Source organism: Patella vulgata, chromosome 4 (genome assembly GCF_932274485.2).
Source record: "Patella vulgata chromosome 4, xgPatVulg1.2, whole genome shotgun sequence".
Lineage (NCBI taxonomy): Eukaryota > Metazoa > Mollusca > Gastropoda > Patellidae > Patella > Patella vulgata.
In genome coordinates this window covers 77,904,833-77,965,780 of record NC_065882.2, presented here as the reverse complement: position 1 = coordinate 77,965,780, position 60,948 = coordinate 77,904,833, and the positions used below count along the sequence as shown (strand labels likewise).

Genomic DNA, 60,948 nt, shown 5'->3' with positions numbered 1-60,948 from the left:
TGCGATCGGCAATTTAAGCCCAAATCCATCCTACAATTATAGCCGATTTCAACTTTATATTTTGAATCGAAACATTTGATGGTTTAGTGTTTGCTTGCCCAAATCACTTATGACATAACAAACTAGTACAACAAAATCCAACATTTGGCTCAATTCCGAGAACTCTGACTTCTTAAATATACATTATGCAAGAGCTAAATCTGCCAATTGCAGGTTTTTCTTTAGGCCTAAAATGTTATCTAAATTATTAATTAGACTTGTCCAGACCATAATCAACTCTCGGTGTCATCGCTAGCCTATGATATTTACTGGATTAGAACCCGATCTGCTGCACAACGCTCATTGATGATTAAACCCAAAAATGGATAATCGAAACAATGTTTTTTTTTTTTATCTTACTGACTTTAGTAATGATGATCGAAGCTATGCCTAAAATTCAATCACTAATATTTCGGTTCAGAGTGGAGCAATTTGACTGAAATTTTAAGCATATTCCCTTTACATCATCTCATTATTAACAATTATAGTGAGAACTACCAGCTCTTTAACTTATCTCCCATAATGTATCTTTAATAATTGTATTTATATTATTAGTATAAACACTATTTACATAACACATAATATAATGTAGATGTATTTATATTACAAACCACAGTACAAAGAATACACATAGTTAAAATATGTACATTACTTTAATTGAATGGTTATGAGTAAGGTGAGAGGTGATTCAATCATATTCGATTGTCACCCTTCAGTTCCGTACTATTAATGTATAGGCCATCTCCTATTAATGTATAGGCCATCTCCTATTAATGTATAGACCATGTTCCATTAATGTATAGACCATGTCCTATTAATGTATAGACCATCTATTAATGTATAGACCATCTATTAATGTATAGACCATATCCTATTAATGTACTGTATAGACCATGTCCTATTAATGTATAGACCATGTCCTATTAATGTATAGACCATCTACTATTAATGTATAGACCATCTCCTATTGTATAGACCATGTCCTATTAATTTATAGAACATGTCCTATTAATGTATAGGTCATGTCCTATTAATGTATAGACCATCTTCTATTCAGACAAGAACATCACAGTAAATACATAATGGACATAAATTCACACATGATCGTTTTCCCGGAATTGTTTTATAGTCGTGTTCAATGTCTACATTAAAACACAGGACTTTCTGTCCAGCTTTTTTCGAAAGGATTGTCGAATCTTCTTTGTTCGGGGAATGGTACGTGTGGAACGTTGGCTGGACCAAACGTCAGTCTGTTCATTATAAAGGTATTGAAGATTTTCTGTGGCGGTACCATTGTTCCACCAAGAGTATCTGATATCTCGTCGTTCTGGCTTCTTTTCTTTGTCTTTATCTTCTTTGGATGTCTCCTCCAACCGTTTGAACATTTCCTTTTTAGCCTCCGTCATTTCGCCAGCGTCTTCAATTTCTTGAACGAATTCTCCAAGCTGATCATCGCTTGCTTCTCGGTAACAGACGGCTAAAAACATGTCGGTTATGGCGTCAAAATGTTGAAGGGGAATATAGCAACCTCCAGAACGATCTGCCAATTCCTCATAAAATGGGCGACTTACAGTTGACCCACCAGCGTGAACTCCGTAAACTTTGACCCCCATACCAGTAAGAAGTTCTAATTCCTGGTGCCAGTTAATTTGCTGGTCTGTATATCCAACTCCATGTGGTGGGCTGTCCCCAATAACAACTAGAGCTTTAGCGGAGTCTTCAGCCCAGTCAAGTGTTTGGGCTTTCCGTAAGACCCATTCGTAGCATTCGGGTGTATCACCACCACCAGAACCAGGAACATCTTTTGCAAATTTCATCAGCCTGTTAACATCTGACGTAAAATCTACCATCTTGATGACGTATGAGCTATCCTGGTCGCAGTAATCGCCATGGGCTATCAAACTAATTCGTATGTTTGGTATGTCTTTCAATAGACGTTCACACGTGGCTTTAAGTTTTGTTCGGACTGTATTTAAATATGAATACATGCTTCCCGTAGTATCGAAAGAAAACGCAACCTCGACATTGCGACCTTGAGCATCAAAACTGGACTTGATGTCCATCAGCTGGAAGTTGTCTGCTGAAGATTGTGGTGCATCCGATAATGTAGGTGTGGGTGAAGCTAACTCTTTAACTATTAATACATCTCCGTCTGAGAGTCCGACCTCCTTTAATTTCTTCCCTGAATTTAGTACATTCACTCCACCTCTCTGAAATGTTGAAAAGAGCGTTTAGATTCAAAGCAGAAGATGAAGTTTAGAGAGTGTTCAGCAAGAACCGCGCCGATCAATTAACTTTGCCGCGTTTAGGTATTAAAAATCCAGCACAATCGATTCTTTCTAATCAGAAGTCAAAATGCAGTGAACGATTTCGGCATTTGAAAATAGATTCTCTTGCTATTCTGACTGTTAGACTATGTCCTGTATTTGTACATTTTCCCTGTCGCATGATAACGATCACTGGTAGGTACGTGCAGTTTTGCGTGCACTGTCAACGGTTATATGAGCAATTAAACGTCCTACCTTTCTGCGCCGACTGGGCTAATGAAGTCGCCATGCAGTATGCTATGAGGGAAATTTTGCCCGGACAGCGGTGCTACGGGTTACTTTCATATCGAATTCCAACTCCCAAGGGATCTTTTACGTGATCGTCAATGTGTAAAAGGGACCTTGGTTTTTCGTCCCTTGTGAGGCCCCCGGTTGTACGTGACAAGGAGTAGGGTCGCCTGTCCAACCTCGTCGGTTTTCTCCGGGTCTTCCGGTTTCCTCCCACTGCTAAAGACCCCTACGCGCAAGTGAATTATTGAAATAAAATTAAACCATATGTTAGTCCGTCCCGAAATGGCCTAGTTTTGTGTCGAGTGGACGTTAAACCTCATTTCTCTCTCTCTCTCCCCCATCTGAGGCCCTCTGTTCTGCACCACTGACAAGATGAAACTTTTTCGACCAACGCAGGGGTCGAAGAAGGGACCTCCGGGTGGCGAGCCAACGTCTTACTCACTGAGCCACGGTGACTTCCTCAACGGTCGTGACAATGTGAAGGTTACCGAGGCTGTTCACACTGATTCCAATCAAATTAACACCGCCATGCAGTGTGCTATGAGGAACATTTTGCCCGGGCAGCGGCACTATGGCTTACTCTTATATCGAATTCTAGCTGCCAATGGAATTTTACGTGCATACCAATGTATACACGGAACCTCGGGTTTTCGTTCCATACGAACGACTAGACAGCTGTCCTTGTCAGGCCCTCCGTCCTGCACGACTGACAGGGGAAACCACGTAGGAAATGCCTGGAATAGAGTTGTGTTTTTTTTAACTCAAATTAGCAAAAATCACCTACCGTTTGAATGGTTTTGTTGACAAAGGTTGTTATATTTTGAATCCTGCGAAATAAATCTGTGGTCGTGTCCAGCGTATCAATGTGTATATCTTCTGTCTCGTCTTCATTCAATTTACACCGCAGGGTGATCTTTCGTGATTCCAGGATCTCCGCTTTAAGGATAGTCTCCGGTCGCACTCCTAGATAATTTAATGTTGATGAAGGATTTAAAATTTTCCCTTGGTATTTCAGTTGAATCTGTTTGGGGTTGACATCTTCCTTCAATGCTACCAAATTACTGAGCGCTTCTATAGTCTGGCAGTACTCCATGTCAAACTGTACGTTCTTGCCTGAAGGCATTTTTACATACACGTCCAGTATATTTTTCGCCATTTTTCTGTAATACTCTTAAAAGACCAATATTTTACTTTGCTACTTTTGCTTTATATAGACCAGTAAACGAACCTTCACAACGTGGCATGATGGCCATTCCACAAAGCGTTGAATATAAATAGGTTTTCAACCAATCTAAATGTGGTTATCTATTAATAGCAGCCAATGAAATTCAAGTTTAAATATAGCCAGCTAGACTGTTACTAAAAATAATTAATTTTCTCTACTCCAGCAAATCAATATGATTAAATAGGTGTAATATTTACGTGTAACAGTGGTATAATTTTATAGGGGGTTAATTTGATATACATTGGTCTGGAAAGCTAATTACATAATGTCGCAATATCCTATCTTCGTCACTATAAAGAAATTTATGAATCTAAGAACATAAAATGTGTAGAGCTACTTGTAGCCTATCTCTCACCTCTTTTAATTTCGTATCCAAATTATTCTCTAGATTTTTATGAATTAATATATTTCATTCCATGTTCTATTACTTGATTCATATTATTATTATAGCATCCCTATATCATATTTCCATGTAAATACCTATACTAAGTCTTCTCGTTATTTATGTATTTTTAATACAAATACTTAGTTTAAACAATATTTTATTCAATAAACTGAACTGGATTGAACAACAGGCAAACTAGGCCTATATAAGTTCTCTCCAAACATATAAAACAGTTATATCTTATTTTTACAATAGACAATGGTGGACATATGTATAGACAGTGAGTTACAAACATATATACATTTCTTGGAGTCTAATCGTAAGGGTATTACATTTTCATTTTAGATCATGAAATTTATATAAGATAAAAGGTATTGTATGCATATTGTAATAAAATATCAAATGTTAAAGTGTTAAAATCTCTTGCTATCTTTAATGTATTTTGCACTATGTTAAATATGTTAAAATTGGTATCATCTGAAAGGTAATACTTATACACATGCATCATAATTTAATTGTATTGAATGCTGTGCCATTATCAAACCCGTTTGAGGTAAATGTGTACATTACATACTGTTAATAATTCTATATTATAAGCTAGATTAAAATTATCGCTGTCTTATTTGTAAATATTATTTGTCATATTGTTATAAATATGTACATGTTTATATTGGATGCTGTCCTAAATGGATGTTTCGATACAATAAAATCTTATCTTGTCCTATTTTATCTTATACACTCTCCGCAAGAAAGAGTGGTGGCTATATATATGCAATTTGTTTTAATCCCCCCCCCCCCAAAAAAAAAAAATAAAAAAATAAATAAATAACCAATAATACGCCATATTACCTATAAACACGAGCACTTGGATTCAGGGCTGTATTTAGCGGGGGTGCAGGGGTTAGCAAATGAAATGAAATTGGGTTTAACGCACGTCTGCTCCTAAACTCGGCTATATCGAATCCCAATTGCCAAGGGATCTTTTACGTGCACGCCAATGTTTACACGGGGCCTAGGTTTTTTTGTCCCATCCGAACGACCAGGCTGCTGTCCTTGTCAAGCCCTACGTCCTGCACCACTGACAAGGGGAAAATCCTGATGAACTTTCTCGGACAATGCAGGGATATCGAGGGGCTGGCACAATGTCTAGTCGTTCAGATGGGACAAAAAATGATTTACATGTATGGTCAACTGCTTCGATGGAGTAGGATGGACGACCTAGCAAAGAAAAGTGTCCAGTCGTTCGGATTGGACGAAAAGTCGGGGTATAATCGTGTATTCGTTGGCATGCAAGTAAAATAATCCTTATTGACAGTATTGGAATTCGAAAATGAGTGGGCGGAAACGCTGCTATCTGAGCAAAATTTCCCTCTTACATGTATGGAGTAAGTCCGTTATCTTTATAGGCTATCTCAGAAAAGTAGGACGTTAAACCCTGTCTCATTTCATTTAGTACCGGTATTCTATATTGCATCCTTTGTATTTCCAGTTCAATTACGAAATGACAGATCAATTAACTTTGATTAATATCCTATTCAAAATAACTTTAGGCTACTGGGGCGGATCCAGAAAGTTTTGCAGGAGTGGGTTTGTCAAATTACTGAGACAATGACAATGTATCTTTTGATGGGGGCGGGACGGGGTGGGTGAGTTCATAATCTTTTTTTTTTTTTGGGGGGGGGGGTAGGCTAACCTGGGGGTATGCTTAATTGAAACACAAATATGAGGTCATTGGGGATTGAGTACGGTACGGTATATCTTTATTTCGAAATCACGACAATTAACTTACTTAATGACAAACCCAGTGTTCTAAAGCACGCCCGTAAATACTATCTATATGGGCAAACTCAAGCAACTATCGTAAAAAAAGACAAATTCTTGCTGCGTCCTGAAGCAAGAAAGAAATTAGCAGCACAAGGGAGACAAATCCATTTTAAAACAGAGGTCTTGATTTTCCAGACATTTGGATATTATAAATGTACAATCTTCATTATTGCAATAGAGATACATTTAGAATCATTCAATTCTATCTTGTATTTAGTCGTCATATGGACAATACTTGACGAATAGATTATTTAGACCAAATAATAGATCTCAATAATACGATGGAATTATACCCATTGCATCTATATTAATTAAGTGTCTAGTCGATCGAAGCTACAGAATTTCATCCAATAAAATTCCTATATTGACAATTGTGCGGACTATCGTATGTACAATACTTGTTTCCTGTTTGGACAAGGCAAGAAAAAAAAAAGTCTGTTGGAATTTCGATCCAGACCTTATATTTATGGGGTTCTGAAAAATTATTAGCTCATAAAAATGGCGTCTGGAGTTGACAAACGAACGGAAGAAAACACAGTCGAGGTGTGTAGTAAATTTTCGTGATAATATTCTGATTAAAAATAAAGGATAAAGTTCTCTCACTTGTTGATTGGGTAGTGACACTCTTATAATTAGGTAGTCGAAGACTACAGCTCCACTGACTAGGCCTAGTGACCATCTACGAGAACATCTGTCTCTGATGTGTTTTTGTTTCTAGCTACGATTTGATCTTATTATTTTTACCTTGAAGCTCATTTTTTTTTTATTACGGCCTGTAACATCTTTAAAATAAAATAATACATGTACTTATGACTAATTAACATACGGTACCCAGCTGGCCAGCAGTGTAGCGCATAACATTAACAGAAATAATCGGTCAACTTATTCAAAGATCATGCAGTGTTATTTGCTAGATAAAACTATAAAATACATGTACCCTCCTGGAGACATGGAGGGTTGAGAGTTAATGCCTAGAGGTACTGACAGATTGATCAGATGTAAATTATTCTCTTGGAAGCATCATTCACTGGTGACTTCACACCATCTTTCAGTATTCAAAAATTTGGTGTAGCAGTCAAATTTCATGGTCAGATCGCTAGATATCAGAATATACCTTTTACACGTAATGTAAAAAATCAAAAAAGTTATGAGGACGAAAGCGAGTTTTTAAAAAAAAAAAAAAAAAATGAGTATTACTATTATAAATTGTAGCAACCAACAGTATAACACTAACAATGATTTTCTATTTTTAGAGTCTGGCTGAAGTTTTCCGATGTTTTATTTGCATGGAAAAACTGAGAGATGCTCGTCTGTGTCCTCATTGTTCAAAACTCTGCTGTTTCACCTGCATCATGGTGAGTATATTCAAATTACCATAAGGAAACTCTGAATGGCTATTATATAACCATTTTAGTGTCAAATATTATACATACATATACCTGTTATTTCTCTGTTTTTAAGAAATAAAAGGTCACCAGATTTAGATTAAAAGATTTTTAAAATACAGACTTCTGTTATATATAGAACTTATATACCAAGTATGATTAAATACAGTTGAATTCTTTTACTTTATCATAAGGCACCTGTTATCAGGCAACATATACGTATTACATAGTCTGTGACTGGTGCCTTGTCCAGGCTAGTGTAGTACGTTGTGTGATAATTTGTACTGGATTAAGCCTGACAGATCCCTTATGTCAAGGCTGGTGTAGTACATTGTGTGATGATTTGTACTTGATAAAGTCTGTGACAAGTGCTTTATATCCAGGCTTGACTTTATGTATTTGATGTAATATAATCTTGTATATCACACACCCACAAATATTTTTATTATACTGAATCAGTAAAAAATTTTACTTTATCATTTTTATTATTATTATTTCAGAGATGGTTAACAGAGGAAAGATCTCAATGCCCTCATTGCAGGTACATTTAACAATACAATTTTTGGGCGTTAAGATGATTTTTTGAACAAAAATGCTATTTTAAAGATATAATTATAGTCCTATTATTATGCTGTTTTATATCAGAATATTTTATTTTCCTTTATGGTGAAAGGTGACAAGAAATGACAGCTTTTCTGCAAGATTTTTATTCCATAAATAAAAAAAATCCATTTTAGTGACCTGCTTCATCCCCTTACTTTTGTTTAACTGTCATGGTCACAGTAGTAAGGCGCTAGTTTGGTTTGCTAATCAGGAGGTCATGAGTTCAATACCAGTGTAGGATGAGAAAGTTCTTCTGGATTTTCCAGCCGGGTTTCCTCATGTCAGTGGTGCGGGGCTGGATGGCCGAATGGTAATCGTGTGCACGTTGTATCATAAGGTCTGTCATTCAGTCAACTGGCGTGGTTTTCGATTCCCCAGTTGTACGTGACAGGGAGTAGGGTCGCCTGTCCAACCTTGTGGGTTTTCACTTGGTCCTCTGGTTTCCTCCCACTGATAAATGTTCCCTACGTGTCAAGTGGACATTAATCCCATCTCTCTCCATGTCGGGGGGTTGGATGGCCGAATGGTTAGCACGCGCACGCTGTATCATACGGTCTGTCATTGAGTCAACTGACGGGGTTTCGATTCCCCGGATGTACGTGACAAGGAGTAGGGTCGCCTGTCCAACCTCGTGGGTTTTCTCCGGATCCTCCGGTTTCCTCCCACTGCTAAAGACCCCTACGTGCAGGCGAATGATTGAAATAAAATTGAACCATGTGTTAGTCCCGAAATGACCTAGTTTGTGTCGAGTGGACGTTAAACCCCATTTCTCTCCCTCTCTCCATGTCAGTGGTGCAGTATGGATGGTCTGGTAAGGAAAAGTATCTAGTCAATTGGATGGGACCAAAAACCAAATTCTCATGTAAACCATTAGCAAAACATTCAATCTGATTAAAATATAGATCTATATTTCGTTTCGTTTTTATTATACTTTCGATGGCCTCTACTACATGAATTATCTGACAAGTTATAGCGATAGGTCACGTCAGGGGTCAAAAGACCGACTTATGACCCTATGACGTCAGACATTTGATTAACCAATCAGCATTGATGTTACTAGAGGAATACCCACAGTTCTGTGAAAAACACGCCTAAAGCTCGCCGTAACAGACCGTTTCATTGGCTTATCCCAGACACCATTCAGAACACGAGTTAAATAACAAGTCTTCCAGATCCAAGTGTAGTAAAGACAAGTAAAACGAAATTTTGAACTATAAAAACAAAACAAAAAAGGATCTGTGTTGTAACCAGATTGCAAAACATTAAAGATCCCATGACAATGTGAAATCAAAATAATTGTAGGCCATAGACTAGCACGACTGTTCAGACATTGTCTTTGACTGTTGCCTTATTTCCATGCTAGCCAAGTATTTGGAACCGTTTGTTCGTTCCTCGAGTTTTAGGTCCACTTCCACCAAGGGTGATATCGTAAACAAGAACCAAGTTGGATTGTAATTTGACCGATGTTGTTAATCTATTTCATTTGTTATTTATAATCTGTTTCATTTGTTATTTATAATCTATTTTATTTGTTATTTCTAATCTATTTCATTGTTATTTATAATCTGTTTAAATTATAGGGCTTCCTTACATCTTCATGAATTAGTAAACTGTCGATGGGCTGAAGAAGTGACACAACAACTTGATACGTTACAGCAGTTTGCTCCTGCTCCTCCAGTTGATGTTACCAATGATAGTAATCAGTAAGTCTACATTCAATCTCTGTCTAATATATGGAACCAGTCTCAGCATGTGTTTAATTCCGAGGATTTTGCATGGAACCAAAGGGACTTGGTGAGTAAGGCACTGGCTAACCACAGAGGAAGTTCCAGGATTGATCAGAAAGTTCCAGTTGATTATCAAAGGGTCGGGGCCAGTGTACACATTGGCATACACTTGAAAGAACCGTTGACAGATGGAATTTGAAGAAGAATAGGTTGAGAAGCCACTGTCATGGCAAAATTTCTCTCATAGCATATTGCATTTGTCCCTCTTCATTGGCCTAGTTGGTGCAGAAAACTAGGACGTGAAACCCTGTTTCATTTCTTTTTCAAGTGTTCTAACTTGTAGGTTAATGCTGAAGTGGCTGCTAAGAAATGGCTAATCCTGCTTGTATAAATAAAATAAAACCAAGTATGAACAATCCAAACCATAAGACAGAATTTGAAGTCCTAAAAAACGTTATAGGCAAAATAGTGTATTCAAGCAAAATAGTGTAATCAGCAAATGGACTGCTCCTGGTGTACAAAATACACGACAAACAGTGGTAACAGGTGTCCGGAAGAGTAAGCTTACCCTACCTGGCGCCACACCCGCCATAGCTGCATCCAAACTATTAGGCGAAATGTCGGTAAAATAGCGAGATTGGCCAATGAACTATCGGTATGCTAAATGCACGTGATGAACTGTGTAATCGATGTTGTAGACATTATCAGGGAGATAGTAATAGTATACTTGTCAATTAAATATATCTAGAATAATAGCCGAGAGAGACACGTTATATTTACCAATCAAATCAATATGACGGCCATAAAACTTTTTAAAGGTTTTAATAAGTTTAGTGCGCAAGTATAGAGTGTGGGGTTGGATGTCCGAATGGTTAGCATGTGCACGTTGTATCATAAGGCCTGTCATTGAGTAAACTGGTGTGATTTCGATTCCCTGGTTGTACATGACATGGAGCAGGGTCGCCTGTCCAACCCCGTGGGTTTTCTCCGGGTCTTCCGGTTTCCTCCCACTGCTAAAGTCCCCTACGCGCAAGCAAATTATTGAAATAAAATTGAACCATATGTTAGTCCTGAAATGACCTAGTTTGGTCTAGTATTTTATTATGGATGTATATTTGTGAAATAATTTTTTTTTTTGTTTTATTATTTTATTTCTATTTTTAGTTGTGAAGAACATCGAGAGAAATTAAGTGTTTATTGTTTAACGTGTAAAGAATGTATCTGTCATCAATGTGCCTTGTGGGGAGGAACGGTAGGATAATATAACACTCACAAAATAGCTGAACCTTTATCTGGTCTACGTAATTTTGACGTCATGAAGTCAAGTGGTCGGACTAAATAAAGGCTAATTTGAAATATTTTGTATGCCTATTTCAAAAGACTACTGCCGGTTAATTATAAGTGATAGATCCTTGACACCAATTAAAAAGTTGAAGGGGATAAGTTGATCTATAATTTGCATGTTGTATCTCGTTTTCTAAATCATTTTCATCAGAAATATTGTCTTCAGAATCGGTTTCATCGATATAATCCGAGTCGGAATCATTCATTAGCATTTCAACCACTTTGCCAGTCTTTAATCTTCTCGGCATTATTAAAAAATTACGTTTTTTGTCAAAAAATGTTGAACAAAGACATGTTTTTCTTAATGCCCATGACAAGACAAGTAACCTTCTGACACGCATGCATGGCCATATCAATTAAATACGAAACTAAATACTCAAATGTGACTTATAAAAAAAGGTTCTCACTGGGTCGACATCGACCATGAACACTTAGCTGTATCACGTTATAGTAACTATAGTCAACAAAGATCGGTTAAGGGTTAAAGATACATTATGCAAGAGCTAAATCTGCCTATTGCAGGTCTTTCTATAGGCCTAAAATGTTATATAAACTATTAAAGATACATTATGGGAGATTAGATAACGAGTTGGCAGTTCTCACTATAATAGTAAAAAACTAAATAATGTAAAGGCAACTTGCTGAAAATTTCAGTCAAATTGATCCACTATGAACCGAGAACTAAGCGGATGAAAGTTCCACTAAGCCTCGATCATCATTACTGAAGTCGATAAGACAAAACTAATAGTCTTGATTATCCATTTAATTGTTAATCACGAAGGAAAGTTTTGCAGCAAATCGGACTGTAATCCAACAAATATCGCAGGCAAGCCTTGACATCGAGAGCTGATTATGGTCTGGATAAGTTAATTAATGTCTAATTAGTAGTTTTTATACGGCCACAATGAAATGTGTTCGTATATTGTCGTCGCCCCCGTCCGGCCGGCCGGCCGGCGTCCACAATTGCTTGTGGACGCTCCAGGGCTTGCCACGAGCAAATTGGAGGCGAGTAGATGACTACTCACGCAAATATAGACTTGCGCGAGTGAGGCGAGTACATGTATTTACTCACGCAGAATGATGTGCGTGAGTAGCCATTTACATTTCATGTGCCTAATGGCAATGCTCTTGTCACTTCGGTGGAAGCGGACGTTGAATAAAGCTATTTCACACACAATGACAATGCATACTCTTTTATTTCCTTGGCAGTAATATTATCTGTAAATCGTCTTCCCATGACAATAACGTTGCAAGGGAAACTGGGTTTCCCTTTGCCATCGTTGGCGTGCTGAGGGGATTCGGGTAAAGCTTAGAAAGGAAAAAGAACAGGCAAAACAATTTCAATCCCATCAATTTGCAGAAAAGATGCGGGATCGAAAGAATTGCTATTAATAGAAACGACAACATCCGCTCAATGTTTGATTATCCAGACACGGCAAAGGACATCCGCTTAAAAACCGCCTGGCAGTACGCGTCTCAAAGTATTTTTAGTAACAACAGTTGGCACTGGAAAGACACGCCGCGTGCGCAATAGTGCATCGATATGAAGGCATACAAATTGTTTACGGCTTTTTATATTACGATATTCAATTATTTCTGATTAAATTATTTTCTATATTTGCGCGAGTACTTAATCACTCACGTAAATTTGGTTTTACGCGAGCGTAGCGTGCGCGCGAGTAATTACTTGCGTCTTGTGGCAAGCCCTGACGCTCTAGAGGCTAAAGTTAATATCCGATTGACTTTAAATTTACATACAGTGTTTAAGGCCATGAGACGAAGAAGCCTATTGATTTTCAGCGATTTTCGATAATTACTGCCAGAGTTATGGCCCTTGATCACTTCAAAAGATTTTGTGGACGCTCTAGAGGCCAAAGTTAATATCCGATTTTGACTTTAAATTTATACACAGTGTTGAAGGTCATGAGACGAAGAAGCCTATTGATTTTCAGCGATTTCCGATAATTACTGCCAGAGTTATGGCCCTTGATCACTTCAAAAAATCTTGTGGACGCTCTAGAGGCCAAAGTTAATATCCGATTTACTTTAAATTTATACACAGTATTTAAGGTCATGAGACGAAGAAGCCTATTGATTTTCAGAGATTTCCGATAATTACTGCCAGAGTTATGGCCCTTGATCACTTCAAAAAATCTTTTGCACGCTCTAGAGGCCAAAGTTAATATCCGATTGACTTTAAATTTATACACAGTGTTTAAGGACATGAGACGAAGAAGCCTATTGATTTTCAGCGATTTCCGATAATTACGGCCAGAGTTATGGCCCTTGATCACTTCAAAAAATCTTGTGGACGCTCTAGAGGCCAAAGTTAATATCCGATTGACTTTAGATTTATACACAGTGATTAAGGTCATGAGACGAAGAAGCCTATTGATTTTCAGCGATTTCCGATAATTACTGCCAGAGTTATGGCCCTTGATCACTTCAAAAAATCTTTTGCACGCTCTAGAGGCCAAAGTTAATATCCGATTGACTTTAAATTGATACACAGTGTTTAAGGACATGAGACGAAGAAGCCTATTGATTTTCAGCGATTTCCAATAATTACTGCCAGAGTTATGCCCTTGATCACTTCAAAAAATCTTGTGGACGCTCTAGAGGCCAAAGTTAATATCCGATTGACTTTAAATTGATACACAGAGTTTATGATCTTGAGACGAACAAGTATATTGATTTTCAATGAATTTTTATGACTTGGAACAGCTAAATTCATGATACAGTATTAAAAGTTTTGTATACAAAACGTTAGCATGGGGCAGAACTTTATAAAAACCAAACAAATTCTAATGGTTTTCTGAGTTGTTGCTCTTAATCAGATTTTAGTGTATTATAAATGTTTCATTACCGAAAAAAGTAAAAATATGCGACAACTCTTGTTGACTGCCCGGACGATTTAGCTGCTGTGGGCGTATGTTTCGTTGCCTGGGAACCCTATCTTTATAACATTTCAGGCCTAAAGAAAGGCCTACAATAGGCCGATTTTGCTCTTGCATAATGGATGTTTAATTAGACATTAATTAACTTATCCAGACCATAATCCACTCTCAATGTCATCGCTAGACTGCGATATTTACTGGATTAGGATTCCGATCTGTCATTCAGCGCTCATCGAAAAATGGATAATCTAGACTTATGTTTTTTTATCGTACCGACTTTAGTAAAGATGATCCAAGCTAAGACCAAAATTCAATCGCTGAATTCTCGGTTCAAAGTGGATCAATTTGACTAAAATTTTCAGCAAATTCCCTTTACTTAATCTAGTTTTTAACTATTATAGTAAGAACTGCCAGCTCTTTATCTAATCTCCCATAATGTATGTTTAAACGGAAGTGTGCTTGTTTAATTAACTTTCCAGCAGACCTGGAAATAATGGTTTTAGATGTACCTGACAAATTGTCAGGCACTAATGACATAGTACCTGACATTGCCAGACATGTATTAATAATATCAATAAAAAAGACAAATCAGTGCCAGTCAAAATGACAGGCACCAGAGGTTTAGTGCCTGACAAAGCCTGGATCTGTGTCTGACATTGTCTGTGACAGGTGCCTTATTTCCAGACTTGCTTTCCAGTAATACCAACTCTTGATTATTTTCAGCACTCTGGTCATACTTTTAAACCATTAGACGGTGTTTATGAAGAACATGCTAAAAAACTATCAGATGAATTAAACCAAGTTAAAAGACGCCATATTGAATTGATTAGTTTAGTACAAGATGTGGTAAGTATTATTTCTGTAATATTTTCTTTAGTCCTCCAAAAGATTTCAGCAAAACTCAGTAGATTCTGCGACTATAATGAAGAATGTTGACAAATTTTCAGTTCATAATATCTTTATATAGATATAAATTAACTATTTTGGACTGATGCTCTCAAATGACTATCCTATTACCAAAAATCTGAGTGTATTACATGTAGTCAGGCAAGGAAAAAAATCTTGACATTTCTGCATTCTGGTACCTGAAAATTATGATACACCCTGAGGTTATCCATGTCTTTTTAAACTGAAATAAATTGTTAAGCACTTTCAATCTTATTATGATCGTTGTAAAATATACACAGAACATTTTTTATTTGTTTATCAAAATACCATTTTGCAGTAAAAATGGTTTTAGTTTAAATTGCTATTTGAAGGGAGGCAATTCCAGTTTAGTTGACAGTAAAATAAAATGTGGCATATTAATATTTTGTATTAGTGAATCATCTCCGGTTTTCGCTTTATTTTTGTATTGCTTGACAATAACTGGAATCATTATGGTCACAGATTAAAAAATTTTGGCTACTGATTTTTATGTTAGATTTTTCAAATTGTTTTAGGAACACTGCCACCAGACTTATCACTCACACAAATATCCGTGAACATATTACTCCCATTCTTAAGAGCTTACATTGGCTTCCGATTCGTGCTCGAATAAATTTCAAGTTATCAACTTTCAAAGCAATCCACAATCTCGGCCCAGTTTACTTTCAAGATATGTTCTCCTTTTATTAACCATCGCATGCTTTAAGATCAGCTGATCAACTACAGTTGGCAGTGCCATCAAATTCAAGAACCAACTATGGAGATTGTGCTTTTCTGCAATGTGGTGTAGTTTTATGGAAGACTCAACCATAGACATCAAGAGATCCGAAACACTGAACACTTTTAAATCACAGCTAAAGACATTTATTTTCAATCAAATATATGACTAGCGCTCTTGAGCAGTTTACCTTAAAGAATTGCACTCTACAAATTCATAATTTATTATTAGGAACATAATATAGAAAGTGTTAAAAATGGTAAAGATGAGAGAGTGAGAGAAATACGCAATGCTGTTGAATTGATGATTGCACGACTTGAATCTCAAATGAAGAGTAAACTATTAACATTGATGGGTAGGTAATCATTTTTACTGTTTTTCTTTCAGATGCGACTTGTCTTTTCTCATTTATTTAAGTGAAAAATCTGATCTTATTAGATTTTTATTGTTTTTAAATTGATTTTTATTGTTTTTAAATTGATTTTTATTGTTTGTCAAATTAATTTTATTGTTCTTGAACTTGAAATTAATTTTATTGTTCTTGAACTTGAAATTAATTTGATTGTATCTTTATAGTTAGTAACAGTGCACTGAAATTTGCAAGTTCAATATTTGAAAATTTGTTTGCCCCCAACCAACCAAATTATTATAATTATAGCATTGGCTTATTGTAATATTGAATTTGAGATTATACCAGAAATGTGACGTAAAGCTGAAGCTAGATTTGATCAAAACCCTAAAACAGATAAACTGCTGTCAAACACTGTTTATTGTTTTGTTATTTCACAGGTCAAAGGTCAAGATTGAGTCATGAAACGGAAGTACTAGAAACAATCATCCAGCGGGCTAATATAGATTTAAATACGCGCAGTAAAAGTCATCTCATACAACAGTTTAAAGAATTAATGGACATTTTTCGTCAAGTTCATAGAGGACAAAGATCATCTTTCGTTACTACTCCAGTCCAAGCAGACTTCAACAGGTAGGATATAAATTTTGAATTATTTTAGAATTTCTTGATCGTGATAATAGTTGAACAGTGTTGTTTCTTTTGGAATAATAAATTATTGTGGGTATATTTTCCACTAAATTATTCGTATTGCAATCCAAGGAAAATACACAGTACACAATTCTATGGGGTTATTTTACGATGCAAGGAAACTGGTTTTGGTTATAACAAGGTTTTTTTTCACATAACAGACCGTTTCATTGACTGATCCCTCACATCAACAAGAACACCAGTAATGTAACAACTCTTCCCAATCGCAGTGTAATAAAGACGAGTAAATCGAAATTTTGAACTATAAAAAATGAAACGAAATATGGTCTGTGTTTTAATCAGATTGGATTTTTCGGCAATGTGTACTATTGAGTTATTTTTGTGTTAAAATGGTAAGTTTTATTTTCTTTCGGGGGTCACAGTGGCTACGTGGGTTAGACGCTGGCTCGCTAACCTGGAGGTCGCGTGTTCGATCCCTGCATTGGCCGAGAAAGTTCATCGGGATTTCCTGACGTGATTTCCCCTTGTCACTGGTGCATAATGGAGGGCCTGACAAGTCGTTGGGATAGGATGAAAAACCAAGGTCCCGTGTATGCAGTGGCGTGCATGTAAAAAAATCCCTTGGCAGTTGGAATTCGATATAAGAGTAGGTCATAGTGCCGTTGCCCAGGCAAAATTTCCCTCATAGCACATTGTAAGTTGTATACCCGTTTTCATTAGCCCAGTTTGGAGCAGAACAGTAGGACATTAAACCCCCATTTCATTTCATTTTATTTACTTATTATCTTCCTCGCAATATCGCCCGGTTGGAGCTGACGTGTCATAAAATCTCATTTCATTTGTTATCTTCTTTGTTTTGTAGTGAAATAGTTCCCCTGTATGATACCAGTATGTTTGAAATGAAGAATTTTAGTTTATTACGTCAACGAGCAGATCCAGTTTATAGTCCTCCATTAAATGTTTCGGGTCTAGCATGGAGGTTAAAAGTTTATCCTGTAAGTAAAATATTTAATAGTAAGTTTAAGAGGTTAAAAGTTTATCCTGTAAGTAAAATATTTAATAGTAAGTTTAAGAGGAATTAGTGAGTGAAATTAAAAGTAAAAAGCATACATCCGACCTATACTAATTTGTGTCTGGCCATGCCACATCTGAACAAGAATTTCTAATTTGCATTATGCCTGTGTCACTGCACTGTAACTCCGGTATGGTTTAATCTTGTGTATCTAGCACTAATTTCTTTCACATTCATTCAATATCAAATCTTTGCTTAAAAATTTGTAAAAATCGTTTGAAATCACCAAAAATTATCTAATTTGTACTTGTATCCACTTTAAAGCTGACGATTCAATTTTGATAATGAGGGTCCAATTTAATTTCTTGATTACTGTTAAAAAATATACAACTCAATTGATTATTGATGTATAATGATTTATTTTTGAACAGTGGTCAGAAAATTAAATACTTGTAAATTGTACACTCATTATCAAAATTAATATTTGTGCAAACTGGGCCAGATCAAATTACTGAATTGTTGATTCTCTTGTATTCCTAAATTGTTGATTAAAGTGACTCGATCAACACTGGCTCACTAACCAGGAGTTCCCAGTGTTAGACAAGAAATTTTCTATGGATTTTCCATATGGTTTGCCCTTGTCAATGATGCAAGATGTGAGGCTTAACAATGGAAAGTGTCATGAGTCATTCGAATGGGATGAAAAACCGAGTACAGATGAATTTAATATGACAAGAGATTTGTGCGTGAATTGTTTAGTTTGAAAAAGGGGGTTGTGGTAGTTTTTCTGCCAGGGTACTGGACTCGCAACCAGAATGAATCATGGGGTCGGCTGAGAACAATCCTGTGGATTTTTCAAACCTGACATTCACTTGTCAGGGGTGGCATCTGACAAGAACAGGATGTCTAGTCTTTTGGATGTGTTGATAAACCACATAACACTTGTGTACACATTGATGTGTCATAAAAGAACCCTTTGGAAATCGGAGAAGAGTTCTTCTACCTTATACTGCAACGGTAACCATAGAAACGAAAATCACCATATGTTTGTCTCAAAATGACCAAAGTATTGTAGGCAAGACATTAAAACCCATTCCATTCAGTTTGAGAAAATGTCAGTTATGTTTTGTAAAAGATTGATCTGTATATATGTGTATATGACGTTTTTATTCATCCATTTTATGGGATGGTAATGGTGTTGTTCTATATATTATATATATGATGTTTATTATTCATGGGGGGTTGGATGGCTGAATGGTTAGCGTGTGTGCGCTGTATCATAAAGTCTGTCATTGAGTCGACTGGCGTGGATTCGAATCCCCGGTTGTACGTGACAAGGAGTAGGTTCGCCTGTCCAACCTCAAGGGTTTTCTCCATGTCCTCCGGTTTCCTCCCACTGCTAAAGACCCCTACGCGCAAGTGAGTTGTTGAAATAAAATTAAACCATATGTTAGTCCCGAAATGACCTAGTTTGTGTCGAGTGGACGTTAAACCCCATTTATCTCTCTCTCTCTCTCTCTTTATTATTCATCATGTTATTATAGGATGGTAATGGTGTTGTTCTATATATTACGTTATTTTTTATCATATTATTTATAGGATGGTAATGGTGTTGTTCGAGGTCATTATTTATCAGTTTTTCTAGAATTATCACAAGGTTTACCAGAAACATCAAAGTAAGTAAATTGTTATACTCAATAATCTAAACCAGTTTCCTTTCATTGTAATAAAAACCCATGTTATAACCAAAACCAGTTTCCTTACATTGTAAAAAACCCCACAGAATTGTGTACTTTGTAATTTCCTTGTATTGTAAAGATCATAAATACCCTGATACTCAATAATTAAAACAGAGTAGGCCACATAAAACAGAGTAGGCCACATAAAACAGAGTAGGCCACATAAAACAGAGTAGGTCATGTAAAACAGAGTAGACCACGTAAAACAGAGTAGGCCATGTAAAACAGAGTAGGTCATGTAAAACAGAGTAGACCACGTAAAACAGAGTAGGCCACACAATACAGAGTAGACCACGTAAAACGGAGTAGGCCCCATAAAACAGAGTAGGCCACATAAAACAGAGTAGGCCACACAAAAAAATATTCTCTGGTTCTCAAACAATCCTTAACAAAAAGCATGGTGGGGGGGGGGGGGGAGGATTATCTGAAAACCAAAATATTTGTTTCATATAGCCTTATTTTACAGTAGTAGATTAGCAGATTTAATCCAGCCCTATAATGCGTTTTGGGGGGAAGAGGGCGTAGGGGCCTAGAGTGTCACACTTTGAGCTCTAGCTAGCCGGTCACCTCTGACTTGCAATCAGGGTTTCGATTCCTGATGTGAGTGTATGTGGCTTGGAACCTCCAGGATTTACTCTTGGTTCTCTTGTTTTCCTCCCACAGGAAAGACCCCAGCGTGTGCGATAAGCATAATAAAATATTCTATATTTTAGATAATTGAAGTGTTAAACTATATTTGGGTATATTAGAGATAATTTATGTGTTAAACTATATTAATGTATAGTTTATATTTAGATAATTAAGTGTATGATATATATTTTTGTATATTTTAGATAATTGAAGTATAAGAACAATATTATTGTATATTTTAGATAATTGAAGTGTATGGACTATATTATTGTATATTATAAATAATTGAATTGTACAAACTATATTATTGTATATTTTAGATATGAATATAGAGTAGAAATGGTTCATCAAGCCTCCAGAGATTCTAGTAAAAATATTGTTCGTGAATTCGCCTCAGATTTCGAAGTAGGAGAATGTTGGGGTTATAATCGTTTCTTCCGTTTAGATTTACTGATCAATGAAGGTTATCTAGACCCTAATAACGATACCCTAGTCCTACACTTTCAAGTCCGAGCTCCAACATTCTACCAAAAATCACGGGATCAACAATGGTGGGTACACCTGACATTAATTTATCTTGTTGTAAAATAATTTCATTTTCAAACATATACATGGTTAAATGATTGAACATTTTTAATTTGGCTAAACATTTTTGATTTGGCTAAACATTTTTTATATTTGATGGATTGATTTGTGAAGTGAATTAATGTGTACATTTAGAATTTGAGGGTGACGGGTAGAGCTAAAATTTGAGGTTGACAGGTAGAGCTAGAATTTGAGGTTGACAGGTAGAGCTAGAATTTTAGGGTTGACAGGTAGAGCTAGAATTTTAGGGTTGACAGGTAGAGCTAGAATTTTAGGGTTGACAGGTAGAGCTAGAATTTTAGGGTTGACAGGTAGAGCTAGAATTTGAGATTGACAAGTAGTACTAGAATTTTAGGTTGACCGGTGGAGCTAGAATTTGAGGTTGACAGGTAGAGCCAATGCCGAGATTAATACTGATTTGATTTCAAACATTTTTTGGACTTTACTCTTTTTAGAGATTCAACTTTCACAATATTATAGTTTGCAAGAAATGATGTTCAGAGATTTTAACTCTTAGCTGACCCAAGTCAACTTTTGTCGACACCTACCCATGGCAACTTTAACCGGTTAGCCAAGTTCAACCTTCCTACGTAATGAGAGTTATTTCCCTTATAAACGACATTCGCTTGTTTGTTTACTGTTAAAAATCGTACTGTTTCTTCTTGAAAAATTATAATGAAACGGTGATAATGTCTACGCTTACACAAAAATGTTCTCCTAATTATGGATTACCATTATGACGCTATGACGTCAAACCTCTGGGTCACTTAAGAGTTAAAGTGTTTTACTTGAAAACTCCTTCATTATTAGATTTTGATATATTTTTATTAATATTCATGACTTGTATTGTAGGTATATCAACCAATTAGAAACTGCCCAAACACAGTATAATCAACAAATATTAGATCTAAAAGAGGTCAGTTTCTTTAAATATTTACATATGTTTCCATTTTGCCAAGACCATGTGATCTTTTTTTGTTTAATATTTTATTTGAAATGGGGTTGTGTATCAGTGCCTTCATGGAAATGCTCCTTCGTATTTAAAGGAATTTGTTAATCCCTACCAGTCAATACGACCTCTGCGATCCCAATCTCTACGTTATATTACAGTATCAATGTGGAAACTGAAAAAATTTGGTTTTAAATCATTTGAAGTTTCAGTAGCTTTGAAGTGGAATGCCCTGCCATTAGTTTTAAAATCTGCTCCAACATTTTCAATATTTAAATCTAATTTAAAAACATTCCTGTTTTCTAGTGCTATATATATATTATGATTTTCAGATTATCAGATATATACTGCCTCGTATCACGTTTCATCGATTATATCAAATCCATGTCCACCTTCTTCCGTTCTTGATCGTATAAACACCAAACTATCAGATAGCGTCCCTAGCAACGGAAGTTGTAGGTGCACTTCCCGATAAAACCGAACCAGAAGTTGATTTTCAAATTAGATCTATGGTTAGAGCTAGCCCTTTGTACATCTTTTGACCTTGACGGAAGCTGCAGATGGCCTTAATATTTAGACCTAACCGATATACACTGGACCAAGAATTTTTCACCCCATTTGAACCATTAGACACTTTTCCATTGTTTATCAGGAACCAAGCTGGAACTTGGCTAACTACGGAATTCGACCCCAGACCTTGTTAGTGAGCCAGCGCCATTGTTGCCGAGCACCAAGGATCCATGACTTGTTGTTATCAATATATACTATTCAAAAAAAGTAGGGGATATTTGATTTTTAAGTGTTATTAAAGTCACCTCATGAAACTGACGAATAAACAAATGACAAAATGAAATGAAGTTCACATTCATCGATTTATTCCAAATGATCGTTAGACTAAGTAAGGCACAGACTGACCATTATAAGGGTAAAATGATACCCGGGGTCAAACAGCAAAGTTACCACAGCATCACAACCAAGTCAGTAACGGGTAAATCCTCCTCTGTTTGCCAAACAAGCATTGATCCGACGTGGCATACTCCTAATGAGAAGTCTAAGGTCATTTTGGTCCAGATTGTCCCATTCCTGTTGCAACGCAGCAGCAAGTTCTTGGACATTGGCAGGACGTTGTTGACGTTGACGTAACCTCTGTCCAAGCATGTCCCAGACATGCTCGATGGGGGAGAGGTCGGGACTCAGTGCTGGCCAAGGTAATGTGGTGATGTTCTGTTGTTGGAGGTAACCTGTAACATCCTGTGACATCTTGCGTTGTCATCCTGGAAGATGAAACGGCGGCCATGATGTCGTGCGAACGGCACAACATGGACTGCCAAGATGTTGTCCCGGTAGTACTGGCCTGTAACACGCCCTGCAACAACATGTAAAGCCGTTCTTCCAGCAACAGTGATGCCTCCCCACACCATAACAGAACCACCCCCAAATCGATCATGTCTGATGACGTTAACGTCTTGGAAGCGCTCGTTTCGACGACGCCACACCCTTCTACGTCTGTCCAAAAAATCAACAGTGAACCTTGACTCATCTGAAAACATCACATTGCTCCAGCGTCGATTATCCCAGTGTTGACGATCCCTACACCAACGACGTCTTGCCTGAATGTGATGATCTCTCAAACAAGGGATCACGCGAGGACGTCGGGCGCGAAGGTGACCCCTATGCAGTTGATTCCGAATCGTCTGGCCACTAACTCTCACACCAGTGTCTGTTTGAAGACGAGCGCTGATCTGATTTGCTGTGATGACACGATTTCTCAAGGCCAAGGTACGGATAAATCGATCCTGGGCTTGAGTTGTCGCCCTTGGTCGACCTGAGTGTGGTCTGTCCTGCACAGATTGTGTATCACGGTATCTGGACCATAGCCTGCTTATGACAGACTGAGAAACATTCATCGTCCGCGCCACAACCGCCTGTGTTGTGCCGATCTGTAGCATGCCAAGGGCACGTAACCTTTCATTTTGGGTAGGCCGACGCATATCAAAATTTGTTTTCTGGTCACTAAAACAATTAAACTGATGTTTCCACCCTGGAATTCAATGCCACAATGACTGTAACATTCAAAGTCAGAGTCGTGCAAATCTTGGGTTGGACCCCCATGATGATCCCAAGCATCACCTGCATTCCATGCGGTAGCTATTGGTGCGTTTGGGCGTCACATGTAACTGGAAATGTTTCTTCTGTTAGGTTCTATAGTGACGTTTTTCGTAGTCATTTGCATATTTTAGTATTATGCCCCCAAAATCAAATATCCCCTACTTTTTTTGAATAGTATATTATATTTAGACTTGTATTAGTATTTCTTTTTGCCAGATTCTGTTGCAAAAATATACCGGTACAATAGTATTTTATGGTAATAGTATTTTAAGTGTGTCTAATTTTTATGGTTTTTTTTTTGGTTTTTTTTTTACAGAGATTATGTTTAGAAATTTCTCGCAATCAAGCATCAGGAGAAAATGGGGCCACATCAGGTCAGTTACTTGAATCAATATAAGACTCATTCAGTAATATGCATGAATGTGATTGGCCCACCCTAAAATCGATCCCTTGTTACAGAATTATCCTAAGAACAGATTTATTTTATGATATACATACAGTAGAATGTGTATGAGCAGCCACTCATATTCAGCGACATCTCCTTGTAAGTGGTCACAATAAATTCCCCCATAGAAATGCTATTGTTTCATCTCTTTAATCAACGGTTAATCCTCCAACACGGCCAGCCGTCACTATTTTAGTTATGAATTTAACAAAACTCCGCTAATCCTGTGATTAATTGTTAATTATCTGGCCCCCACCAATCAGGTAAAAAGAACTGTGAAATTAACAATAAACCTGGGATTATCTGTTAATTAACTTCCGTTCCAAGCAAGTTTCAGTGATGGCCAGATTTACTGATGCAAATATTGATGTTTGCTCCCAGTGCATCCAAGCGTAAAATTTACATGTACTTGATGTCAGCACTAAAAAGAGGTCACTCCCGTTAAGCAGTCAGTTATGAAAATTCCCTTGAGTTACTGCTTAATACAGAGTCTACTGTATAATAAAAAGAGTTCTACTTTTATAAGGCAACTTTATGTTTGGCATGTGTACGAAATTGTAAGGGTCAATGTATATTTTATTTTAATTATTCATCAATTTATTATAATAAAAGCCAATGTTTATATTTGTAGAATCCAACGCTCATCATATTGATTGTCAATCACATGATAATCCTACCCCATGCCCTACTCTACATCCTAAACCTGTCTGTCCAGATCTGAGTCTAGAAGTTGGTCATTTAGATGATGACTCGGATAATTATACCACAGATTCAGAAGTAAGATTATTCATGTATTTACAAAGATGTGATTAATTGAAAAATCATTTTAATGGACCTCTTTTAAATTGGAGATTGGCTACTGTTGATATTTTGATATTGTTTTCTTAAAGGCGCATTATGGGAGATTAAATAAAGAGCTGGCAGTTCTCACTTTTATAGTTAAAAACTAGATAATGTAACAGGAATATGCCGAAAATTTCAGTTAAATTAAAGATACATTATGGAAGATTAAATAAAGAGCTGGCAGTTCTCACTATAATAGTTAAAAACTAGATAATGTAACAAGAATATGCTGAAAATTTCAGTTAAATTAAAGATACATTATGGGAGATTAAATAAAGAGCTGGCAGTTCTCACTATAATAGTTAAAAACTAGATAATGTAAAGGGAATTTTAGACCTAGCCTCGATCATTATTACTAAAGTCGGTACGATAAAAAACATAGTCTTGATTATCCATTTTGGGATTTAATCATTAATAAGCTTTGAGCAGCAGATCGGATTCAAATCCAGTAAATATCGCTGGCTGGTGATGACATCGTGAGTTGATTATGGTCTGGATAAGTTAATTAATGTCTAATTAAAATTAATAATTTAGATAACATTTCAGGCCTAAAGAAAGACCTGCAATAGGCAGATTTATCTCTTGCGTAATGCATGTTTGATGAGATATTAGATAAGCAATTTGATTACATTTTGAAGTGGATTAATCTGATTTTAGCCTAGATTCTGAAATTTCCAAATGATCAACAGCAACTTTAATTACTGAATATCCAAGCGCTGATCTTCTTGCTGTAAGATATTTTCATTGAGTGTTTGCTAAAGTGATTGAAGACCACTCCAAAATTTCAAATCCATTTTCTTAACTTGCAGTGTTTAAGCGAAGAGGAAATGCTAGTTACAGGATATATTGGTGAGAATGACCATCAAAATGATGTACAGACTCGTAGCACAGAATCTCATGACGGAGATGAAAATGATATAGATGAAGAAACAATGTGAGTCAAAAATCTCTTGTTAATCTCTAGGAGCTGTGGTAGTCGAGTGGTAAGGGGTCTGGACACTTATCTGGAATGTCCAGACCTGTCCAACCGCGTGGGTTTTCTCCGGGTCTTCCTGTTTCCTCCCACTGCTAAAGACCCCTACGCGCAAGCAAATTATTGAAATAAAATTATTTTGTGTCAAGTGGACCTTAAACTCTCTCTCTCTCTCTCTCTCTCGCTCTCTCTCTCTGTGAAATGTCCAGGGTTTGCTTGATTCCTGGTGTGGGCCAAAAAAACCTTCAGTCGTTCAGATGGTATGAAAAACAGACATTCACCCATGTACATATTTGGGGGTTGAAGCGGCACTATGGCGTATTCTTATATCGAATACCAACCGCCAATGTATACACAGGACCTTGTTTTTTGTCCCATCGGAACAACTATACATCTGTCCTTGTCAGGCCCACCATCCTTCGCCACTGACAAAGAGAAACCAATGCAGGGATCGAACACGGGAACTTGAGGCTAGCGAGCCAGCGTTTTATACCCACTTACCCATTTGACAAAGATCAAAAAGGAATTGCTATTTTTAATGGAGATGAAATATTACAGGTCAGTTGATAATGATGTTGATGATACTCCAGCTTCCTCAGAAGATCAAAATTTACTCTCCTCTCATAGATCTTCACGGTAAGTAAACTTTTTAATATTCTTGAAAGTTGTACACTGAGAGAAAGTTATACACTGAGAGTTCACTATAAGCTTCGACTTTTTTTTCAAATCCGTTATATCAGTATTTTATATACTCATATCATACTCAAAATTCTTTAAACCCAAAAGTGTTATAATGAAGCCCTTCATAGTGATGTGTATAGGAAATGTAATGAAATGAAATGGGTTTAACGTCATACTGTTCTGCTCCGAACCGGGCTAATGAAGACGGGCATACGCCATACAGTGTGCTATGATAGAAATTTTGCTCGGACAGCGGCCTGCTCTACGGCCTACTCTTATATCAAATTCCATCTTTCAACTAAGTAATATGTTAGAACTAGGTAAACGGTTATAAGATTTTGAAACTAAGTAATATGTTAGAACTAAGTAATATACTATTCAAAAAAAGTAGGGGATATTTGATTTTGGGGGCATAATACTAAAATATGCAAATGACTACGAAAAAAGTCACTATAGAACCTAACAGAAGAAACATTTCCAGTTACATGTGATGCCCAAACGCACCAATAGCTACCGCATGGAATGCAGGTGATGCTTGGGATCATCATGGGGGTCCAACCCAAGATTTGCACGACTCTGACTTTGAATGTTACAGTCATTGTGGCATTGAATTCCAGGGTGGAAACATCAGTTTAATTGTTTTAGTGACCAGAAAACAAATTTTGATATGCGTCGGCTTACCCAAAATGAAAGGTTACGTGCCCTTGGCATGCTACAGATCGGCACAACACAGGCGGTTGTGGCGCGGACGATGAATGTTTCTCAGTCTGTCATAAGCAGGCTATGGTCCAGATACCGTGATACACAATCTGTACAGGACAGACCATGCTCAGGTCGACCAAGGGCGACAACTCAAGCCCAGGATCGATTTATCCGTACCTTGACCTTGAGAAATCGTGTCATCACAGCAAATCAGATCAGCGCTCCTCTTCAAACAGACACTGGTGTGAGAGTGAGTGGCCAGACGATTCGGAATCGACTGCATAGGGGTCACCTTCGCGCCCGACGTCCTCGCGTGATCCCTTGTTTGAGAGATCATCACATTCAGGCAAGACGTCGTTGGTGTAGGGATCGTCAACACTGGAATAATCGACGCTGGAGCAATGTGATGTTTTCAGATGAGTCAAGGTTCACTGTTGATTTTTTGGACAGACGTAGAAGGGTGTGGCGTCGTCGAAACGAGCGCTTCCAAGACGTTAACGTCATCAGACATGGGGGTGGTTCTGTTATGGTGTGGGGAGGCATCACTGTTGCTGGAAGAACGGCTTTACATGTTGTTGCAGGGCGTGTTACAGGCCAGTACTACCGGGACAACATCTTGGCAGTCCATGTTGTGCCGTTCACACGATGTCATGGCCGCCGTTTCATCTTCCAGGATGACAACGCAAGATATCACAGGGCCAGGATCGTTACAGGTTACCTCCAACAACAGAACATCACCACTTTACCTTGGCCAGCACTGAGTCCCGACCTCTCCCCCATCGAGCATGTCTGGGACATGCTTGGACAGAGGTTACATCAACGTCAACAACGTCCTGCCAATGTCTAAGAACTTGCTGCTGCGTTGCAACAGGAATGGGACAATCTGGACCAAAATGACCTTAGACGTCTCATTAGGAGTATGCCACGTCGGATCAATGCTTGTTTGGCAAACAGAGGAGGATTTACCCGTTACTGACTTGGTTGTAATGCTGTGGTAACTTTGCTGTTTGACCCCGGGTATCATTTTACCCTTATAATGGTCAGTCTGTGCCTTACTTAGTCTAACGATCATTTGGAATAAATCGATGAATGTGAACTTCGTTTCATTTTGTCATTTGTTTCTTCGTCAGTTTCATTAGGTGACTTTAATAACACTTAAAAATCAAATATCCCCTACTTTTTTTGAATAGTATATATTAGAACTAGGTTCACGGTTATAAGATTTTGGAACTAAGTAATATGTAAGAACTAGCTACATGGTTATAAGATTTTAGAACTAAGTAATATGTTAGAACTAGGTAAACCGTTATAAGATTTTTCTTTCTATAGATGTGAAGGTGAAGAAGATGAAGAGACACGATTACTTCAACTATTTTTAGACGGACAAACACCAGAGTTACGGTCCTTTAATATTCCATCTTCTGTTTATGGTTCTTCAACTGTATCAGGTAGGTCACATTATCTACAGTCTTAACTTTCCGTCAATAAACAATCTGTTACGTCATTTTAGTCCTTCTGCTCATAGAACTATCAACTAGAATATGAACAAAAGGACTAAAATGATGTTCCAGATTGTTTATTGACGGAAAGTTACGACTACTCAATGCAATGTATTCTTCAATAATTATTTAATTAATTTGAAGCCAGAATTAGGTCGCCAAAAGTTGTCAGCTTCAGGAAATTACCTTTAATTGACCTAAGCTACAAACATTTCTTATATTATGTAGCATATCGAGGGTTTAGAACATAATTGTGATAAGTCAATATATCAAGCATTGTGACTTATCACAATTATATTCTAAACCCTCGATATCATGTTCTGAATAGTATTTATGATTAGAAAAATGGAGGCACTTCGCTATATTTCATATTTAATTCCTGTAACAGCTTCAATTACATGTCAGTAATATTGCTAATATTCCTCAATAATTTTGTGTCTTGTGTTAAATTTAGCTTGTATTTTGGGTTTTAAAGTAGAGGGAGAGAGTGAGGTTTAACATCTCGACACAAACTAGGTCATTTCGGGACTAACATGGTTAAATTTTATTTCAATAATTTGCTTGCGCTTAGGGGTCTTTAGCCGTGGAAGGAAACCAAAGGACCCAGAGAAAACCCACAAGGTTGGACAGGTGACCCTACACCTTGTCACGTACAACCGGGGAATCAAAACCACGCCAGTTGACTCAATGACAGACCTTATGATACAGCGTGCACGTGCTAACCATTCGGCCATCCAACCCTCCTTGATGTACATTGACACAGACATAATGCAAGTTAGAAATGCTTGTACAGATGTGGCATGGCCAGACACAAAATGATATAGGTCTGATGTATGCATTTTACTTTTAATTTCACTAAGTCATCTCTCTCTCTCTCTCTCTCTCTCTCTCTCTCTCATCCCAGTAGAGAATATGATGTGATTTAATGTTTTGTCCACACAATAATTTGTTTTATTTTATTAGATAGTATTTCGACCTCTGCTACACCTAGCGTCAATTCTCTAGAAGAACTTGTGGCTAATTGGAACCAATCCACGTCGTCGGAATCAAGCAAACAGAAACCATTACTGAGACATAAAGCCTGTAAACCCTTGACTCGTCCCAGTACAACTACTGATGATGTACTAGAACATATCCATGCTAGATTCTCAGAACTTGCACTTAGTACAATAGCTGTAGCCAATTCTGCTGTTACCAATGAAAATGAAGCCAAATCACAAAATGTTGAAAAGGGTATTTTAATTGTTTTTCATTTCAAAGTTTTAAAGATACATTATGGGAGATTAGATAAAGAGCTAAAAACTAATTAATGTAAAGGCAATTTGCTGCAAATTTCAGTCAAACTGATCCACTATGAAGCGAGAATTAAGCGATTGAAATTTCAGCCTGGCCTCGATCATCATTATTAAAGTCGGTACAATAAAAAACATAGTCTTGATTATTCATTTCATGATTTAATCAAAAATGAAAGTTGAGCAGCCAATCGGATCATAATCCAATAAATATTGCAGGCTAGCGATGCCATCGAGAGTTGATTATGGTTTGGATAAGTTAATTAATGTCTAATTAATAATTTAGATAACATTTCAAGCCTAAAGAATGACCTGCAATAGGCAGGTTTAGCTCTTGCATAATGTATGTTTAATATATTGAATCAATGATATAAGTCTTTCTGCAAATTCCTGAAGCAATGGCCCGAGAAATCCCTCTCTGCCCATTGCTGGAATGATACTTGATTTTTTGAGGGAGTGTGACTATTCTTACCGTTTAATCAAATCTCTCCGAAGAAGAGCAACATGACAGCCCTTCATTTAATCTGGAATCTTCCCTAAAACATTGGACTGTGATTTAAGGTATTAAAAACGGCGAAAGTATTGTTCGTCTCCAAACAGTATTTTTTACATTGTAGCCGTTTTGATAGCCAAGTTTGTCAGGCAATTAGTTTTTCTGCAATATTCTGCTATGCACTGGTTAATTGGGCATAACAAATTTTGTGAGTCATGACGTAACGTTATGTAAACATATCTGGAGCTCTGTTTAAACCAAAATGATATTGTTACGCAGTTAGGATTTGTTTGTCAATCGGACTATTGACCAGTCATAATTTGGAACTGAAATTTGCTTTCATTACAGCAGTGTTTGAGTGAGATTAGGTCTAATCCAACGAAACACTGCGAGGAGTATGGTCTATCTGTAATACTAAAGTTTTATATATTAAATTTGAGAATTTATATGATTTATATTTTTTATCCAAACAAAAAGATGTAGCTATTTAAACTTTCTCAATCATTGTCTTCATTAGCCCAATCGGTGCTGAAAAGTAGGATGTTAAACCCCATTTCATTTCTTATCTTTCCCAATTAATAAGGATCTCCGTTGTTTACTTTTCTACTGTGCTGATCATTTTAAGGAGGTGGATCAATTGTGGGGCCAAACTCTTTGAATAGGATTAAGTTACGTTCGATATCAATAACTTCTGTTTGATAATAGTCTTAGCTTCTGGCAACTCAAGTGCTGCAGGTACCTATTGAGAATCAAATATGAAATGAAATGATATGGGGTTTAACGTCCTACTGTTCTGCTCCAACTGGGCTAATGAAGACGGGCATGCATCATAGAGTGTGCTGTGAGGGAAATTTTGCCCGGGCAGCGGCACTGTGGCCTACTCTTTTATCGAATTTCCAACTGCCAGGGGATCTTTTACATGCACGTCAAAGTACACATGGGTCCTCGGTTTTTCGTCCAATTTGAACGACTAAACAGCTGTCCTTGTCAGGCTCTCCTTCTTGCATCTTTGACAAGGGGGAACCATGCCGTAAAATATGGATGAACTTTCTCAGCCAATGCAGGGATCGAACACGCGACCGCCAGACTAGCAAGCCAGCATTTTACCCACTTAGCCACCGTGACAACCCCCACCCCCACCCCCGATAATCAAATAGGTTCATTTGGCCTTAGTCTGGCCCTAGATATACTTATACATGCAATATGAATTTAATTTGTTATAATTGTATTATTTTAATTTATTTAAACAGAGAAGAAAAGTAGACCAACTGTTGATATAGCTAGTGATTCAGATAAAACTAGTTGTGAAGACAAGACTGTTTCTAGTTGTGAAGCTGGTAGAAGGAAACTCTGTGTATCTTCTCGTAGTGTTAAAATAAGTCCACGTCCAGGTAAGTACCATACCCTATTACTCTCATTTATATTCAAATAAATTATATTCTGTTAAAATACCAGACTTAGTTCCCTTCTGTTAAAATACCAGACTTAGTTCCCCTCTGTTAAAATACCAGACTTAGTTCCCTTCTGTTAAAATACCAGACTTAGTTTCCTTCTGTTAAAATACCAGACTTAGTTCCCTTCTGTTAAAATACCAGACTTAGTTTCCTTCTGTTAATATACCAGTCTTAGTTTCCTTCTGTTAAAATATCAGACTTAGTTCCCTTCTGTTAAAATACCAGTCTTAGTTCCCTTCTGTTAAAATACCAGACTTAGTTCCCTTCTGTTAATATACCAGACTTAGTTCCTGTCTGTTAGAATACCAGACTTAGTTCCCTTCTGTTAAAATACTAGGCTTAGTTCCCTTCTGTTAAAATACCAGGCTTGGTTCCCTTCTGTTAAAATACCAGACTTAATTCAGTTATGTTAAAATACCAGTCTTATTTCCCTTCTGATACTGTTACCTTCCGATAAAATATCAGTCATAATTCCCTTGTGTTGAAATACCACCATCCCACCAACCCAACCAAAGTGGTCATGTACCACACTTATACATGACAATGAGTAGAGTTGACTGTCTAACCTGGGTCCAGTTTCCTCTCACAGCTAAAGACGCCTACGTGCAATTGAATTATTAAAATAAAATTGAACCATATGTTAGTCCCGAAATGACATAGTCTGTGTCAAGTGGATGTTAACCTCCTCTCACTCTCTCTCTCTCTCTCTCTAGAACAGATAGAACAGTAGATTGGATTTAATAATTGACCTGTTTATTTGATTATGGATGTACCAGCGTATATTTATGAAATTAGTATTTTGTCTTCTCTCTCTCTCTTTCTCTAGAATAGATCTACTCTGAGAATACTTGTTAATTATATTTGTGTATATAATATAGAGATGATGTAGATTATTTGTTAATTATATTTGTGTATGTATAGATGATGTATCTGTAGGTGAAGTTGGTGATTTATCTCTAGAAGAAGGATCACTATCCGATTTATCTCTAGATCTAGCTACTACAGCTCCTACTACAATAGCTAGACATTCAAAAAAAGGGTAAGTCAAACAGACAACTTAATAAATACCTAGGTGACAACAAAGGAAAGTAAAAAAGACAATTAATTAAAGTAGCTAAGTCTCTAACTCAATATCATCCAAAATCTTCAACATTGAAAACACGATTTATTTGTCAAATTAAATCAACATTCATGTTGTGATCTTACCGGAAAAAGATGGGCTTTTGATATCCAATATTTAAGACAAAATAAACATTTTACCATTGGTACACGAATCGTGTACCATAGTGCGCTTCAGCCCCAGTTGTATCAAGAGACTCGAGGGACGAGGCTAGACAAATTGCACCAAATCAAGTGGCGTATGTAGACTGGAATAACCAGACGCTAGAAATTTGCACTCGCTTGAGAGTACTGGCTTATTTCGCCGAACATAACTGATTTGAAATTGGAGTAAAAACGGAAACCATTGAATGTAAATCAGTTTATATACATTTATATTACAGTATTATATGCGTTGCGACCCACTTTTGTCAATTTGTAGGTCCCAAATGTTAGCGATTTAGCTCCTTTAAATACCCAGGCAATCACCAATCTGATTAAAACATAGATCCTATTTTTTTTTTTAGTTCAATATTTCGTTTTACTTGTCTTGACTACACTAAGATCTGGAATAGTTCTTATATAACCTGCGTTCTAGATGATGTGAGGGATTAGCCAATGAAACTGTCTGTTACAGCCAGTTTTGGGTGTGAAGTGCACAGAACTGTGGGTAACCCACTAGAAACATTAATGCTGATTGGTTAATCAAATGTCTGATGTCATAGGTCAAAAGCCGCTTGCATGACCTCTGATGCTACCTGTCACCACCAGGCATCGATATTTCCGTGCGCAGGCACATTTGCATTAAAAAAAATTTTTGCAGGCACATTTTTAAAGATGTAGCCACGCCGGGCGTGCGTATTTAAACCCCTTCGTCCTTATCTGTACACAAACTCGGCGCTCGAAATTTACCACGGCAATTAAACGGCAAAGCCATGGTAGACCCTATCATCCCAAATTAGTTTAAAGAAAGATGTATTGGTATTTTGTTTATTTATACTTAGAAGATGTGTAGGCCTAGGTCTATTCATTTTACAATCTACGGTCTTTATATTTGTTTATTTGCCGTAAATAGGTCACCCAGACCAATTTACGGCACTCCAATGTTAAAGGTTTGAATGTCGTAATTGTCCAACACGTGCCTGCAAATTTTCACGATATTTCTTATTTTATTTCTTACCTGTGTTGACCGTGGATTTGCTACGGCCCGAGAGTAGGACTAGGAGGACGATGAGAGCTTTCTCAGTTTCTGCCTGACCTGATTCTCATTCCACCGTAATAATAATAATATTCGTGAGACACGTACAACTTTACAAACAAGTCAAATAATACAACGTGTTTTAATTATCAATATCTACCTGTTGTCATAATTCGTTGTACTCAAATAAAACCCAAACACCGTTTTAAGAATCGTTTTAATTTTTAATCTCAAAGTAATAAAGTAATATTTGAAAAAAAACCCCAACAAAACAACAAATACCGAAAGGTCCAACAACAAATACCGAAAGGTCCTCAACTTATCTATCCAGAGAAACAGAGTGGGCGGGACAATTTTATGCTCGGTCGGGTTGTGTCAAAAAGTTTTTAGATCCCTGTATCATTGATGAAAATTAAGTGAATTTGGTAAAATTTGAATATATACATGGAAATTTGATTTGCACTGAACCAAATACAAAAGGCAGCAGATGCTCTGAAAAAACACCAAGAAGGGTTTAATTTTCATAAAAGACAACGCCCCCCCTCCCCAAAAAATTTTTTGCCTCGCTCCGCTCCCCAAATATATTTTTACAAGACTCACCAAATCATGGCTACATCCCTGTGTTTCAGTATGACCCTGCAGGCACATTTTCAACTTTTATAGAGCCCTGGTCACCACAAGTGGTCAGATCTTCATGTAGTGCAGGCGGTCGAAAATATAAAAAATCGAAATGAAATATAGATCTGTATTTTAATCAGATTGATACCTAGACGACCACAAATCAAAGTAAAAAAAGACAACTAATTAAATACCTAGGCAATCACAATAAAATCAATCATTATATTTACAAAAACAATTTATTTTTACTTGGGGGGTTGGATGGCTGAATGGTTAGCGTGCGCGCGCTGTATCATAAAGTCTGTCATTGAGTCGACTGGCGTGGTTTCTAATCCCTGGTTGTACGTGGCAAGGAGTAGGGTCGCTTGTCCAACCTCGTGGGTTTTCTCCGGGTCCTCCGGTTTCCTCCCACTGCTAAAGACCCCTACGCGCAAGCGAATTATGTAAATAAAATTAAACCATATGTTAGTCCCGAAATGACCTAGTTTGTGTCGAGTGGACGTTAAACCCCATTTCTCTCTCTCTCTTATTTTTAATTTATGTTTTATATGCTACAATTTTGTTCATGTTTTTATAGGAAAACAGATCATGAAAAAGTTGGAAATAAACCAAAGAAAGTTCAATCATTACCAGCCATAAAAGATGCAGGTTAGTTTAAAGTCTTGATCCCCGTTTTTAGCGATATAGGAACCACTTGCGAACTACAATATTGTGAAAGATGAATCTCTAATAAGACTATCTGTCCAAATATGGTTCAATTCCTTTCAGTTTTTACAAACATATGCTGAATTGAAATGGCTAAGACGCTGGCTCGCTAGCTTGGAGGTCGCGTGTTCGATCCCTGCATTGGTCATGAAAGTTTATCTCAATTTTCCAAGGTGGTTTCCCTTTTCAGTGGTGCAGGACGGAGGGCCTGACAAGGAAAGTTGTCTGGACATTTGGATGACACGGAAAACCTGAGGTCCTGTGTATACGTAAAAGATCCCTTGGCAGTTAGAATTCAATATACGAGTAAGCCATAGTGTCGCTGCCCGAGCAAAATTTCTCTCATAGCACACTGTATGGCACATGCCCGTCTTCATTAGCCCAGTAGGGCGTTAAATCCCAGTTCATTTCATTTCTATGCTGCTCGCTGCCCCATTTTGTTGTGCACAGATATTTCTTGATACGCCTGTTACTTAAAGGGGCATTATGGGAAATAGATAAAGAGTTGGCAGGTCTCACTATAATAGTTTAAATATAGATAATGTAAATAGAATATGCTGAAAATTTCAATTAAATTTCTCCACAATGAACTGAGATATTAGCTTTTAAATTTGAGGCTAGCCTCGATTTTCATTACTGAAGTCAGTACGATTAAAAACAAAGTCTTGTTTATCCTTTCTTACGTTTAATTATTTTTCAAAAAATGTATTCCAATCCACTAAATATTGCAGGCTAGCGATGGCATCGATAGTTGATTAGGGTTTGGATAAGTTAATTTTATTATTATTATTATTAAACTTTTTGCAATATGTTTTCAGGTACACATTGGTCGCTTAATTTTAAAAAGTCGTCTAAAAATGATAAGAAGCCGGGTGATGATTGTGCTGACTTGGATGGTAAAACAGTGAGTCATTCATCAGGTGAATCAACTAATAGTCAACCAACCGAGTCATCTACGGGTAGAGGGGATGGTAACACTAGAAGTCAGGATACACTTGTAGAATTCAGTGTTCAAAATCTAACGAAAGATAGGTAAGATAGATATAGCGACTACAGTAGAATCTGTATGAGCAGCCACTCCTATTCAGCGACATCTCCTTGTAAGCGGTCACGATAAATTCCCCCCGTAGAAATTCTGTTGTTTCATCTCTTTATTCAACGGTCACTCCTCTAATGCGGCCAGCGGTCACTATTTTACTAATAAATACAACAAAACATCGCCCATTCAACGGCCATTGTTGAATGATACCATCTTGTCGTTCTTTGTAACACCCCCGCTAATCCCGTGAGTAGTAGTTAATTAACTGGACCCCCACTGATCAGGTAAAAAGAAATGTAAACATAACAATCAACCCGGGATTATCTGTTAATTAATCTTTTGTTTTATTAAACGACTAACCTGATCATTGTTTTCACGCGTAACGACACATTATTTGATACTGATTGAATAAAATAAAAGTACCGAGTTTTGTCACGATCATCTAGTATCTCTCTTAGCGTCTCCTATAATATTACATACAGAGTTACACCCCCTGTAAATAGGAGATAAAATTAGCGATGTTTTTTGTTCATGTGCTTTTTTGATCAAATAAAATGAATTCATCGATTTTCTTCACAAAAATGGATAAATATTATCGAATGCATCACAATGGTAGACAGTAGTATCGAAGGTTGGTACAAAATGACAAGTTTACAGAAGTTATGTCCGAGATTTGAGTAAAGAATTTTCGTCCGGCGCAAGATTCAGCGACGGCCAAATTTACCGCTTCCAATGCATCCAAGCGTAATATTTAATTTATGTCGGCACAAAAAGCAACGAGATTTTATTAAGAGGCCACTCCCGTTAAGTTATGTCCGAGATTTGAGTAAAGAATTTTCGTTCGGCGCAAGATTCAGCGACGGCCAAATTTACCGCTTCCAATGCATCCAAGCGTAATATTTAATTTATGTCGACACAAAAAGCAACGAGATTTTATTAAGAGGCCACTCCCGTTAAGCGGTCAGTTGTGAAAATTCCCTTGGGTGGCTGCTTAATGCAGATTCTACTGTATATAAAAACAATACATTGGTGGGGGGGAGGGGAGCAGTCCAACACGTGCCCTGTGTAACGTAAGGCCAGATGTCTAAACAAGTCATGGGTTCAATACTGGTTTTGTATGAAACAGGAAGTTTATCCGGGTACTCCCGTTTGTAAAGACCAGGAACGAAAGTCCCCCAATTACCTCGTTCTACAGAGTTGAAATGAAATTTAATGGGGTTTAACGTCCTACTGTTCTGCTCCGAACTGGGCTAATGAAGATGGGCATACGCCATACAATGTGCTATGAGGGAAATTTTGCCCGGGTAGCGGCACTATAGCCTACTCTTATCACAAATTCCAACTGTCAAGGGATCTTTTACATGCACACCAATGTGTACAAGGGACCTTGGTTTTTCATCCCATCCGAATGACTAGACAGCTGTCCTTGTCAGGCCCTCAGCAGAAGTTGTTTTTTTTGTATGGCCTAAGAAACCAGAAAATAATGTATAATTTGTTTTTATATTTTAGGTCCAATGACAGTGATGATGCATCAGTAGTTTAGGAGAAGTATCCAAGGTGATGTGACTATCTGTGATAATTAGAAACTGATTATTCAGTTGTTGATAGTTAGAAAAGATAATTGATGAGAAGGGAGAAACATGTATATTATTGACAGTTGATAATTGATAAAGGAGAAACATGTATTATTAATGTTATACTTTACCATCACTGCAACTCGGGTATCATTTAATTTTGTGTATCTAGCACTAATTTCTTTCACATTTGTTTAAGATCAAATTTTTCTTTAAAAATTTGTAAAATTATCTAACAGTGACCGAGAAATTGACCGCTTGTAAATTGGACACTCATTGTCAAAATTGAATGGTCAGCTGGAAACAAGTACAAATCAGATGATTTTTGGTGATTTTAAATGATATATTTCAAGTTTCTAAACAACGATTTGATATTTAATGAACGTGAAAGAAATTAGTGACAGATACACAAGATTAAATGAAACCCGAGTTACAGTGATAGTCCTGTTTGCAGTTATCTACTGGCATTATTTTTGCAGATGCAATCCGTGTAACAAGATTATGTCAGTTTTGGAATACAAGAGTTCTTGTTAGTGCTGCTGGTCCCCATTTTTATTTTCGGACACTATGTAATTTCTCACTGCTAAATTCACACTAAGATTGATCAATTAAAAAACCAAAACCAAAATAGTCTTCCATCTTGGATTCAATCAGATCAAAATGAGGCCCATCAAAAGATTTTATATAATGGTTATAAGTGGTATTAGATGGTTTACAGTTGATCATCATATCTTTCTGAATAATAATACAGAATTTAACAATCATTAGACTCTTCTTTAAATGACATCTAGAGCCACGGTTAACTATTCATAACAAAACACAACACAAGGTATATATGGATATAACTAGTTCTCTATTATTTAATAACGACGTTAACTTGAAAACGTGACCAGTATGTGTTATGAAACGTCACTATTAAATAATAATAGAGAAGTAGGTTATATCCATATATACCCTGTGTTGTGTTTTGTTATGAATCATTGGACTCTTATCCCTTTTGGAGATTCAACTTTCACAATTATTGTAGTTTGTACGGGATACAATCACCAGCTTTAAGTTTATAAATAAATTCGACCTGTTCCAAGTGATAGAGTTGATACTGTGTTCCCATATTGCGAGCATAAATTAAAATAATTCCCATATATTCTGCTTTTCCCTCCAATTGTGTGTGTGTGTGGCTTTAATGAGTTGTGGAAAAAATAATTATCATTTGTGTGTTTAACAATCTGATTAAAACACAGATCCTATTTCTTTCCGTTTTTTATAGTTCAAACTTTTGTTTTACTTGTCTTTACTACACTAGGATCTGGAAGAGTTGTTATATAACCCGCGTTCTGGATGATATGAGGGATAAGCTAATGAAACAATCTGTTACGGCGATCTTTTGGCGTGAGGTGCACCGAATTGTGTGTAATCCACTAGAAACATCAATGCTGATTGGTCAATCAAATGTCTGACGTCATAGGTTCAAAAGCCACTTGTATGACCTCTGATGTGACCTTCCACTACAAGCGGTCAGATCTTCATGTAGTGTAGGCCATCGAAAGTATATAAAAAAACAAAAGGAAATATAGATGTGTATTTGAATCAGATTGATGTGTTTAATTAAAATGTATTTATCATTTTGTTCTAGTACATGTCAATCATATATGTATATATATTTATTTATTATTTTTTTGTGTTAAATTTGTTATTTACTTTTCAAATATTTAACTTTAACTATAAGGGAATTAAAGATTATCATTTTTTTGTCAATACATTTATCAATATTTATCTGTGAAAAATGGGAGGGATTTTTTAAAAGCTAATGCGAATGTAAAATTATTCAATATGTTATGATACCAAATGTCAAGTAAAATAACAAGTTCCGACCGTATTATGAACCAGAAACCTGTCCTCTTGGAAGTATGACGTCATATAAAATTCATGCAATTGTTGCATAATTGTCCAAAGAACAAACCAAAGTCTTTTTTTTTAAGAACAGCGCATCAAGATTACCAGAATGGTTTCAAAATCATATTCTGAATTCTAAATAATATAAAATCTCCACAGAAATTGTCACATTATAGGTTGTACTCTAAATTTAACTATCTGGCAAAACTATAGTAATAATTAATTTATATAGCCCCGACAATTCAACTCAGAGAGATGCTCTCTGGCGCTTTACTAGGCAGAAAAACATGATAACATACTGATATATTGATATATTTTCTTTCAAAATTAAAGCTTACATTATATCTAAATTTTTAAATGTTCAACTTTGATAATCCAGGGGTATATTATTCCAATAAATATTGAGGAAAAAAGCTACATGACCAAAAACAAAAAAACAAAAAAAAATACCTCTGAATCTCTTTGAAAAAAAAATTCTTCCACACTGCCAACCACCTCACAAAGAGCTTCAGAGTAAGATTTTCTCTTACTAAGTTAACTGAACATAGCAATGTCATTGTCATTTTGATTCGTGACTTCCAGTTACCAAATATATATATGCCAACATGACCCTAAAGACCATGTATCTTTCAAAAACTTTCGACCACTCGCACCCACCAACGAAACGAAAAGGGGTGTGGATGGCCGAATGATTAGTATGTGCTGGTCACAGGGATGTGAGGAAGAACTGAAGGCATATTGTGGAAAAAAGGTACTCTCTCTCTCTCTCTCTCTCTCTCTCTCTCTCTCTCTCTCTCTCTCTCTCTCCAAAAAGTGCCAGTCACAGGGATGTGATGAAGAACAGAAGGCATAGTGAGGAAAAAGGGTACATTTTGGAATAACATACACACTGGTTGCATATCATGTACTGTTAAGCTAAGAGTATTTTGACTAATATGTTGAAATGCTATCTTTGAACTTATTTAAAAAAAAGGACATGATGGGAAATCTGGAATTAAAATTATTTTTAATAATAAGGTTGATACTGTAAAAGGTGAACCATCAAAAAGTAAAACTCATATTCCAAAATTATTTTTATTAGATATTTGGTCAAAATGTTGGAATATGGTATGTAGGTTTTAAAATATAGTAGACAAGATCAATCAGCCTCATAATTTTATCATCCTGTGATATATTAAACAATCTGATTAAAAGACAGATCCTATTTCGTTTCGTTTTTTATAGTTCAAAATTTCGATTTACTTGTCTTTACTGCACTAGGATCTGAAAAAGTTGTTATATTACCTGCATTCTGATTGAAATGAGGGATTAGCCAATGAAATGGTCTGTTACTACTAGAAATGCCAACTCTGATTGATCAATGCCTGACGTCATAGGGTCAAAAGACGCTCGTACGACCCCTGACGCGACCTTCCAGTGTACAAGTTCGATCTTCATGTAGTGTAGGCCATCGAAAGTATAAAAAAAAAACGAAACGTAATGTAGATCTGTATTTCAATCAGATTGTATATTTAACTGCTGAAATTATAATTTTCTGTACAATTATCCATACAATAAAGAAAGGGCATCAGAACTATATAGAATTTATTAATGTTTGTGTATGTTTCATTGAAAATGATCAAATGTGCTAAAGGTTTTTCTTTTTTATATTTTTGTGTAAATACAGGTTTATTATAAATAAATTCTGCAATTGTTGATGATTTTAATTATATTTTTTTATAAATTTCAAACCGATATTTAGAATTTTGTTCAATGACAGTTATTATTTTATTAATCCCAAAGACTATATTGAGGCATATCACATAGTTTGGATCATATCAGTAAATGAGCTTTATTGTTGTCAAATAATCAGTGACATGCAATTCCGAAATCGGCCGTAGGTTTCATCAAGGAAAAGTTCAGAATTTTTATTCCTGTAAATAAGACGCAACCCTAGTATAGGGTGTACTGTACTTTAAGGGGGTGGGGATGTTGAGGTGCGCCTTATATGTGGGTGTTTAGGATATGTACTGTGTATGATGAAAAATGGGATCTCAACCACGTATTGAAATGTAACAGACCGACTGATGTAGTAGTGGTAGTGTATGATTGCTTTTTAACAGACCGACTGATGTGGTAGTGTATGATTGCGTTTTAACAGATCTGTTGGTGTGGTAGTGTATGGTTACGTTTTAACAGATCTGCTGGTGTAGTAGTGTATGATTACGTTTTAACCTCGCTGTGCCTGCTCCCACTGTGTCCGCTCGTTGAATATGGCACAACCTGCCCACTCATACAACTGAATAATACTTTCGTCGTTTTTTATACCTTAAATCACTGCCCAAATTTTAACGTAGGGCTGTCATGTTGCTGTACTTAAGAGAGATTTGATTGATCGGGAAGAATAGACACCCTCCTTCAAAAGCTCAAGTACCAGAAGTCGATCCAACAACGACCAGAGAGGGATTTCTCAGGTCTTTCAGGAATATGGAATTACTTAGGAGAAAAACACTTCTTGAGATCATTAGGACCCAACACGCGTTAGCGTCGCAGGTCCTAATGTAAAATCACAGGACATGTCTATTGGGCAATAACACCCCTCTAAATGCGAAACAGGAAGTGTTTATCGACATTGTAACATGCTATTTTAGCATTTTAAAAGACATTTCTAAAACAGAGGCGTGTTATTGTCCAATTGACAGTGTCTAATTGGCCAAACAAAACGCAAGATTCGTCCTTAAGCATGTTACAATATGTAATAATATTACACATCACTTGTCTCCGCAATAACTTACTGTGTAAACGGATGCTAAACACCAATATGACTTGATAAGAAAGTTCATCCAGATTTTCCGGCGTGGTTTCCCCTTGTCATTGATGTAAGACGGAGGGCTTGACAAGGACAGCTGTCTGGTCGTTCGGATGGGACGAAAAACCGAGGTCCCGTGTACATATTGGCGTGCACGTAAAAGATTCCTTGGCAGTTGGAATTCGATATAAGAGTAGGCCGTAGCGCCGCTGCCCGGGCAAAATTTCCCTCATAGCACACTGTGTGGCGTATGCCCGTCTTCATTAGCCCAGTTTAGGAGCAGAACAGTAGGTCGTTAAACCCCATTTCATTTCATTTCATTTCGTTATAGCGGGTATTATAATAAAACAACTGCCATCATATAGTCCCCGCGCCCATTTTCATACCAAGACAATAGCAACAAGCTCAAGCTCAGTAAGGTTTCACTAGGATTACGTCCAGCATATGATAACTGAAATGCTTGATTAAAATCGCCATGATAAAAGTATTTACAATGTAATTTAATCTCTTGGAGGCGTTAGTTATTGAATACGGCAACTAGGGAATACACTAATTACTTGATCATTTATTTAGGCGACGCCCCGAGGTTATCAAGCAGCTATAGAGAGAAAGAAATAAGGTTTAACGTCCACTCGACACAAACTAGGTCATTTCGGGACTAACACATAGCTCAATTTTATTTCAATAAATCGCTTGCGCGTAGGGGTCTTTAGCAGTGGGTTGGAGAACCCGGAGAAAACCCACGAAGTTGGACAGGCGACCCTACTCCTTGCCACGTACAACCGGGGAATCGAAACCACGCCAGACCTCTTATGATACAGCGCGCACACGCTAACCATTCGGTCACCCCCCCCCCCCCCATGTTATCAAGTAGACTAACAAATTAATGTTGTTGCAGTTGTTTATTACAATTTTAAAGTCCAATACTGTAACATGATATTATGGACAGGTTGATTTACTTTAGAATATTTACATATACAGGAGGTAAAAATGTTAAAATTTGCTGACGTGATAAGAAAGGTTGGACACTCCTCTCTAGCAGGTTCAGCTGGCTATAATCATGTTTGTCTACCAGTTTGCCCCATTGAACTCTCGGTGGATCATTTCATTAAACCAGCTTACTGGGATGAATCTCTAAAGCTACTGGTTCTATATTAGGATGCGTGACATTCAATCTGTTATTGTAAATAATTGTGAGCATTTCATAAAGCCTTCGCGTAATGAAAGAATGACAATTTCCGAGGAGAAAATCGCCAAAACCTTTTGAAAATGACAACGAAAGTGGCTTGACCGGAAGCCAGCGATTGACCAGTCTCACTTGGGTTGATCGATCACTATAGCTCAGGTGTTTTGCTTGGGTCGTAGGTAGCTGCCCGCACTACCTTTAGGGCGGTGATTCTCAATCAGTGTGCCACGGTACATAGATGTGCCGCGAAATCTTCCTGAGTGTGCCGCGCAATTTTGAACGGCACACTAAGAAAATGTGAAAAACCACATGATCTACTGTGATCTAGCTGTGTTTTTCTTTATTTAGTTTGAGTTATTCTATGTGTCTATGACTAGTCTCTGTCTATGGGTGTATGTCTTGACATGTTTTTATTTTGAATAATTCAAATATTTTTCATTTCTATTTAGCCAGGTGTTCCGCTATTTTTTATCACGTCCCCCAAGGTGTGCTGTTTGCAAACAAAAGGTTGGGGACCACTGCTTTAGGGGTAATCCACTGTTAAAGCTGGGATAACTGGCTGTCAAGGACAGGCCATATGGACCAGCAACTTGGCAAATTACGAAAACAGTTTATGAAGCCACTTTAATGATTACGCCTTCTGCGTAGTCGTGGGTTTTACCGCCGAGATCTTTTCGAAATTAGCCCATAATATACCCGATAACTGTCTATTCTACTAAAAAAAAATTATCCATTATTAACAACCAGAATGAAATGAAATGAGGTTTAACGTCCTACTGTTCTGCTCCGACTGGGCTAATGAGACGGGCATATGCCATACAGTGTGTTATGAGGGAAACGGCCGAATGGTTAGCACGTGTGCGCTGTATCAAAAGGTCCGTCAATAAGTCAACTGGCGTGGTTTCGATTCCCCGGTTGTACGTGACAAGGAGTAGGATCTCCTGTCCAACCTCGTTTTATTTTCTCCGGGTCCTCCGATTTCCTCCCGCTGCTAAAGCCCGCTAGGCGTAAGCTAATTATTGAAATAAAATTGAACCATATGTTAGTCCTGAAATGACCTAGTTTGTGTCGAGGGGACGTTACCTCTCTCTCTCTCTCTCTCTCTCTGATCTCTCTCTCTCTCTGATCTCTCTCTCTCTCTTTTAGATGGCCAGCTAACCACTGATTGTAGATATTGGTAAATATCAAATATTCCACGCCTTAATCAACGTTAAAATGTACTCAAACTGATTAGTTGACATTTAATTAAGAAAATTATCAACGGTAAATCTTCCGGTTTGGATTCAATCAGATTAAAATCGACCATCAAATAAATAGTTCAGGTAAACTTAAAGATGGCGTCGGCGGGTTTAAATGGCTTATAGATAAAACGGCTCAAACATTTGGTCAAAACGGGCATAATTGTTATAAATGATACATATTTAAATAAATTTTTACCTAATTGTTGGTCTTTTATACCTGTTTCGACCATATCCAGAATCCAGTTTTCATGGTCTGTAGAGAATGCCGAATGTTGGCAAATTTCAATTCAACATATCGTTTGATATTTTCCGATAATACAAGTGACGCGTCGAGACTTTAAATCTTTGTCCGTCGTATCTGCATCTGGGTATAACAAATGACGCACACAGATTTTAAAGTCTTTGTACGTCGTATCTGGATATAACAAATGACACAAACAAATTTTAAAGTTTTTTTAAACCTTTGTACGTCGTATCTGGATATAACAAATAGCGCACACAGACTTTAATATCTGGTTTAAACCTTTGTACGTCGTATCTGGATATAACAAATTAATGACGCATACATATTTTAAAGTCTGGTTTAAGCTTTTTACGTCGTATCTGAATATAACAAATGACGCACACATACTTTAAATTTTATTTAAACATTTGAACGTTGTATTTGGATATAACAAATGGCGCACACAGACTTTAATATCTGGTTTAAACCTTTGTACGTCGTATCTGGATATAACAAATTAATGACGCATACATATTTTAAAGTCTGGTTTAAGCTTTTTACGTCATATCTGAATATAACAAATGACGCACACATACTTTAAATTTTATTTAAACATTTGTACGTTGTATTTGGATATAACAAATGGCGCACACAGATTTTAAAGTCTGGTTTAAAGCTTTGTACGGCGTATGACGCGGAGAAACTTTAAATTCAGGCTTAAACATTTGTACGTCGTATCTGGATAACAAATGACGCAAAGAAACTTTAATGTATGGTTTAAAGCAATGTAAATTGTATCTATATATAACACATCTTGTACATGTTGTTAAAATCTCAACATGACATGTAACAATAATAAATGATAGTGGATGAAAGCTATAAATGCTATGTTAGCTTGTTTTTTTTCCTACATGATCTGATACTAATGAGATTTACAGGATATGAAACAACGGATCAATAATGCACACTATCTGCTTTAAAGTCACACTGTATGGTATATGTTGACAGGAAAATATAGAATTCACCACAATACTTCGATTATTTTGATACTAGTATAAGGACATTTTGAGACTAACATGGTTATTTTGAGACTAATATATGGTTATTTTGAGACTAAAATATGGTTATTTTGAGACTAACATATGGTATTTTGAGACTAAAATATGGTTATTTTGAGACCAACATTTGTATATTTTGAGACTAACATATTGCCATTTTGAGACTAACATATTGCCATTTTGAGACTTAAAGATGGTAATTGTGAGACTAACATTTAGTCATTTTGAGACTAACATACGGATATTTTGAGACTAACATACGAACATTTTGAGACTAACATATGATTATTTTGAGACTAACATAAGACATTTAGAGACTAACATACGGTTGTTTTGAGACTAACTTAAGACATTTAGAGACTAACATACGGTTGTTTTGAGACTAACATACGGTTATTTGGCGACTACGTTTTTTTCTATGTTAACGTGTTCAATGCTAGGAAGAACAGTACATGTAATGTTTCCGCTTAATTTACATCGATTGGCCTCGTATTTTTTGTACCATGAATTTTTTATCGGAGACTATTAGAATCCAATAAAAACTTCATACTTCTCCGAAATTATTCTGAAAAATAAAATATTAAAGTACTCACATTTTAAAAAATTAGTGTACAATCAGAATAGATAATACTTTTTTTTGGTCCACCATGCATATGAAAGAAACTAATGATAAAACTTGATGCGGATCTTTAACTAGTTTCGGAAACTAAAAACCCCGTGGGTAAATCATTACGCCAACATCAATTTTAAATAAACATTGGTACAACATGAGTTTTGGCAGACCATAACGCCATTGTCTGAAACTAAATATCCCGTGAGTAAATCATTATGCCAACATCAATTTCAAATAAACATTGGTATCACATGAGTTTGGGCAGGTCATACACAAACCGTCATGCATTGACCTGTATGCTGTACTTTACAGCAAGCTGTCACTCATGTCGGTTAGTGCTAAATGATAAGGCCAGCTCAATTTTTCTTCATCGGTCACGAGATGTAAACAGGACTATCGTTAATCCCAACCCTAACCCTGGACCTAGCCCCAAGGCTTACTCCCCCTAACTTACAATCTCTTGTCCTAAACCTATTTACATCTCAGCGACATTAACAGATATATTTAGCCATAGCAGCACCCCTATTTGAATATAGTGCTAATATTTGATCAGATATGTTTAATAACTTTAAGTTCTGGACGGTATTCAATGTTCCTGAACTGCCCGGAGGAAACGTTGAACCAGCAAAGAAAGACTAATGTAATATTACGAAACCTCCCTTCGTAGACCTTGGACATCAATAATAGGTTATCTTTGCAATCCACAATTCCACCAACGATGCCTTTTTATTTTACCACTGAATATTACATTTAAAGATACATTTTGTAAGATTTAGATAAAGGGCTAGTCATTCTTGCTATGATAATGCAAAATTAATTTATTGAAAATTTCATTCAAATTGCTCCATTGCGAGTGAAGATATTAGCTTTTGAAGGTTTGACAGGATGTGTGCATTAATTGCAACCACGACACTGGTTGTTCGAAGCTTAGCCTCGCTTCACCATATTTGAATTAAATCAAAATATGGCTGAACCGTTCTAATCTACTTGATATCGGGGTGTTCCAAGGACATCGAGAGTTGATTATGGTCTGGATAAAGGGAGATTTAGCTCTTGCATAATGTATGTTTAAGTAAAGGATTTAATGTGGTTCTGACGAGTTCACAAAATTTAGGGAGGAAAATGGTGGAAACCAAGTCCAAACAACCATTGCTGATACTGCTAAATAGGACATCCTACACAGTGCAGCACATTATATTTCATAGATTCACCAAAACAATGAAAACAGTTAATATCTGGTATAGCTTCCCGGGGCCCGGGACTCCCGTTGAACTCTCTCCTCATTGGCTGAATGACACGTTGGATCTGAGCTTGCGTTAGGTTGTTCCATTCCTCAGGTGGTGGCTAATCTAAACCGAATGGTTCTGTACTGATGGATCCCTCTGACAGATTTGAAGCCCAAGAATGTTCCAGATATGCTCAAATGGATTCAGGTCAGGGTTTCTGGCTGGTTAATAGTAATGTAGCAACAACAATAGGCTTGGTTTGGTCTAGCCTTGTCGTTCATATGGATGCAATTTGTCGCATCGATATGCTAGCATTCGTCGAGCCAATTACCTTCCATATTTCAATCGCATATCCATTCAATTAATCCATCTTTAAACTACCCCCCTGAGATTACTAAATTTTGGGGTGATTTATTCAAAGATTAAGTACAAGTCAACGTTCCAGAATACCGCATTTTATGGTATTCTAGAACAATGATTAATTGAATGTTTAGGCTAATCAAGGTTAATAAAAATCGCAGTTTAAATTTTAATCAGCTTTTCAGAATATGACCGGTCAGAAAATCTGAGATTAAATTATGAGATTAAATTATGAATAGCACTAATCCACTTTCGAAAATTTGGGCCTTAGTAGTTTTCCATATAAATGTGTTTTGTATAAATTGATTTCAACAGTTTTTCTCTGGAACTTGAGATTTACATTGTCACTTCAAATTGAATAATGTACAAACATATCATCGGCTAGCTTAAAGTAGCTAAGTCTCTAACTCAATATCATCCAAAATCTTCAACATTGAAAACACGAAGTATTTGTCAAATTAAATCAACATTGATGTTGTGATCTTACCGGGAAAAGATGGGCTTTTGATATACAATATTTAAGACAAAATAAACATTTTACCATTGGTACATGAATCGTGTACCATAATGCGCTTCAGCCCCAGTTGTAACAAGAGACTCGAGGGACGAGGCTAGGCACATTGCACCAAATCAAACGGCGTATGTAGACTGGAATAACCAGACGCTAGAAATTTGCACTCGATTGAGACTGCTGGCTTATTTCGTCGAACATAACTGATTTGAAATTGGAGTAAAAACGGAAACCATTGAATGTAAATCAGTTTATATACATTCATATTACAGTATTATATGCGTTGTGACCCACTTTTGTCAATTTCTAGTCCCAAATGTTAGCGATTTAGCTCCTTTAAATATGCAGTATGTAGTATTAAGATAAAGCGCTGACTGTTTTTGCTATAATAGTTCAATAATAGACAATGAAAGATGAATATATTGAAAATTTCATTCAAATTACTTTATTCTGAGCGAAATTATCACTGTATGAAGATGCCACGTGGCGTAAATTGGTTATTATCTTAGCAACGGTACTTGATTATCAAGGCCAAGTCTCGATTATCCAGTTGATCGTTAATTTTTTAAATCTCGTGGGTGTTCTAGACAGTTAATTATGGGCTGGTTATGTTAATAAATGTATAAATAATAATTTATATAACATTTGAAGCCAAAATAAAAACCTGCAATAGACAGCATTAGCTCTTACATAATGCATCTTTAATTCAAATGACATAACTGGTTTATAATTTCTGCAAAGCAATGAACAAAATACATTGGTTTGGATGAGGGGGATACAGGGTATATTTTCGGATAGAGCGTTTCCGCCTACCATGGACCTTATAATGTCCATGCGCCTATGCCTATTCGTATTGTGGAGACACGGTGGCTAAGTGAGTAAGACGCTGGCTCGCTAGTCTGTTGGTCGCCTGTTCGATCACTGCATTGGCCGAGAAAGTTCATCCGGATTTTACCTGACAAAGACAGCTGTCTAGTCGTTCAGATGGGACAAAAACCAAGGACCCGTGTATTTTTTTTTTACTATCGTTTAATTTAAAATCGTTTAGTTAAATTGAAAAACCGAGGACCCGTGTATACATTGGCGTGCACATAAAAGATCCCTTGGCAGTTGGAATTCGATACAAGAGTAGGCCATAGTGCTGCTGCCCGGACAAAATTTCCCTCATAGCATACAGTATGGCGTATGCCCGTCTTCATATAGCCCAGTAGGAGCAGAACAATAGGACGTTAAACTCCATTTCATTTCATTTCACTTAATCGAATTGCAACTTCCAGGGCCTTTGTAATTACACGCTACAATGTACACGGGACCTCGGTTTTTCGTCCCATGCATGCCGTATGCCTGTCTTCATTAACACAGTTTGTGTCGAAATGTAGGATGTTAAATCCCATCTCATTTCCATTTTGTTGGCTTTTATAATGTATTATAGCGTGTTATTAAAACCAGTCAGCGATAAATTATAATATGAATAATATATTACCACGTGGTTTTATATTAAAAGCCATTATAATGATTAATTTCATGATATTATTCTGTTCCAACCCAAATAGCACTAGATTTCTGGCCAAATTCCAATAATATATCTCAGATCAATTGATAGAGTGTGTTTCAGCCTCCACAAGGAAGCTTGGTAGATTACTGTATAGAAGCTAGTTTCTTGTAGTAACAGCGTATAACACTGGCTACAGTTGCAGTAGACACACTATGTACAACCCGAATGGTTCACTTTTTCACATCAATATTAGCAGATCATACATAAGGAGCGCGAATCGTTATGTATTGAACTCTATGTTGCAGTTAACAGCAACCTGTCACTGATGTTATCTATAAACGGAAATGGGCAGATTGTAATCTATTATTGGCGTACTTGTGGCCATTTTAACAATTTTGATTTGCAGTATTTAGTGTTTTTGGATGTAGTCGCGTGTTGTGTCAAGTGATGTTTCGTGGGTGCTAGTGATAAACTTCATTCCAGGGAGAAAATGTAATTTCCATCACCTGTTGACAAGTGAGTAGATTGAGAAATTTTTAGGGATTTAAAATCCTAACCTGGTCACGATAAATATCTAAAACGTCATATATAAAACGAAAGGTAGTGATTTAATATCTTGATTGTGGAACCAAGGTTCGAAGTCATAAGTCGAGGATACACATCAACAGTCGGATTCACCTATTTACTTGGCAGGCTGAAGCCTAGGGCATCAAGATATAAAGGACCTTTAGCTAAGGTATAATATGTATGCCACTGCGAGAGAGAGAGAGAGAGAGAGAGAGAGAGAGAGAGAGCGTCCACTTGGCACTAGCATATGGTTCAATTTTATTTCAATAATTCGCTCACAAGAGGTTGGATAGACTACCCTATTCCTTGTCACGTACAAGTAAGGAATCGATACTTCGCTACTTGACTCAATGACGGACCTTATGGTCTATAGCGCACGCGTTAAAATCATTCGTCCTTTCTTACAGGCATTGTAATCTAACCCATGTAATAATTACCCTAGGCTTACTCAGTTTTGTTTAAAACACACCTCCATCTTCCTTTAGTCATGAGGTGGGGGGGGGGGGGATTGGGCGAGGTCTCACAATTCGAAACAACTATGATCTCTTTTCGTTTTAATCCGACACGGTCAACAGTTTAGTCATAGATACAGCTTTTAAATAGGAAAATATCTCGAGAAATTAGAAGATAATATACATATAGCTTTCAAATAGGTATTATGAGCAATTCCAAAATAATATCGATGCTTAGACATTATACTACGAATTTGTGCTGCCGATGACCGGCTTCCGGAATCGTGGCATCACGCAGGGCTAAATCTATTTGTTAAGGTCGGCTCAATTTTTGTCAATGTCGCTGACATGTAAATAAGGTTAGGGCACGTGATTGTTGGCGAGACTGTAGGTTGGGGCTAGAGTAAGCATTGGGGCTAGGTCCAGGGTTAGGGTTAGGGTTGGGATTAGCGCTAGTCCTGTTTACATCTCGTGACCTATGACGAAAAATTGAGCTGGCCTTATCATTTAGCACTAACCCTCACACAGACAAAGCCTTCGAAGAAATCTAACCTACACTGTAATTAGTTGCCATGACCGACGCAGATTATATAATCTATATTATTAAGGTGTGGTAAGTCTTTTATAACGACAAGCCACGGCTTCTCTGCATTATTCTATAAAGCCTATGCATTATGATAATGGGTTTAATGGAGGAATATGACCAAGAAGCCCCGCGTTCATTTAACCTTTGATAGGCTTAATTAGTGTTTCTTACCCGGTATCGTTATGTGATTGCAACTACAAGATGAAGCAAAGAGATTGCCTAAGATAACATGGTTCTTGTGTTCAACGCCCCGAGGTACATCCTACTTAGACTTTCTAACACCCTTTAATATATACTGCATTAATAACTAGCATTTGTAACGGATCCTAATAGACTATGGCGTGTCTGTGAAGCCCTTTTAAATCATACGCCAGGAATAGAAGCGCTATTAAACGAACGGCAAAGACAATCTCGTTAGAAAGTACAACATTGAAGTCTTAAAAATGTCCACCAATACGTTGTTAAATAGTGAATTATTTCCGAGTTGATGTGGATTATGTAGAATTGTTAGAACTATATCTAAAGTAAGGCTTTTTACCATATTTGTTGTATTGATTATTCGTTAAAGTGAATCGTGTTTCATTTCTAAATGACATAATTATTGTTTTTACAGGTTGATGTGTCTGCACTGATATATAAAGTTTCATTTGATATTCACTGGGCTTAAGTCGATCGATAGGCTCCCAGTTTTACATATTGTGGACCAGTTCCGACAGGAGAAGTATCTTTTGAACTATAAGCATTTTGGTATTTAAAATCTACTTATGTCATTGGAAACAATTAGCACTGGCATTTACGTTTTATAGAGCTTGTAGCAATATCATATATAGTTACGTGAATGTGAATTCACTAATTTAGGCCATTTTTCGGCGCCAGTACCAATACCGCAAGATGCCGGTTTTTACGAGAGAAGCGTTGATTCACGTAGCCAATGGAACACTTTTTCATAATGGACAGAAGAACCCAACCCTGCTCGTGAATGGAACAATGATACAGATCCAACTTAAAGAACCTGTTCGCGATAGTCAGTTAAACGAACTCCTTTATGTTATAATAGTAATAATGTTTTATGCCACGGCATTAATGACTTTGATTATAACTCAGATAAAGCGACAGAGGCGGGAAGGTGTTGAAGTCGATTATTACGACGAATACCTACAGAGAAATTCACAGGTCAAGAAAACATGCCAAACTGCTACAGATATTCTAAGTAAAATAGACAAAGCGGACGCAAAGATTAAAAGTTCTCCTCGCCTTGAACACGGAATTAAAGCGCCGATTAGTGAGTCCATAGGCAAGGGGGTTGTTGGAGTACACCGTGAACCAGGGATTCAAAGGGAACGATCGCCAGTTCTTGAGAGTATTCCAGATGAAGGAAACGAAGGAACTTCGTAAAAGCCGAATGGAGAGAAAAGAGAGAAATGGGGGTTTAACGTCCACTCGACACAAACTAGGTCATTTCGGGACTAACATATGGTTTAATTTTATTTCAATAATTCGCTTGCGCGTAGGGGTCTTTAGCAGTGGGAGGAAACCGGAGGACCCGGAGAAAACCCACGAGGTTGGACAGGCGACCCTACTCCTTGCCACGTACAACCGGGGATTCGAAACCACGCCAGTCAACTCAATGACAGACTTTATGATACAGCGCGCGCGCGCACCCTAACCATTCAGCCATCCAACCCCCCAAAGCCGAATGGATAATTAGGTTTAGTTTGTTTTGAAAATACGATTGGCCAACCCCTGAATAATATCGTAGGTATTTACAAACATAACACCAATATTTTGTTTTCCATCTGTTGTGCCATTTCTACCAATCTGATCCTATTTCGTTTCGTTTTTATAGTTCAAAATTTCGTTTTCCTTGTCTTTATACACTAGGATCTGGAAGAGTTGTTATCATTGACGTGTTCTGGGTGATGTGAAGGATTAGCCAATGAAACGGTCTGTCACGGCAAGTCCTTAGCCTTTTGATGCACAGAACTGTGGGTAAACCACTAGAAACGCCAACGATAATTGATTAATCGATGTCTGACGTCATAGGGTCAAAAGCTGCTCGTTTGACCTCTGACACGAACTCCCGCTATAATTTGTCATATCGATGTTGGCCATCGAAAGTATATAAAAAAACGAAACGAAATATAGATCTGTATATTAATCAGATTGCCCTTGCTACCTTGTAGCAACACTAACCCAATAAAAGTATCAATTTTAATACAGCAATGAAGATAAAGTCTGTGAAATCTGATAGACTATATTTACAGAAGCCTTGGAAAATACAATTATCTTTCGTGTGAAGACATTACTCTATAAATCTTTTGTGGAGACATTACTCGATAAACCTTTTTGTGGTGAAATTAATCGATAAACCCTTTTGTGGAGACATTACTCGTTAAATATTTATGTGAAGATATTACTTGATCAACCCTTTAGTAGTGAAATTACTCGATAAACGTTTTTGTGGAGACATTACTCGAAAAATCTTTTTTGTGAAGACAGTACTCGATAAATGTTTGTGTCAATACATTGCTTGATAAACCTTTTTGGGGAGACATTACTCGATTAACCCTTAAGTGGTGACATTATTCGATAAACCTTTTCGCGGAGACATTACTCGATAAATCCTTTTGTGGAGATATTACCCGATAAACCCTTTAGTGATGAAATTACTGGATAAACTTTGTTGTGGTAAAATTAATCAATTAACCATTTTGTGGTGAAATTATTCGACGAACCATTACTCAACGTTTAGTAACGTGCACTCAAAATTTAGAGCCCTGCGATCCAACATAGGTAGACTTAAACAGTATATATGGTTATTGATCTATATAGCTGGTAGATTGACATCAGATTTAAATCACAGTTAAGAATATTGACTACCTTATGTATGATGTATAAATTGTGAATCGTGTAAACATACTTATTTTGAAGATGCAACTCACGCTCCTATGATGGGTCGCGTTCCCAGACTGACTGATAAAGGGTTAGTAGTAATAGAACGCCTTGCGGAATGTGTTGATCTCAATCAGATTAAAATACAGATCTATATTTCGTTTCGTTTTTTATACTTTCGATGGCCTACACTACATGAAGATCTGACAAGTTATAGCGATAGGTCACGTCAGGGGTCAAAAGACCGACTTATGACCCTATGATGTCAGACATTTGATTAACCAATCAGCATTGATGTTACTAGTGGATTACCCACAATTCCGTGCAAAACACGCCTAAAGCTCGCCGTAACAGATCGTTTCATCGGCTTATCCCTGACACCATTCAGAACATGAGTTAAATAACAACTCTTCCAGATCCAAGTGTAGTAAAGACAAGTAAAACGAAATTTTGAACTATAAAAACGAAACGAAATAGGATCTGTGTTTTAACTTGATCTCTTCCCAACCCCTTGTTGAGGTAGCAGGGTTCGATCCACTACCCTTTTGTCCCGAAGACTCAACTGTAACAGCTCTAGGTAGAGAAAGCACAATGAATGAGAGAGAGAAATGGGTTTTTAACGTCCACTCGAAACAATTTTATTTCAATAATTCGCGTACATATAGGGGTCTATCTCTGTTGGGCGGGGGGACCCGGAGAAAACCCACGAGGTAGGACAAGCAATCCTACTGCTAGTCACGGAAAGCTGTGAATCGAAACTACTATATATTGCCATAAATTGATTGTGCTTTTAGTGCTTTACCATATCATCACTGTAGTGTTAAAAAGAATTTTTAAAAAAAAACCACCAGGATTTTCAAAAACAGGATTTAAAAAAACCCACCAAAAATCTCGGATTTTAAAAAAAACCAACAAGCAAGGATTTAAAAAAAAAAAAAAACAGGATTGTTTGAAAAAATCAACAACAGGATTTCGTAAAATAATATGTAAACGAAGTTTAACCATTGAATTTACAAAGGTATGATCCTTGCCTTTAAGATTTTGTGACTGGAAGAGAGAGACAGAGAGAGAGAGAGAGAGAGAGAGAGAGAGAGAGAGAGAGAGAGATGGGGATTAACGTACACTTGATACAATCTAGGTCCTTTCGGAACTAACATATGGTATAATTTTATTTCAAGAATTCGCTTGAACGACTTGACATACCGATGAACATTATCAGTCGACACCGGGGGGGGGGGGGGCGAACTTCCTTGTTGCCGAGCCAGAGACTTACTCACTGAAGGGATCACGTGGCGAAGTGGGTAAGACGCTGGCTCGCTAGTCTGGAGGTCGGGTGTTCGATCCCTGCATTGGCCGAGAAAGTTCATTCAGATTTTCCGGCGTGGTTCCCCCTTGTCAGTGATGCAGGACGGAGGGCCTGACAAGGACAGCTATCTAGTCCTTCGGATGAGACGAAAAACCGAGGTCCCGTGTATACATCGGAATGCACGTAAAAGATCCCTTGTCAGTTGGAATTCGATATAAGAGTAGGCGATAGTGCCGCTGCCCGGGCAAAATTTCCCTCATAGCACATGGTATGGCGTATGCCCGTCTTCATTAGCCCAGTTTAGGAGCAGAACAGTAGGACGTTAAACCCCACTTCATTTCATTTCATTTCTTACTCACTAATCCACCGTGGATCCCACATATTGTTTTCTATATAAGTAAAGGTGTCTGGTGTTTATTTGTCATCTAAAGAATATATTTAATTAATGTTGTATGTTTATATATGTACATGTGATGAGAGAAAAATATAGTATTTTGTCGTAATCCCCTGTTTGTTATCAACATCCCTCCCACACCTGACCACACACTCACCCAAACACCCAGACCTCAAATGAAAGAAACTTGGTGTCATTTTGTACACTAGTTGTTAAGGCTATGCTATTCGTACAGCCTTGGAAAGATGAACTCAAGTCTAGGCGGTCGGGTTCAAATATGTATATATCGGTGATTATGAGAGGCAGCGACACCTTATCACGCACTGTTTGTGTGAGAGAGAGAGAGATCTTTAGCAGTGGGAATAAACCAAAAGACCCGGAGAAAACCCACGAGGTTGAACAAGCGACGCTGGTCTTTGTCACGTAATAGCTTGAAATTGAAACTACTCCACCTGACTTCATGAGAGACCTTATGATCCATAGCGCACTCGTTAAGCCATTGGGCCACACACACCCCTATCTTTCACTGTGTTGCTGCTATATGATGCCACGCCTTGCTCGTAGGGGTCTTACGCAGTAGGAATAAACCGAAAGACCCGGAGAAAACCCACGAGGTTGGACAAGCGACGCTGGTCTTTGTCACATAAAAGCTTGGAATTGAAACTATTCCACTTGACTTCATGAGAAGCCTTATGATGTATAAGATGAAACAAAATTTAGGTAAGCAGGGGAACCGAAATTGGAATTGGGCTAGGCAAAGCAATACATGACTGAAGATTCCCAATTTTTCAAAGATTCAAATTCACCCCCCCCCTCCACACCTACCTAAATTTCGTTTCGTCATATATGGTCAAGATACGTAAATTTATGCGTTATCCTATATTTGGATCTTTAATGGCTTCTGCCAAGCAATTCAGCAGAAGGGAACGTATTTTTAATGGCATGTTGTGTTGCACATACTGACTCTAGCGAGGTAAGCAAGGTCTCATTTACTCACTAAAATGTTCCTTTACGTTGTACAGGTGTTCACAGGGACTGACACTCGACTTTTTAGCAGTAAAAAGTTGCCCAGTAAGATTTACTAGAAACCAAAATGTTTTCGACTAGGCGTCAATAGGCCGGTTCCTGAACGTACAAGGCGAGTGTAATGAGACCTACGTTCAGGGCTAACTAGTGTTAAGGCAACACAAATAAAATAAGTTGTTTCTCGGGCACCGCCCGCACGCAAAATTGGTTGCGCGTGCGGCCTATTTATTAGTCTTGATGAAAAATAAAAAATATGTAACGCCCGCCCGAACATCGATAAGCAAGTCATAAAAAGAATATGCCGCATGTATCTACATGCCCCATACGTGAATATCCATTCAAATGTATTAAACTGATTTAGATGCAAACGCTCATTTACTTTACGGGTCTTTTTTTTATTGATATCGAAAGAACCTCCATTCTTGTATCACGTGATTTTAATTACCTCCCCTTGTGAACTAGAATTTGATTCGTGTTAAACACCGAAAGTCATTGACAACAATGCAATGTATTTCAATCATTCGATCTTAATCGGCTCATTATTGCCGGCTTCAGTCGGTCCATGTTTGAAAAAATCCTACTTATAAAACAATGAATCGTAGAACAGGTTAATTATTATAACTTGTGGCTACGAATACGATACGATGATAGTCACCATACCGTAGTCAGAATCTGGGTCATTAGCACATTTAACGGTAGTTTTGATAATCCGGAAAATAATAATTGGATTACACATTTGATGGTTTTACTGACCAGTTGTTAGTTAAATTTAAATAGTCATTCGATATAAACCCCAGATAGAACACTGACTATCTTGAGAAACACACCGAATATCCTGAGAAACAGTCATTTCCCGAATCCCGATGACACGTGACATGCATTGGTTGGAATTAGGTCAATCATTATAAACCAGCGATACTAGATTTAGATCTAAGTGTCGTTTACCGTGATGATTATTTTTGATACACATGCTGACAGAGGCTTACTCTTTAAAATATTGTCGTTATTATGGACGTCTATTAATAGTCGTACGGAATTTTATTTTAAACCAATTTTAATTATGGTTGTCAACATTACCATTAGTAAGCTACATTACGTGAATTAAATATGGAAAATTATTTTCCTTTCAGTCAGTGTTCAGTGTTTGAGTAGACTTGATTTTTGGGTTTATGTTCTAAGTATGTATAATATATAACTGAAAGCAAAACCGTAGACGAGTAATGACTTTCTCATTAAAAAAAAAAAAAAAATACAAGGCCGCCCTCCCGCCCCAACAATTTTCAACAATAGCCAAATTTTATTTTGCACCATCCTCTAGCCAGAAATGAGGTAAAAAAAAAATAACCCGCCCTCCCCCCTATAGTTTCAGCTGTCAGTTGCCCGAGAAACAAGACATTTATTTTGTGTAGCCTAATATTGATTAAAATACAGATGTGACGTCACCCTTTGATGTTGGCGTACCATTATTTCAAATAATCGTACGAGCAACTTGCCAATCGTACATTATTTATACTAGTGAAATATTGGACTCGCGTGACGTATTTCACTGTAAAAGCACGTGCGGATTGTCTGTATTTTAAGTCGTTTAATGGTCTCGAGCTTAAGACATTGCGCAATATATTGTAAAAACACTCGGGCCTACGGCAGTCTTGTTGTTACAATATATTACTTAATTTCTCGCTCTCAACCATTAAACAATACCCAACACATCAATCTGTTGTCGTTAATATTTTCCAATCTAGCAATTCTTTTTTCATTTATTCTATAGCTGTTGGAGGAAACCGGCGGACCCGGAAAAACCCCACGGGGTTAGGTAGGCGAACCTAATCCGTGTCACGCAGGATCGAAACCATACCACTAGACCGACCTTGTGATCTAAGGCACTCGAACACCCAACCCATGTTAGATCTAAATATTAAGGTCACCTGCAGGTTTCGACAAGGTCACGAGATGCAAACAGGTAGATAGCTAACACTAACCCTAGCACACAATCCTCGACAAGAATCATGCGCCGTAACCCCACCATACGTAATAGCATTTCAGGAAGTTGCGCATTAGTATTATGTAAACGTAGACAAGGTTGCACGAGCTTGACCTCAATAATAAAATATCCAACACATAAACCATAATTATTCTAACAAGAAGTTCAATGACAGGCCTATTCCCAGGGTGTACAACTGTGAAGCTTATAATTTCTCTAAAATCAAATCATAATAAATCCTAGACGAGAAACTTCCTTATCAACTGACATTTAATGTTTCTATAACCAATCGACAACGTGTTGACATATAAAGTCAATTTTGTTTGGATCTATGAACTAGGTATTTTTCCCATTAGAAAGTGATCGTGCTGTTACTTGACAATATATTAGAAATGACTGGATATCGTCCCCAGGGAACTACTTCTGGCGAGATAATAACGTGACTTCCAATTTACACCGAGATATCGATTTTCCTTTCATTTATCAAGTATGGCGACTTCTATTTCAGAAAAAAGCACGCCATTATTTCCTTAGCAACTAAATTGATGGCGTCCATTGCATTGTTCATGTTGCTGAATGAAGCTGAAAGTAAAATGAAACAGTCGATATATAACCTGGTCAAATTAACCCAAAGAAAGAAACTGGACGTAAGTCAGCATGGAGTGGCGTAAACTATGTCTTTCTTAAATGAAAAGGGGTTTAACATCGGGTAGGCCTATATCTATTTGATAAGGCCACCTTCAAGTTTGGTCAAAGGTCACGAGATGTAACCAGGGCTAACGCTAATCCCAAACCTAACCCTGACCCTGGACCCAGCCCTAATCCTTACCCAAACCCTATTCTACAATTTCGCCAACTATCACGTGCTCTAACCGTATTT

The 60,948-nt window shown here is 37.2% G+C and overlaps 2 protein-coding genes across 2 annotated transcripts; one reads left to right on the top strand and one right to left on the bottom strand.

The window, feature by feature from the left end:
- Positions 1–346: 346 nt before the first annotated feature.
- Positions 347–3,825, bottom strand: LOC126819361 (uncharacterized). Its single transcript, XM_050547364.2, has 2 exons — positions 3,382–3,825; positions 347–2,249 (listed from the first exon to the last, which is right to left on the bottom strand). Exons 1-2 carry the CDS (start codon positions 3,751–3,753, stop codon positions 1,182–1,184), a joined length of 1,440 nt encoding a protein of 479 aa, XP_050403321.1. The 5' UTR covers positions 3,754–3,825; the 3' UTR covers positions 347–1,181.
- A 2,605-nt stretch (positions 3,826–6,430) lies between these two features.
- LOC126819348 (E3 ubiquitin-protein ligase TRIM37) lies at positions 6,431–19,251 on the top strand. The gene is made up of 10 exons (XM_056100310.1): positions 6,431–6,574; positions 7,285–7,386; positions 7,917–7,957; positions 9,600–9,722; positions 10,911–10,998; positions 14,711–14,833; positions 15,864–15,987; positions 16,422–16,614; positions 17,495–17,627; positions 19,189–19,251. Exons 1-10 carry the CDS (start codon positions 6,530–6,532, stop codon positions 19,249–19,251), a joined length of 1,035 nt encoding a protein of 344 aa, XP_055956285.1. The 5' UTR covers positions 6,431–6,529.
- The last annotated feature ends 41,697 nt before the right edge of the window (positions 19,252–60,948 follow it).

Coding starts and splice junctions, on each gene's coding strand:
- LOC126819361 (XM_050547364.2), bottom strand. CDS start 3,753: ATGGCGAAAAATATACTGGACGTGTATGTAAAAATGCCTTCAGGCAAG. Junction 2,250..3,381: donor TCAACAAAACCATTCAAACG/GTAGGTGATTTT, acceptor TCAACATTTCAG/AGAGGTGGAGTGAATGTACT.
- LOC126819348 (XM_056100310.1), top strand. CDS start 6,530: ATGGCGTCTGGAGTTGACAAACGAACGGAAGAAAACACAGTCGAG. Junction 7,958..9,599: donor TCTCAATGCCCTCATTGCAG/GTACATTTAACA, acceptor TTTAAATTATAG/GGCTTCCTTACATCTTCATG. Junction 16,615..17,494: donor GTCCAAGCAGACTTCAACAG/GTAGGATATAAA, acceptor TTTGTTTTGTAG/TGAAATAGTTCCCCTGTATG.